At 43.5% G+C, this 50,727-nt stretch overlaps 1 protein-coding gene across 1 annotated transcript; it reads right to left on the bottom strand.

Moving 5' to 3' along the window:
* Positions 1–18,254: 18,254 nt before the first annotated feature.
* LOC116746977 (emerin-like) lies at positions 18,255–36,855 on the bottom strand. Its single transcript, XM_032618763.1, has 2 exons — positions 36,703–36,855; positions 18,255–19,286 (listed from the first exon to the last, which is right to left on the bottom strand). The coding sequence occupies exon 2, from the start codon at positions 19,066–19,068 to the stop codon at positions 18,316–18,318; it is 753 nt and encodes a 250-aa protein (XP_032474654.1). The 5' UTR covers positions 19,069–19,286; positions 36,703–36,855; the 3' UTR covers positions 18,255–18,315.
* Positions 36,856–50,727: the final 13,872 nt, after the last annotated feature.

The following is a 50,727-nucleotide window of genomic DNA, read 5'->3' as shown; positions in this document are numbered from 1 at the left end:
CACTACTATCTAATTTTTATGTTTTAAAAGTGTGGGTGTATTATGTGCAGAAAAATGTGTTTTTGTTATGCACGTATGTATGTACATATGTGTGTGTGAGTTTATGTAGGGAGACAGAGACAGATACAGAGAGAGTAGGAAAATGTGAGTGTGTGCGTGCACGCACAGTGAGTATATACGCGCCAAAGGCCCACAGGACTGACACCAAACTGTTAACTCTGGTTACCACTGAGTGGTAGGAATACATACAATAAATTTTCATTTTCTTCTTTATGCCTTCTCCTACTTTCTAGGCTATTGTCCCCCATCAAGCATGCGTTACTCTTATAACCAGAAAAAAAAGTTATTTTCATTTTGCATAAATAAATAACTTTTAAAATGACCATCTGAGGGCCTAGAGACTAACTATAGCAACAGCTGTGACCAAAGATTACACATGTAGCAATTAGCACAGCTAAGAAAAGATGTCAACAACCTTTATTAACACGCTCCAAACATGGTTTAGCTATCCATGCTCTAGGAGTATGTTGAAGCCATGACTATAAATCTCCATATCTTGTTCTCTTTCAAATCTTGTTTTGTGCTAAGGTCTGCTAGGCTAGAACATCTTAGTGGGCACTGAGTCTCAACTGGTTTCCAGGCAGCAGTCGAAAAAACAGCTCGATTCCCTTCCTTGCCCATTAGGTGGGGCAAGAAAGCTTTAGAAGAGTCCCTACCAGCTAATACATGAACAGGAAGAGACCAAACTGAAAAAAAAAACTGGTACAAGGTCTCAGAAGTCACCTCTGTCCATTTGGGAGGCATGTGTGCTAAAATTTTTCAAGGATGAAAACTATTTCCAGAGTTTTCTAGAGAATGCCAAGTTGGGAGTCTGTAAAATGTGTTTCAGCACCTGAAGATCATACCAGCTACCAAAACAAAACAGAAACAGACTCACAGACATAGAGAACAAACTAGTGGGGTTACCAGTGGAGAGAGGAAGTATGGAGATAGGGGTAGAGTATTAAGAGACACAAACTACTATGTATAAAATAAATAAGCAACAAGGGTATATTGTACAACACAGGGAAATAGAGCCATTATTCTGTGATAACTTTAAATGGAGTACAATCTATAAAAATGTTGAATCACCATGTTATACACCTGAAATTATTATTGTAAATAAACTGTACTTCTAATTAATTAATTAAAATACCTCTGGTTGAAATGCAAATTAAAACAACACTGAGATAGCACTTTTATGGATCAGACTGGCAAAAATTCAAAGCTTGTCAACACACTCCACTGGCCAGGCTGTGGGAAATTCCAACTGGTACAACTCCTGTGGAGTAGAGTGGGCAGTATCTAAGAATAATCCGTATACAGTTTACCGTTCCACCCAACAATCTCACTTCTTGCAATTTACCCTGAAGATTCACCTCCAACAAGATGAAAATAAATATGCACAAGGTTATTGATTACAGCATTATATGTAATTGCAAAATATCAGAGACTACCGAAATGTCTGAACACGAGTGTGGTTGAATAATGGCATAGGGACAAGTGGAGGACTGCAACTGTAAAGGAGGAGGAGGACAACCTCACAAAGTGACAGGGAGTGACTTCCAGGATTTCTTAAGTGAAAAGGGCCAAGTGCAAAAGAGGATATAAAAGATGCTTCCTTCAGCGTAAGGAAAAAGGGGAAGTAAGAAAACATACATGTATCTGCTTGTCGTTCCCCAAAACACAGGCAGGAGAAGCTGGAAGTTGGTCACCTACAAGGAGAGGAAGGGAACATTGTTGAAGGAATATGGGACGGAGTGACACTTCTCTTAGTGTGTCCTTCTGTATAGTTTTTGATTTGTGGGAGTATGTTAATATTCTATATATTCAAAAAGTCAAATGAACAAGGATGAAAAGGGAAAAAGCCAAAACTGAAAGCAAATTGAAAAAAAAAAACCCAACTGTATTTCAAATGATGTTCCTTGTATCATCCTTGCAACTTTTCTGTAAGTGTATTTCCAACTAAAAAAGTTTTAGATAGATGGAGAGACAATTGGTTGAAATGTGTGACAATGCCATTTCGCACCTACCAGAATGGCTAAAAACACAAACAAAATGACAGGCTGGCAAGGACGTGGAGCCACTGGAACTCTCATACTTTGCTGGCGAGAGTGTAAAATGATACAGCTACTTAGAAAAACAGTTTGGTCATTTCTTATCAAGTTAAACATATACTTACCATTTGACCCGACAATCTCACTTCTAGGCATTTACCCAATTGAAATAAAAAGATATGCTTACGGAAAAACCTGTACTTAATCTGTAATTGCCAAAAGGTAGAAGGAACAAATGCTTATCAAGTAGCGAATGGATAAGTAAATTATGGTACATCCAGACAATGTAATACTACTTAGCAATAAAAAGGAATGAATTAGTGAGATATATACAACAACAAGGATGAATCATAAAAGCATTATGTTAACTGAAATAAGTCAGACACAACAGGCCACATACTGCATGATTCCACTGATATGGCATTCTGGAAAAGGTAGAATTATAGGGATAGAAAACACATCCATGTTTGCTTGGGGTGGGAGAGGAGACTGCCCACAAAGGGGCACAGAGGAACTTCGGGTGGAAATAAAAGTATTTTATATTTTGACTGTGGTGGTGATTAAATGACTGTATACGTTTGTCAAAACTATTGAACTGTATGCCTTAAAAGGGTGAATTTTAGGGACTTCCCTGGCTGTCCAGTGGTTTAGACTCTGTGCTTCCAATGCGGGGGCGGTGGGGCGGGGGGTTGATCCCTGGTTGGGGAACTAGGATCCCACATTCCATGCGGCATGGCCAAAAATTTTTTTTTAAAAAGGTGAATTTTACTGTATATAAGTCATACCTTAGTACACCTGACTTTAAGAAAGAAACTCTGCCTGGGTCTGAATCCCAGCTCTGGCACTTATTAGCTGGTGACCTTGGGCAAATTACTTACCTCCTCTGTGCCTCAGTTTCCTAATGGAGACAATAATAGTACCTACCTCATAGTCTTTCTGTGAAGATGAAATGAGTTAATACATGGAGAGTGCTAGGACATTGCTTGACACAGAGTAAGTGCTTAGTACTTGGGAGCTCTTGTTTTTTGGTTGCGTTGTGTCTTCGTTGCCGTGTGCGGGCTTTCTCTAGTTGCGGCGATCGGGGGCTACTCTTTGTTGCGGTGCATGGGCTTCTCATTGCGGTGACTTCTCTTGTTGTGGAACACGGGCTCTAGGCGCGTGGGCTTCAGTAGTTGTGGCACAGGGGCTCAGCAGTTGTGGCGCACGGGCTTAGCTGCTCCGCGGCATGTGGGATCTTCCCGGACCAGGGCTCGAACCCATGTCCCCTGCATTGGCAGGCGGATTCTTAACCCCTGTGCCACCAGAGAAGCCCATGGGCTCTTATTCTTAGGGTCAGAACAGACAAGTCTGAGTCTGAAAGCTTGGCTGCCAGTTCCACCACTCAGTAACTACATAAGCTTGGCCAAGTCGTTTAACCTCTGGTAATCTCAAAGTTGTGGCAGTGTTACCCCCCACCTGCCTTGCACACCACACTGGGTATTTACAAAGATCAGATGGGATAAAGGTGAGATCAAGTAATGCCTTGGTCATTCAAGGATAGATTTTTTTTCCCCAAAAATTGGAGAAAGCAGCATCTGAGAGGACTGCCTGGATTCTGAGTCTCTCTGTGAATCCAGGCGCTATTAACCGAGATCATGAACAGAGGAAAAACACTTTTGGGGTTCATTTCAGTTTCAGACAGGATGAGTTTGAGATAGCTGTAGGACATTCAGGTGGAAATTTCTACGTGACAAATAGAAAAGTAAGTGTGTAGAGCTTGGGGAGAGAGGTCAGGGGTAGAGATAACTTTTTTAAAAAAATATTAATGAACACATGATATCAAAAGACATGCATATAAATTAAATCATCCAAGAAAAATGTGGAGGGAGAGAAGAGAGCCAGGGAATGGGCCCTCATGATCACCAGCACAAGGGGGCAGACAGAGGGTGAGAGGTCTCAGAAGAGACAGAGAAGAGAGGTCCAGGGGAGAAGGCCAGGAAGGGAAGAGAGAAGAATTGAATTCAACAAACACCAAAACAGCTGGGGGCTCTGGAAGACAAGACAAAAATGAATGAAAACAAAGCAAAGGTGATGAAAAGAGTAAACAATTGAAAAAAGAGCCCAGATAGCCAGGTGCTGCCCCGAGGGTTGGAGGTTTGGACAGAGCTTCAGAAAATAGAGATGGTGGAAGGGGAAAATTATCATAGAACCGAAGGATCTAAGTCTCCAGGCAGAAGGGGCCCAACAAGAGCTCAGCTAAACAAAGGACCCATTCAAAAGACCCATAGTTGATAACTTTCAGAATATCAGAGAAAAAGAGAAAGTTCTAAATCTCTCAGAGGTTAAAAAACAGTTCACATATACGGGAGTAGGAGCCAAAGCAATGGAGAAATGTTTTTAAAATAGAAAGAAAATTATTTCTAATCTATTCTAGATATTTCATATAAGTAGAATCATATAATATTTGTCCTTTTGTGACTGGCGTATTCACTTAGCATGTTTCCAAGGCTCATGCACGAAGTAGCATATATCAGCACTTTATTACTTTTCATTGCTGAATAAGATTCCATTGTATGGAGAGACCACATTTTGTTTATCTATTCATCTGTTGACGGACACTTGGGTTGTTTCCACCTTTTGGCTTTTGTGAATAATGCTGCAACTACAAGTTTATAAGTCCCTGCTTTTAATTCTTGTGGGTATATACATACCTAAGAGTGGAATTGCTGCATCATATGGTAATTCCATGTTTAGCTTTTTGAGGAACTTCTAAGGCAACATTTTTTCACCATAGTTGTTAAGAGACCATTAAATTAGTCACACTGTGTTCCCTGCAGTCCCTTGCAGAATATTGTCATCAGCAAGAACTTCACAACATTGGAGTCAATTTCTTCTTTACTAAATATTATTTTAAATGTCATTAGAAGGGATTAAAATTTGAGGGAAGAATTTACTTTACAAAATTACCTGTAAAGTTTAATCCAGTTTTTAATAGCTTAAATGATACGTACAGCAAAAACAAGCTTTCTTAACGTTAATAAGTCAGGATTTTAGAAGACAATTTTAGGGGACTGCCCTGGTGGCACAGTGGTTAAGAATCCGCCTGCCAATGCAGGGAACATGGGTTCGAGCCCTGGTCCGCGAAGATCCCACATCCCGTGGAGCAACTAAGCCCACGAGCCACAACTACTGAGCCCGTGTGCCACAACTACTGAAGCCCACGCGCCCGGAGCCCATGCTCTGCAACAAGAGAAGCCACTGCAATGAGAAGCCTGCACACTACAATGAAAAGTAGCCCCTGCTCACCACAACTAGAGAAAGCCCCCACGCAGCAACGAAGACCCAGTGCCGCCAAAAATAAATAAATAAATAGACAGATAGAAGACATTTTTAGCTTCCTGAGAATAGGATTCTATCCCATGCCCTCTAAAATACGTAAACTTGAATGTCATACAAACTGCAAACACATTTTAAACATGTATGTGACTATCTGCAAAGGTTGAATATACATAAATAAAATATTATCTCAGCTACCAAAAAGATAAAGCTCAGGAAAAAAGACTAATAAAAAATAGCAAAAGTTAGTTGACACTAAATATATATCAGCAGTGTTATTATGAATGAATTTTTCTTACTTTTACATACTATTCTAAGTGAATTTAAATTATATGTAATTATAAATTATTAGAAATCAATAATTTTTATTAAAAAGTTAACACAACACATAAATAAGCTTATACACATTGATGATGTGGGAGGGACACAGGCAGTAAAATCCCTCTGGACTAAGGAGAAGTAGGTAGCCCTTGGAGGTAAAGCTTGTTTACATGAATTTTTAGTAACAGATACACAATGGATAGGATATTCTTACCACTTTTTTTAAAAAAATGGCTTTATTTTATAAAAATGATACAATGTTCATTATATTCAACCAGAATACAGAAAAGCACAAAGAGTCACTCATAATCCCACCACTTAAAAAACCATCTGTGTTAACAGTGGGTGGGCATACGTCCTGACCTCTCTATTCATGTACAGACACTACTGATGGTGAAAACTGATATACTTTTTATCTTTAAAAGTTTTAGTTATCTTTATTTGAATGCTACAGAAAAAAATTAGAAATGAAACTGAAGGTGCTGCTCAACTTCAGATTAATATTTTTTCATCATAAGGTCTACTGGTTCCTAAAAGACCTAAGTAAGCCAGTGATTCTCAAACTCTTGAGCGAGCATCTGAATTCCCTGGAGGGCTTGTTAAAACAGACTTCTGGGGACTTCCCTGGTGGCGCAGTGGTTAAGAATCCGCCTGCCAATGCAGGGCACACGGGTTCGAGCCCTGGTCTGGGAAGATGCCACATGCCGCGGAACAGCTAAGCCCGTGCGCCACAACTGCTGAGTCTGCTCTCTAGAGCCCGTGAGCCACAACTACTGAGCCCACATGCCACAACTACTGAAGCCCGCGTGCCTGGAGCCTGTGCTCCGCAACAAGAGAAGCCACCGCAATGAGAGGCCTGAGCACCACAATGAAGAGTGGCCCCCGCTCACTGCAACCAGGAAAAACCCGCGCACAGCAGCAAAAGACCAAACACAGCCATCCATCCATCCATCCATCTATCCATCCATCCATCCATACATACATACATAATATCCGTTTTTAAAAAAACCAGACTGTGCTGGGCCCCACCCCCCGAGCTTCTGATTCAGTAGGTCGGGGGTGGGGCCAAGAATCTGCATTTCTAACAAGTTCACAGGTGATGCTGACGTTGCTGGTTGGGGAACCATACTTTGAGAACCACTGCATTAAGGTCAAGAAAAAGACTGAAAAACTTAAGGTTGGACACTACGTTTTTTTCTATTTTATATGATACAATCTTAGACACTATAACTTGACATGACACCTGCCCATGAAAGATGAGGTGGTTAGTTCTTAGAATTCATCCCATTTTCCCCTACCCCACCTCACCCCACCTCCACCACGCCCCGACTGATTAACGTACTTCCATTTTTGTCACGATTTATAACATTTACATTCTATTCTACATCTCTGATTCCTCAGTTTTAAAACCTTAGTCGTATATTTTAACGGATTCAGAGCTAATAACCATTCCTTTTGGTGGGACTTCGTTGGGGAACCTGGTATCCTCTCTCGTCTGGGTTCCCATTAAGTGTCCAGAACTGGTGCTCACTGGACCAAAAGGTGTATCTTATCCTGTGAGCTTTGGCTTCCCCAGGCTGCTCTGCAACCCAGAGAACACCTTGTCCTGGTGAATCTTTCCCCTTTCCCTGAAGTCCTGAGACAGAAGCAAAGCCCTCACCTTCCCAAGGATTTTCCTTGACTCTTTCATTCCCATCTATACAATCATATAAACAAGGTTTCTCAGGACTTACATTTATAAAAAGAAAAAATGGAATTGATAATTGAACACTATTATTCTACTACTAATAGGTGATATTTATCTATGAATACCCAAACTAATTGAAAAGAGAAATGCATTTCCAATAAAACTTTTATCTGATCAATACTTAACAAAATCTGTAATACATTTACGTTATTTTGATCAACTGTAATGGTCATTCAGTCCAGAGAAATATTTAACACCTAAGAGTCACAGAAATCTATTAATATTATGTGTCAAATTTGATTTGGTGAGCAATAAAAGACTTTCAAAGATAAAAATCTATGGGGCAAACAGAATGGAATCCAAATTCAAGGCCAAAAAAAAGGAATGATGTAAAATTTCCCACTTGTTAAAAGAGCTCGTCTGCGTACTTTAAAAAATGGATGTTACCAAATTCCTGTGGTATGCAGGTTCACTGAAGAGATTTAAAGCAATGATGTAACAGTTTTATTTAAGACTCTCTATTTATAATATGCCAGAAATTCTATCCTTTATAACAAGTTAAACTTATGATTAAAAAGTATTAGATACCAACCTAAAAATGTACAAGGAGGTAGATAATTTTTCATAATTTTAGGGTATGTAAGCAAAAGAGGTTTGAAAAGCACTGAAATAAATAAGACATCCATAGAGTGGAATGATATGCGGCTATTAAAATGAATGAATTGGATGGAGCAATGGATGAGTGATACAAATAAGAACACCTGGGACAATCGCAGTCAGAAGGAAAACTGGGAGGGTTAGTACGACAAGTTTCTAGCTTGGCTGGCTAGCTGTGAGAGCTACAGACCCTGAGGAGATATCAGTGGTCTGGGGAAGAGAGCAAGTGCGAGTTTATTTTTAACAGCTTTGCTGAGATATAACTCACATACCATACAGTTCTCCCATTTAAAGTGTACAACTCAATGGTTTTTAGCGTATTCACAGAGTTGTGCAACCATCACAATAATCACTTCTTTTGTGCCCCAGCATCCTTCAGCTGGAGGGACACAGCAGCAGTATAACAGGTTCTTGCTGATTCATCTGATCTTGGTTCCTGTTCTATCTTTGTACCCCATGACTTTCATGGTTTTTTCCAACCCCAAAAGCCATGAATCCTGGTCTCTAACTTCCTTCTCACAGTGTCCTTCTGCTCTCTCCTTCCCCCCTTTCTATCCAGGGGCAGAGCTCTGGTAGGCACCGAGCTGACAGGTACCTGGGGACTACTGGAGAGTCTAGGATGCTGAGGAACTCCATGTTTTCCTGACCAAACACACAACTGCTAAAAGTTTTTCAGAGGCAATGTTCCCAGCAGGGGCTTCATGAATTCTGAATAGGTTTCCATCCTAGTCTGGTCCATAGTCAGACCCTCAAGAGTTTCTGAAAACGTTCTATGATGAGCAGAGAATATTTCATGGGGGTGCTTGTGAATGACAGTGGATAAAAGACAAGTTTCTTTCCAGGGGGTAATAGACATTCCTCCCATCTCCTCATCTTCCACCCCAAGCACAGAATCCAAGAGAAAGGAAACATAATAAAGTGGAATTTGGGTGCCAGAATGGGGTTAATATGACAAGTGCATGATGAATGAGGAGGAAGCATTTTAGTTCTGTACTTTACTAATACTGCTTGGGAATCTTACTACCTTGTAGGCAGCTGGGGAGCTAATTCAGTTTTAGGGAGGCCACGATTAGGATCTCCCCAACTCTTCCTGGAAGCTGTTTGGCACTGGACACAAGAAGCACATGTCTGATGGCACAGTAAACAGACTGTACTACAGATGAACATTATAAGAAATTCAAGCCATGTCTGATCAGCCCAGACATTTCAATATGGTCGGGGAGTGAGGAATCCAGACAAGACCAGTCTAAACTTTCCTGGTGGACTTTGAGGCATGTAGAAATACAAAGCTTCATATCTAATTTCAGGTTCAAGAAGTTCCAGGACACCTAGATTAATTAATTAACCATGCATCCTTAATCTAGTTGGTGGTCTAATAATGAAAACAATGAACTCCTTAGTAGGACAAAAAGCCAAAGCAGGGTACAGATGCTGCCTGGACTAAGACTTCTCTCCAGGGCAGGACCTTCAAAGTCCCCCCCCCCCCAATGCTAAAGCTTGGGATGAAGCAACACTGGAAGAAACCAAAGATTCCAGGCCTTCACCTCTTTTCTTTAGGGCATGAAAGCCAAGGTAAAATGGAGTAATAGGTCTAAACTGTTAGTCTGCACATATGGAATGGGATTCCAGGGTAGCACAATACTACTAGGACAGCTCTAAGGCCAAGTAAGCCGTAAGTACCTTAGTTCACGATTTGCAGGGCAGAAATAGAGACACAGATGTAGACAACAAACGTATGGACACCAAGTGGGGGAAGTGCTGGTGGGGGGGGTGGGGGGATGAATTGGGAGACTGGGATTGACATGGATACACTAATATGTATAAAATAGATAACTAATCAGAAAAAAAAAAGTACCTTAGTTCAGACCTTGGCAGAAACAGAGCAGATGTGATGCCTCATTCCTTTCCCTAAAGGTTAGGAGAGTGTGGAGCCCAACTGTTCAGAAGGGTGCTAACAGTAGGGTGCCTGATTTCACGCCATGCTCATAGAGGTGGGCCTAGTTCAAACACAAATCTATACAAAGCCTGGCTATGCCTTGCTTGCAGGTACTGACAGTAGCCAGGGTGGAAAAGCTCATGTCAAAGTAGCTACAACACGAACATCTATGAAGCAGCATCCAGAATGGTAGGCCCAAGAAAGAGTAGTAGACACTGGTTTCTTAAAAATCTAGTGTGTGGCGACGACTTCTAGAGCTCTCAGTTGGCAGCAAAAGGCAAGAGGAAGGCGAGACTGTGATCTGCCCAGGACCCTAACTGCAACTGCTACATTCTAGATGATACAAAAAGCTTAGGCCCTAGGGGCTTCCCTGGTGGCGCAGCAGTTGAGAGTCCACCTGCCGATGGAGGGGACACAGGTTCGTGCCCCGGTCCGGGAGGATCCCACATGCCGCGGAGCGGCTGGGCCCGTGAGCCATGGCCACTGAGCCTGCCCGTCCGGAGCTTGTGCTCCGCAAGGGGAGAGGCCACAGCAGTGAGAGGCCCACGTACTGCAAAAAAAAAAAAAGAAGCCTAGGCTCTAAAGCCTGGAGACCCATAGCAGGTTGTGGCTCTTTCTAGGACACACTTGTTATGTCCTAAGATGAAGGCTTGATGTCTGGTTTCTACTGGTTGTTAAGTGAGGCTGGCGGGCAATGTGGTCTGGAAGAACTGGGCAGCCAGCAGGAATGGGGCAAGCTGAGGAGAAGAAAAGGATGAGGAAATGGAGCAAGTTCAATGAGAATATAGAAACTGCAGGCTGAGGCAAGCACTCAGGAGCCCCCAATCATCTAAAAAACAGAGGTAAAAATGGAGCTAAATGAAACTAACAATCAGAGTTCAGCACAGAGCTAACAGAAGAAAAACACACAATATGTACCTGAAACCCAACCTTGCAATTGAGGAAAAGGCTTGCCTCACCCTTCCTCCTCGAGTGGGGATCAATGACCAGCTTCCTTGAGAACAGCCAGGCTGCCACCTGTGACTGGGGATGAATGCCTAGAAGATCTGCTGCAAAGAAACTTGCCACATGAGACAGGAAGAGAAGCAGCACCTTGGTCCAACATAGGGAGGTGTTATGAGAGGGGAAAATGACTCCAGTTACATTCATGTTTTTAAACAAGACATAGCTTTCCTAACACCAAGAGTGATATACACAGTGAAATTTAAAACCACTTTTAAGGCACTCAGTTAAAATTGAGGGGTGGGAGAAGTTACAGAAGATATTCTAGTCAACGCTAAAACTTCAAAAAAACATCAGTTGTCAACTCCATTCTACTGGTCCATCTTTTGAAAAATACGTTTTACTAAAATCACCAAGTAAGCTCAGTGTAAAGTCTTCACAAGCATGAATACTTATGGGAACACTGAAGGTTAGAAAATGTATAAAACCACAATTAGATTATTTGATAGCAACACTAGATATACATCATCTACTCAGAAGAAAATATCAGCCCCAAATTATTAACAAAAATGAGTCAAAAATTGACAAGCATGCCTCAACAGATGTAATGCTATTGTTCTCATTTAAAATATAATTTGCAGACGTTACTTTTATATGATATTTATGCTGCATTTTCAAATACCAACATGGTGAATTTAAATAAAATCAATCCACAACTCAAAGAGTACGCAATCCAAATTATCAAGTAATGAAACTTTTTATTAATAGTCAGAGTTAGCATATAGTAGTGATGGTTGCACAGCACTATGAATGTAATTAATGCCACTGAATTGTACAGAGATGGTTAAAATGACAAATTTTATGGTATATATATTTTATCACAATTAAAAAACATAAATGAATGGGAAAAAAAGAAAAGTTAGTGTATTTTGTAATTATGTACCCTTTTTAAGTAGTCAGTTCAATATTTTTTGGTACCTAGAAAATTCACATTGTATCAGGCTAAAATATATCAGCTAAAAGACTTTACCTGATTTTCCATTTCAAAGACTAACCATACAACAGAAATTCTAAAGTAAAAAGTTCAAACAGCTAGCATATTCAAAGTATTTGAGGTATAATAGCTAAGGCATTCTTCAATTATCATGCAATAAGAACATTGATATCTAGGTTGTTTCTTAAGTCAAAATTACATTACAAACTGAATTTATCTATTAAACATAGATACTTTAGGAGTTCAAAAGTCAGTCAACATTTTTAAATGATCATAATCCAACTAACCTTTTTTTCCTCAGTAATCTTTCTCTGAATTTATTAGTGATAAATCCACTCGGACCAGCAAACCGTAAACGCTGATATTTAGCCTGAATGCACAAGCTCTTCTGTAGTAGGCCTGATTTATACTGGGGCTGAAATATGCCACCTCTAAAGTTGGTCTGTAAAGGAAAAAAAAATTAAATGTTAAAACTATAGCTTCCAAGTCTATTTTATTAGTATAAGAAAGGGGAGGGCTTCCCTGGTGGCGCAGTGGTTGAGAGTCCGCCTGTCAATGCAGGGGACATGGGTTAGTGCCCCGGTCCGGGAAGACCCCACATGCCATGGAGCGGCTGGGCCCATGAGCCATGGCCGCTGAGCCTGCGCTCCACAACGGGAGAGGCCACAACAGTGAGAGGCCGGCGTACCGCAAAAAAAAAAAAAAAAAAAAAAAAGAAAGGGGAAAAGGTCTGGAACGTAGAGCTTCCCTTAATTCTAGGTACTACAGATATTTAAAGGGAAAAGGTTAATGATGGTAATAAAGCATGTTTTCCTCAAACTAGCTTTCTAGTTTATTTTGTATAATAATAATTTAAAAACTATTTTATATGAGTGAATTTTTAAAACTATTAAGTTAAATTTTGAAATTCTTGAAATTTATCATACTAAGAAAAAGACAACTTTAAAAACCTCAGAATTATCCTTCTGATTCATTGTGAAGTATATCAAATCCCAACTGGGTGGGGGAAGATATTAAGTATCAACATTTATTTAAGAATCAAAAACTCTCTTGGGACTTCCCTGGTGGTCCAGTGGTTAAGAATCCACCTTCCAATGCAGGGGACGAGGGTTTGATCCCTGGTTGGGGAACTAGGATCCCACATGCTGTGGGGCAACCAAGCCCACGTGCTACAACTACTGAGCCTGAACTCTAGAGCTCACGCTCCACAACTAGAGAGAAGCCCGTGCACCACAATGAAGAGCCTGTGTGCTGCAATGAAAGATCCCGCATGCTGCAACTAAGACCCGACACAGCCAAATAAATTTTAAAAATTGAAAAAAAGAATCAAAAACTCTCTTAACTTTACTCTTGTTAGTACCTTTTTTTAAAAAAAATTATTTATTTATTTGGCTGTGCCAGGTCTTAGCTGTGGCATGTAGGATCTAGTTCCCTGACCAAGGATCGAACCCGGCCCCCTGCACTGGGAGCATGGAGTCTTAGCCACTGGACCACCAGGGAAGTTCCTCTTGTCAGTACTTTTGAGTCAATCTTTCTTTACCATAAAAATCCCACTACAGCACATATTTTCAAGAAAAGAACTATACTTAACAAGACATTTCCTGACCTGCATACTGCCCAATATTACAACAGACATAGAGAACAATGAATATGTGTGTCCCATGTGGGACATGTATAAATGGTATCTTACAAAGGAGTAATTATAAAAATTAAGTAGATTCTTCTTTCCACAATGATTTAACAAATGGGTATGTTATGCATAATGATACACAAAAGTTTATTAAAAAGTACTTATGCCAGGCCTATTTTCCAATTATTTTCTTAAGGCTACAAACAATTTCAGGTAAAACAGAATTATAATGAGACACTATAATTTTGTTAAAACTATCTGCACCAACTTGATACATCAGGGCTAATCTTGAGATTTACATTGCCCATTTTTACATATCTAATAAGGTGATTACTACCTTGCTTTGAATTAATCCAATTTATGTAAAAAGTAAATTTTAATGAAAGAGCTCCCTTTTTTAGGAAGGATTATTTCTTCCCCCTACTTTACTATAAAGAATTGTGAATTTCTAAACAACCATATAACATTACACAGCTTTAAATGATTGGTCAAAAGGAAAGATTAATGCACATATTTTGAAAAACATTTTTTAAGTAAGTTAATGTTAAAGACCTTTCCCTTAAGGAGAATGGGTAACAGGAAATAGATCTTATAACAGTCTTAGAAAAATTACTACAACTGACTATATCTGACCAATGAGAAGTGCAACATGTAGGAAACACTTAAATCTGAATGCCCACCTACACCGTCTCTAAGTTATATAGACGTTACATTTTTAGTTGACTTTATGCCTCATTACTTAAGAGATTAAAAGATGGTACAAAACATGTTTTTTTAAAACAATATTTATTTATTTGGCTGCACCGGGTCTTAGTTGCAACACGTGGGATCTTTCTTGTGGCATGTTTTAGTTGTGGCATGCAGACTTCTTAGTTGCAGCATGCATGTGGGATCTAGTTCCCAGACCAGGGATCGAACCCGGGCCCTGTGCATTGGGAGTGCAAAGTCTTACCCACTGGACCACCAGGGAAGTCCCAAAACATGTTCATACAGTCTATGGCCCTAGCTATTTCTGAAAACCTAATGTCACACGTGCTTTTAGGTACATGAACCACTGGCTAAAAATATTATCTATGCAATGGCTACAAATTGTGTTACTCCCCCTGAAAAAAAAAATCTTTTTTTTTTTTTTGGCCCCACCGCGCAGCTTGTGGGATCTTAGTTCCCTGACCAGGGATTGAACCTGGGGCCGCCACAGTGAAAGGGCGGAGTCCTAACCACTAGACGGCCAGGGAATTCCCTGAAAAAAATCTTTTGACATCAAGAATTTTGACTCAGGAAGCCAAGGTATTAACAGAAGATCACTCAAGTACACTCCTAGTCTATGGTTTGGAGATCATTTTTACTACCTTTCTGCTCATACTAACTTCCTACTAATGAGCTAACTACTCTAGCCAGACTGCCTGCTACTTTCACCAAAAAAAACCCTCAGGTTCTTGGGCTTCCCTGGTGGCACAATGGTTAAGAATCCGCCTGCCAATGCAGGGGACACGCGTTTGAGCCCTGATCTGGGAAGATCCCACATGCCGCGGAGCAACTAAGCCAGTGCGCCACAACTATTGAGCCTGCACTCTAGGGGCTGTGAGCCACAACTACTGAAGCCTGCAAACCACAACTACTGAGCCTGTGCGCCTAGGGCCCGTGCTTCTCAAGAGAAGCCACTGCAGTGAGAAGCCCGCACACCCTGTGCACCGCAGTGAAGGGTAGCCCCCGCTCGCCGCAACTAGAGAAAGCCTGCACGCAGCAACAAAGACCCAAGGCAGCCAAAAAATAAATAATAATAATAAATAAAAAGGTTTAACAATAAATAAATAACACAAAAAAAAACCCAAAAAAGGTTCTTTTCTTTTCTTTTTTGGGGGAGGGGAAAGAGACACTGTAGAGTGGAAAAATATGAAAAAAGGACCTATCATAAGCACGAATTTCAGTCAAAATGGATTTAAAAAGCACCTCAATTTATGAGAGCAAGGAGAGAGAAACATAATACTTTGCACTATAATTCTTATTCCATATGTTTGGGGGATGAAGTGTTCTGGAAAAACAAACATGTTCACTGATTAAAAGTATCACTGACATCAGACATAGCTGTACAAATAATTAGAATGTGATGAAATATGCTTTAACAAAGCATGTTGGACCAGAGTCTTTCTCTGATGATCCAGAAGGCCTCTGAGGGTTGTGTGTCTATGGGCAGGGTTTTTCAATCACCGAATCCTGGAGAAGGCTCTATAGCTATGCGCTTACATCTTAAGAGGTAAAAAGGCAGGCTTAAAGGGAAGGTCTGGGACCTTGCCCACCTCTCCACCTAGAGCCACTCCATCTGGATCTGTTTTATGTATTTGAGTTTCCATGTAATATTTGAAGAAGGATTCCACTGGTAAAAAATATATTTGAAAATCAAATCCTGAGGAAAGGGGTCATCATTAACCTGATTACAGTTAACTATAATCCAGAAATACTAATTTAAAGCTACTTTTTGAAATATAACAAAAAGAGCTTTTAATTTACTAACACTTAGAACATTATGTTCAAAGCAAAAACCCAAAGGTAGAATTAGATGGAGAATAACACTCTACCTTAAAAGTTCTTCTAAAGCCTCTTGTATTTTGATGGTTTCCCTCAATTCCAAATGGTTTGTGAGTAATGACATCTTTTCTCTGCATAGTATGATAATTCTGCATGAAAAAAGTATTAGTATGGTTAATATACTTTAAATTTTATTTTTAAAAGTTCATTTTACCATTCAAAAAATACATGTTTTTGTTTGTTTTTGGCCACACGGTGCGGCACGTGGGATCTTAGTTCTCCGACCAGGGATCAAACCCACTCCCCCTACATTGGAAGCAGAGTCTTAACCACTGGACCACCAGGGAAGTCCCACAAAAATAAACGTTTTAAATGCATGGGATTAAGAACACAAAGCATGTAGCATGTAGCTTAGCTGTATGAACATACACACATCTTCCTTCATGTAACCCATGCTAGTTTGTAAGGGGTTGGTTTAATTCATGAATGTGAGAAGTGTAACAAAATACATACTCCTGTATAACACAATGGGTGACTTTTAGAAAATGGACTGTAAGTCTAGCATTTATTCAGGCATCCAGAAGAGAAACAAACCCATTATTACTAGGAGTTGCTAAAAAGTTGCCACTGTCTGAGAACACAAATTCTCATTGCTATAGGAAGCAGGTGCTGCTGAATCAGGTACCTGCTTTGAGTAGATGCTCCTGCCATGACTAGGTAAGTATCAGAAGGCAGAGTATTAAGACTGTAACTACAAAGAACCTGAAACCTTTGATGGGAGCAGAAAAGATGGGGCCCATTTTTTTTTTTTTTTTAAGAATGCCTATGGAGGGCTTCCGGGAAGATGGCAGAAGAGTAAGATGCGGAGATCACCTTCCTCCCCACAGATACACCAGAAATACATCTACACGTGGAACAACTCCTACAGAACACCTACTGAACGCTGGCAGAAGACATCAGATCACCCAAAAGGCAAGAAACCCCCACGTACCTGGGTAGGGCAAAAGAAAAAAGAATAAACAGAGACAAAACGATAGGGACGGGACCTGCACCAGTGGGAAGGAGCTGTGAAGGAGGAAAGGTTTCCACACACTAGGAAGCCCCTTCGCGGGCGGAGACTGCGGGTGGCGGAGGGGGAAAGCTTCGGAGCCGCGGAGGAGAGCACAGCAACAGGGGTGCGGGGGGCAAAGCGGAGAGATTCCCGCACAGAGGATCGGTGCCGACCGGCACCCACCAGCCCGAGAGGCTTGTCTGCTCCCCCACCGGGGCGGCCGGGGCTGCGAGCTGAGGCTCGGGCTTCGGTCGGAGCGCAGGGAGAGGACTGGGGTTGGCGGCGTGAACACAGCCTGCAGGGGGTTAGTGCGCCACGGCTGGCCGGGAGGGAGTACGGGGAAAAGTCTGGACCTGCTGAAGAGGCAAGAGACTTTTTCTTCCCTCTTTGTTTCCTGGTGCGGGAGGAGAGGGGATGAAGAACGCTGCTTAAAGGAGCTCCAGAGACGGGCGCGAGCCGCGGCTAAAAGCGCGGACCCCAGAGACGGGCATGAGACGCTAAGGCTGCTGCTGCCGCCACCAAGAAGCCTGTGCGCGAGCCTCAGTGTCACTATCCACCCCCCCTTCTGGGGAGCCTGTGCAGCCCGTCACGGCCAGGGTCCCGGGACCCAGGGACAACTCCCCCGGGAGAACGCACGGCACGCCTCAGGCTGGTGCACCGTCCCGCCGGCCTCTGCCGCCGCAGGCTCACCCCGCACTCCGTGCCCCTCCCTCCCCCAGGCCTGAGTGAGCCAGAGCCCCCGAATCAGCTGCTCCGTTAACCCCGTCCCTTCTGAGTGAAGAACGGACGCCCTCCTGCGACCTACACGCAGAGGGGGGCCAAATCCAAAGCTGAGCACCTGGGAGCTGTGAGAACCAAGAATAGAAAGGGAAGTCTCTCCCAGCAGCCTCAGAAGCAGCGGATTAAAACTCCACAATCAACTTGATGTACCCTGCATCTGTGGAATATATGAATAGACAACGAATCATCCCAAATTAAGGAGGTGGACTTTGAGAGCACGATTTATGATTTTTTTCCCCTTTTTGTGAGTGTGTATGTGTATGCTTCTGTGTGAGATCTTGTCTGTATAGTTTTGCTATAGTCAGCTAGACTTCCCAAAGTAGCTGGCCCCAAGCCACAAAGCCAGAGCATTAGGGCTCCGCCCGGAAGGGGTCGCTATCCTAGGCCAGCAAGCAGCGGTAAAGGAAGTACAGGATGGCAAAAAATATCAGAAACTGAAGCATCTGGTCCCAGAGTGGGTCCTGGTGATCCTCGTCCAGAGCAGCCTCAGGGGCCAGCTCTTCTGGCCGGATGGCACGGCGGTCGAGCCACGAAGGAGGAGACGAAGGCGAGGACACGGCAGAGGTGGAGGAGTAGGTGGGGTAACAGGACAGGCCCAGGGAGCTTCTGGAGACGTTGGAAACAGGGCGGTAGTGTGCGATGCTCTGGTAGGCACTGTCCTGGCCATACACGGGGCGTTCCCTATCGTTGCCCTCCTCTTCAGAAGAGAAAAGATCGTCATCGTGAAGCTGGTGGTGAAAGGTGTCAGCAGCACGGAGTGAAGCCGAGGGCTGGCGGAAGCCCTCGGATGTGCCCGCAGACTCAGGCTCCCCGTAAGTCCTGGTGGTCAAGTAATTCTCCTCACAGTAGTAAGGATTATAGCTCTTGCTCTGGTAAAGTAAGGCGTCCTCTTTCTTGGGCAGATCGTACACATCCGAGTCCACGGACGCTGAATCTAAGTCCGAGGACCGACGGGACGAAGAGGATGTATACGAGCTCGGGGGCGAGAGCCTCCGCCTCTGGGTCTCATACTCGAAGATTTTCTTTGCATAGGGCTTGTGGCTGGAAGCCACGACGGGCCCGTGCGGCGGAAGGTTATATTGGCGCAGCAAGGCAGCCAGCTCGGTGTCCGACAGGGCCGCGTAGTCGTCCATGGCGGGCAGCGGGCGGCAGAGGCCTGGGGTGGCCCGGGCCTGGTGTTACGGGCGGAGCTACGACTGCCTCAGAGCGCGACAGGAGCAGCGCGAGCGCCTCGGCAGCGGCTACGCCCGCGTCACGCCTGCGTCACAATCGCGTCCAACCGCGGCCCCTGTGGGCCGCGCGCGCTGTCAATAAAGATGCTTTATCACTGCACACTCAGATACCTACAGACCTGGTAAAAATTCAAACCAAGTTACATAGCGAGGGGTCCATTAACCCAGCTCATTTGCTGCTTTCATTAACCTGATATTCTCTTGGAAGACTAGGGGGATTTAAAAAACAACAATTTAGAAAAAGTAACATACACCTGGGAGCTACCCCAATCACTAGAAGCTGAAGGATGAATGCACCTCAATCCCTGAGGAGAAGTAAACAAATCAGATCAAAATACATACTTTTCCATTTTAAATAAACTTTAAAAAATCTGAGAAATAAAGAAACCAAAACTCCTACTATTAACATTTTAGCATTTTTTCCCCCTATACACACTGTTTGGTAGTTTGTGTAACATGCTACATATACAATTATGTACCCTGCCTTTTCACTCACAGCATACGTATTTTCTATATTACTGCGTACATCCTTATAGCCCCCAAATTTAAGGCTATGTGGTATCTTGTCAGCAGGCAATGAACTCTAAGCTGGTAAAAAAACAAAGAACATAAGCATCAATTCAACATGGAAGCCTGAGACCGCTGCTCAGCCTGCCATCTTCAAATCGACTGCTAGCTCCACCACTGAACTTGACCCAGCTGCATTTTCCAGGGGCCAGGAGGATCAGTTCCTTTGGCAATCCTCGGGCCATATCGCTTCTGGAAGTCACAACTTAAGACCACGGGTTATTTAAGTGGCCACTGCCACTACCGTGCAAAGAGTAAGGGCTAAGTTTCCAACGGTGCCAATAACCACAAGTGTGGGGAAACAAGCAACAAAGATAGTCACCCATTCAACAAATATGGAAAAGCATTGCTGTGCGCCAGGCACCGAGGACACAATGCTGCACAGAGGCCATAGGGAAGAGGGACATCGTCAAATAGCCACAAAAACAGATTTTAAATCCCAAGAGTGACAAGTGCTACTGAGGAGAGAAATATCACACCACAAAGACTCACAGAAAACGGGTGTTTATAAGAGTCAGGAGGTTGAGGATGGTTTCCCAGGCAGAGAAGGCATTAATGGGGTGCAGGGAGGGGAGGTGGGAGACAAGGCCAGAAAGAAAGGTGGGGGTCGGCAGCCCATGGGCTGACCACGTTCAAGAGTTTAGTCTCCAGCTTAAACCAAGGGAAAGGCCAAGGAAGGATCTTTAAAGTATGTGCAGTGCCTGGGAAAGGAATGTGATCAGATTTGTATTTCAGGATCATCACTGGAGCCTCAACGTGAGGCAAAAGCAGGACGGCCGTCAGAGCAGTCCCAGGAGGAGTCTGCCCCAGGAGACGTGCCAGGCGGTGTCCTACACCCAGGCCCTTTCATCAACACTGTCTCCGAGGCCCTCCACCTCCTCTCGCCTGCACCCACTTCTTTCCTCCTCCACTCTTCTCTCCTCCCGTTCTGCTTCTCTCATTGGCTCTGCCGCTCTCCAGGCCAACCACAGACAGGTCAAATGGTGACACCTCCCTGTACCTGCACAGTGGGCGGGGCTCCCCTAAATCCCAGCCATGCCCAACACAACACAATGCAGATGACAGAATCTGACCACGGGAGAGATGACTGGAACACCCAGGACAGGCTGGGGAACTATGGCGTAAGGAAAAGAGGATGGGAAAGTGGTTGGTTGTTTGCTTTTATTTAAAGGTTTTTTTTTTAATGTGGACCGTTTTTAAAGTCTTTATTGAATTTGTTACAATATTGCTTCCATTTTATGTCTTTTGGTTTTTTGGCCGCGAGGCATATGGGATCTTAGCTCCCCAACCAGGGATGGAACCCTCACCCTCTGCATAGGAAGGCGAAGTCTTAACCACTGGACCACCAGGGAAGTCCCTGTTTGTTTGTTTTTAATTTAATGGAAAACAAGAACAAGAGTTAGGAATCCTAAAACATACCACTGCTGGGACTCACGAGCAGAGATACAGGTGGGTCTGGGGTACAGCCCGGATGTCGGGATTTTATAAAGCTCCTCAGTGGATGCTTAGGTACAACCAAAGGTGAAATCCAGTGGCATTATTTTTTTAACTTTTTATTTTGAAATAATTATTTGCTCACAGGAACTTACAAAATTAGTGCACAGAGTCCCACGAACCCTTCACCCAGATTCCTCCAGTGATGGTATCTTATATGACTAGAGTACAATAGCAAAAGGAAGAAACTGACATGGGTATAATACTGATAACTACACTATGCCTCTTACTCAGCTCTCATCAGTTTTTGCATGCCCTGATTTGTGTGTGTATGTGTGTAACTCTATGCAATTTGATCCAGCGTATAGATTTGCGTAACCACCATCACAATCAAGATACAGAACTGTTCCATCTCCACAAAGTAACTCCCTTGTGCTACCCTTTTATAGTTCCACCAGTCCTCTCCCCTCCCTGTCACTGTCCCACAGCAACCAGTAATCTGTTCTCCAACTCTGTAATTTTGTCATTTGGAAAATGTAATATAAATGGAGTCATATAGTATATAACATTTGAGATTGGCTTTATTCCCAAAGCACAATGCCCTTGTGATTCATCCAAGTTGCTGCCTGTATTCATTCCTTTTTATTGCTGAGCAGTATTCCATTGAATGGATGGACTGGAGTGTGTTTTTTGTTTTTAACATCTTTATTGGAGTATAATTGCTTTACAATGTTGTGTTAGTTTCTGCTGTATAACAATGGAGTGTCACCCACTGAAGGACATCCAAGTTGCTTCCAATTCGGGGCTATTATAAATAAAGCTGCCACGAACATTCCGGTACGGGTTTTTGTGCAGACATAAATTTTTATTTCTCTGGGATGCATGTCCAAGAATACAACTGCTGGGTCACGTGGCAAGTGCAAAGTTAGTTTTATAAGAAGCTGCTAGACTATCTTCCAGACTGGGTGAACCCTTTTACATTCCCACCAGCAGCGTCTGAGAGAACCAGTTTCTCTATACCCTTGCCAGCATTTGGCATTACTACTATTTTTTTGTTTCAGCCATTCTAGTGCTCATTCTAATAGATGTTAGAATACATAGTACTATCTCATTGTGATTTTAATTTTCATTTCTCTAATGGCTAATGATGTTGAACATCTTTCCACATGCTTATTTGCCGTCTGTATATCCTCTTCAGTGAAATGGCTGTTCACATCTTTTAACCATTTTTAATCGGATTTTTTGACTGCTTACTATTGCATTTTGAGAGTCCTTGATTCATTCTGAATACAAGTCCTTTGTCAGACATGTGGTTAGCAAATATTTTCTCTGAGTCTGTAACCTGTCTTCTTATCCTCTTCACAGGGTTTTTCACAGAAGTTTTTAATTTCTTCTGACAGAAGAAATCTGACTGATTTTTTTTTCTTTAATGTTCTTCTGGTGTGATGGAGTCTAAGGACTCTTCACCTAGGCCTAGGTCCTAAAGATTTTCTCTTGTGTTTAATTCTCAAACTTTTATAGTTTTATGTTTTACAATTAAATCTATGATCCATTTTGAGATAATTTTTATAAGGTATAAGGTTTAGGTAGAGGTTCATTTTTGCCTCTGGCTGTTCAACTGACCCGGTACCATTAGATGAAAAGACTCTTTGTTTTATTGGATTGCTCTTGTACCTTTGTCAAAGATCAGCTGGACCTATTTGTGTGGGTCTATTTCTGGGTTCTCTCTTCTGTTCCATTGACCTCGGTGTCTATCCCTCCACCAATACCACACTGTCTTAATTACTTTAGCTATTAAGTCATAAAATCGAATAGATGCCTTCTACTTTGTTCTTCTTTTTCAAACTTGTTTTACCTATTCTAATTCCTTTGATTTTCCATATAAATTGGAAAATAAGCTAGTCTACAAAAAAACACTTTACTGGGACTTTGACAGGAACTACAGTAAACCTATAGATTTGGGGAGAACGAACATCTTTACCTTGTTGACTTTTCCAATTCACGAACATGGTATCTGCCTATCCATTTATCTCGATCGCCTGTGAATACCTTCATCAACATTCTGTAGCTTCAGCACACACATCATGTCCATGTTTTGTTAGATTTATACCTAAGTATTTCAATTGTTTTAGGTTTGATTATAAATGGTATTGTGCTTTTAATTTGTGTTTCCATGTGTTCATTTCTAGGACAGAGAAATAATTTTTGTGTGTGGACCTTGTATCCTGTGATCTTGCTGAATTTACTTATTAGTTCCAGGAGTTATTTTGTAGATTTTTGGGATTTCCTGCATAGAGAATCATGTCATCTGCAAACAGGGACAGTTTTATTCTTCCTTTCCAATTCGTATGCCTTATATTTCTTTTCTCAGCATTGTGCTGACTAGGACCTCCAGTACTGTGCTGAATAAGACTAGTGAGAACAGACATCCTTGCCTTGTTCCTGTTCCTGGGGCGGGGGAAGCATTCAGTCTTTCACCACTTTTAGCATGATGTTAACTGTAGATGCTCTTTATCGAGCTGGGGAAATTCCCCTGTATTCCTACTTTGCTGAGAGTTTTTATCATGAATCGGTGTTGAATTTTGTCAAATGATTTTTTTGCATCAATTGATAGGATTATGTGATTATTTTTTCCTCCTGTAGTCTGGTGATATGGTGGATTACATTCATTGATTTTCAAACAATGAAGCAGCCTTCCATACCTAGAATAAACCTCACTTGGTCATAGTACATAATTCTTTTTATATGTTGCTGGATTTGTCTTCCTAGTACTTCGCTGAGGATTTTTGTGTCTATGCTCTTGAGGGATATTGGTTTGTTGGGTTTTCGTACTGTCTGTCTGGTTTTGGTGTCAAGTTGTAATGGCCTCATAAAATGAACAAGAAGGCATTCTCTCCTCTTGTATTTTCTGGAAGAGATTATGTAGAATTGGTGCCTGTTCTTTAAATGTTTAGTAGAAATCTCCAAAGAAACCTTCTAGTCTTGGAGATTTCTTTTTTGGAAGCTTTTAAATTATGAATTCAATTTCTTTAACAGTTATAGGACTACTGAGATTACCTATTTCACCTTGGATGAGTTTTGGTAGTTTGTGATATTCAAGAAATTGGTCCATTTCATCTAAATTGTCAAATGTATGTGTATAGAATTCTTTGTGGTATTCTCTTACTGTCTTTTTAATAGCTGCAGGATCTGTAGTGATAGCCCCTGTTTTATTCTTAATATTGCAATTTATATCTTATTTTTTAATCTTTTTCAGTCATCTTAAAGATTTAACCATTTTACTGATCTTTTTAAAGAACCAGCTTTTTCACTGATTTTCCCTGTTGATTTTCTGTGTTCATCTTCAATGATTCCTGATCTTATCTTCATTATTTCCTTTCTTCTGCTTGCTTTGGTGGGGGCAGGGGATCTTTTCTCTTTCTAGCTTCTTGAGGTAGGAACTTAGATTATTGATTTCAGATCTTTCCTCCATGCTGACTTAAACATTTAGTGCTATAAAATTTCCTCTCAGCACTACTTTAGCTGTGTCCCATAAACTTTAATATGCTGTGTTTTCATTTTCATTCACCTTGATGTATTTTTAAAAATTTGCTTTGAGACTTCCCCTTTGACTTATGAATTATTCAGAAGTGTGTTATTTGATTTCCAAGTGTTTGGAGATCTTCCTGTTATCTTTCTGTTGTCGGCTTCTAGTTTGATTACATTATGGTCAGAGAACATACTCTGTATTATTTCCACTCCTTTAAATAAATTGAGGTCAGTTTTATGACCCAGGGTATGGTCTAACTTGGTAAATGTTCCATGAGTACTTGAAAAAGATGTGTTTTAGGCTCTTTTTTGAGTGGAGTGTTCTATAAATATTAATTAGAACTGCTTGGTTGATAATGCTGTTCAGTTCTTCTATATCCTTGCTGATACCTTATTTAGTAGTTCTTTCAAAAGCTGAGAGAGAGATGCTGAAGTTCCCAACTATTATTATTGTGGATGTGTCTTTCAGGTCTATCCGTTTTTGCTTCATGTACTTTGCAGCTCTGTTGTTTGGTTCATACATATTTAGGATTGTTGTGTTTTCTCAGTGTAATGACATTTTTATCATTGTGTAATGTCCCTCTTTGTCTCAGGTAATTTTCTTTGCTCTCTAGTCTACTTTATTTGATATTATATATAGCCATTCCTGCTTTTTTTAAAATTAATTTTTACGTGGTATACCTTTTTCCACCCTTTTACTTTTTTTTTTTTTTTTTTTTTTTTATTTTTTTTCGGTATGCGGGCCTCTCACTGTTGTGGCCTCTCCCGTTGTGGAGCACAGGCTCCGGACGTGCAGGCTCAGCAGCCATGGCTCACGGGCCCAGCCGCTCCGCGGCATGTGGGATCTTCCCGGACCGGGGCACAAACCCGTGTCCCCTGCATCGGCAGGCGGACTCTCAACCACTGCGCCACCAGGGAAGCCCCACCCTTTTACTTTTAATGCACCTATAGCAATATATTTAAAGTGAGTTTCTTGTAAACAGAACATGGTTAAGTCACATTTTTTATCCATTCTGTTATCTCTATCAATTGGTATATTTAGACCATTTACACTTAAAGTAATTATTGATGTTAGGGCTTAGGTGTGCCATTGTATTATTTGTTTTCTCTTTATTTCCTGTTTATCATTCCTCTTTCCCCTTTTTCTTGCCTTCCTGTGAGTTACTTGTACACTTATCTATAGACGTTTTGAGTATATCTCATTGTATAGTTTTTTATTGGTTTTTAGTTTTTTAGCGGTTTGGGTTTATTTTTCAGTTATTACAATATACATATGGAACTTACCAGAGACTACTGGTATCAATGCTTTCCCATTTCAAGTGAAGTGTAGAAACCTTACTTCCATTTGGGTCTTCGCTGCTGCATGCAGGCTTTCTCTAGCTGTGGCAAGCGGGGGCTACTCTTTGTTGCGGTGCATGGGCTTCTCACCGCGGTGGCTTCTCTTGTTGCGGAGCACAGGCTCTAGGCACGTGGGCTTCAGTAGTTGCAGCAGGCAGGCTCAGTAGTTGTGGTACACGGGCTTAGTTGCTCCGCAGCATGTGGGATCTTCCCAGACCAGGGCTTGAACCCGTGTCCCCTGCATTGGCAGGTGGATTCTTAACCACTGTGTGACCAGGGAAGTCCCTCTCTCCCCACTTTTTAATATTCTTTTAAAAAAATATTTATTTATTTGGCTGCGCCGGGTCTTAATTATTTATTTGGCTGCACCAGGCCTTAGCTGCGGCAGGCTCCCAGTTGCTCCATCTAGTTCCCTGACCAGGGATCGAACCCGGGCCCTCTGCATTGGGAGCGCAGAGTCTTAACCCCTGAACCACCAGGGAAGTCCCCTCTCCCCATTTTTAAAACATAATTTTCTTATATAGTATCTCTACATATATTGACATCACACCAGATATTATAACTTATGCTTCAACCATTAAACATAATTTTAAAAGCTGATGAGGATAAAAACGGCCTATTAAATGTACTTCTATTTTTACCCGTCCACTGTTTTTGTTTTGTTTTGTTTTGTTTTCTTTCTGGAGTTCCAGGCCTCCTCGTGTTATCATTTACTTTTCTGTTTAGAGAACTTTCTTTAGCCATTATTTAAGGGTGGGTCTGCTGTTGACAAATTTTCTTTGTTTTCCTTCGTCTGAGAATGTTTTTATTTTCTCTTTATTCCTGAAGGATATTTTCACCAGATGTAGAACTCAGAGTGGAACGTTCTTTTTGTTCAGCACTTGAAAATGCTGTGCACTTCCTTCTAGACTCCATGATTTCATATTAGAAATCCACTGTCATTCAAATCATTCTGCTGCTATGGGTAAAACATTGTTTCTCACTCTCTGTTTTTTCTTTGTCTAAAGACAAAGAAGTTTTGAGAAGTTTGATTATTATGTGTCTTGGCATAGATTTCTTTGGGTTTAGCCTGTTTGGGTTTTGCTCAGCTTCTTGATTCTGATGGTTTATCCCTTTTGCCCAATTTGGAGAGTTTTCACCCATAATTTCTTCGAATACTTTTTATTTCTATAGTTTTCTCTTCTCCTTCTGGGACTCCAGTGACACAAATGTTGAGCTAATGTTATCGCACCAAAGGTCTCTGAGGCTCTGTTCGTTGTTATTTTCCGACTAGTTTCCATCTGTTGTCTGGACAACAGACAGACAGGGTGAATTTTATTGATCTGTCTTCAACTTCATTGATTCTTTCCTCTGTCATCTCTATTATTAAGCTCATCCAGTGAACTTAATATGGTGATTTATTTTTCAGTTCTATAATTTCCATTTTTTTAATACCTCTAATTTTTGCTGAGATTTTCTAATTATTTGTTTGTTTCAATAGTGTTTGTAATTGCTCATTAAAGCATTTTTCTGATGGCTGCTTTTGTCAGACAGTTCCAACATCTGAGTCTTCCCAGTGTTGGTATCTGTTGATTGCCTTCTCATTTAAGTTCCAATTTTCCTGGTTCTTGGTATGACAGGTGATTTTTTTTTTTTTACTGTATCCTGGGCATTTGAGCTATTATGTTATAAGACTCTGGATCCTATTTAAATTTAGCAGGCACTGACCCTATTTAGATTAAGCATATAGATCCTGGGCTACTTTTGTGGGCTGTGATGCCATGACAGTTTAGTTTCTAGAGCCCTTGCAAGGCTATTCTGGTCTTCTTCATTTGTGTTACCTAGAGGTCACTCTGAAAACCTGGGTGGCGTTTCACACTGTAGTTTATTTTCTCAAACTTTTTGGCACATTAATTCTGGTCAGATTCATGCATGTGTTGGTCAGGATTTTGCTCAAGATTTCCTACATGGGTTTAATGAATCCCTTTCTCCAGCTCCCTCCTCCGCAACATCTTCCCCGCTATCTAGTGGAGAGGGTGAGGGGGGCCACTTACAACTGCTGAGCCCAGAGCAGAGGGTGAGAGTCCAGACTTCCCATTTGGTCTCCACTGACAATATGCCAGTAAGGAAGGAGCAAACTGCCCCAGATACAGTTTGCTATCTGTATTTTAAGCCACACACAACCAGGCTGGACTCTTATCTAGAGGCTTGGGAGGACAATCCACTTCCAAGCTCACTCAGGTTGTTGGCAGAATCCAATTTTTGAAGCAGGAGGTCTGAGGTCTCCATTTCCTTGCTGGCTGCTAGCCAAGGTTTGCTCTCTGCTCCAATAAAGTTGCCTGTATGCTTTCTCACATGACCACTCCATCTTCAAAGCCACAAGTCCTCCTCACACTTTCAATCTCTCTGACTTCCTCTTCTGCCACGAGGCAGAGAAATTTCTCTTCTTTTAATGGCTCACGTGCTATGATTAAGCCCACCTGGATATCTCTCTTTTGTAAAGTCAACTGCACCATGTAACATAACACAATTACTGGAATGATAGCTCATCACATTCACAGGTTCTGGGGATTCAAGGAGTGGAATCTTGGGGACCATAGCTAGAAATTCTGCCCACCTCACTACCACTGGGTAGAAGGCAGCGTTTAGTCCAGTGTTTAGTTAATCCAGAGTATCTGCAATCAGCATGTATCAATTCTAATGGACTCACATAGAGCATTGTTTACATATTGGTATGTTGTTTTTGTATTTGTGGTACACATTTGTTTTTACAATTTCTAGCATGATTATGTTTCCTTATATATTCATAAACATACTTTAGAAATAACATAATATTTCCAAATGTAGAACTACAGGTCACAGGCTACCAAGCCATGTGCTTGAGAAAAGATATTAAAGAGGATGACACTGCCCATCAGTCCCATTGTACAAAAGGAGTGCCCAAGCTTCATCAAGCAGCAAGCCACATGAATTTTAAAAAATATTCCAAGGCCCCTACACCAACTCCTGCCCCTACTCCAAACTTCTGACGATGCAGTGTGCCTGGAGCAGGGCCAGACTGGAGACTCACTGGTTTAGGGTCCCCTGTGGGACAGCCACACTATACAAGTTTAAGTGTCCAGTAATGATCACAGCACCATCTTACATGGTTTAGATTTTGACCTGTTAGAAAGCTGAGGGTTGAAACACATGATTCCAAAGTCCCTTTCTAAGCTCAGATTCGATAATCCGGTCATTAAGAAAATAAAACTCCATTATGCATAATCAGGAAGATCAACTCGCTCAGGGGACCGCTCTCCCTGAGTCACAAGACACCCCTCCACACACACACACACACACACACACACACACACACACACACACACACACACACTTCCTGCATTGCAAGTGACAAAGCCTGAGGAATCAGCCAACTGGTGTGGCTTTTATTGGCAACACACTTGTCTTTAATTACTCCGGACCCTTCCTGGAGTACCATTTTTTTTTTTTTCGGTATGCAGGCCTCTCACTGCTGTGGCCTCTCCCATTGCGGAGCACAGGCTCCGGACACGCAGGCTCAACGGCCATGGCTCACGGGCCCAGCCGCTCCGCGGCATGTGGGATCTTCCCGGACCGGGGCACGAACCCGTGTCCACTGCATCAGCAGGCGGACTCTCAACCACTGTGCCACCAGGGAAGCCTGAGTACCACTTTTTATAACAGCATCTAACAGGCTCCAGTTGTTAGTTTTAAGATTTTGTTCCCTAAAAGAAAACTATATATTGAAAGTTTAAAGAATAATTCGAGTTGGAATTGGTTGTTTGCAAGGGCCCCATGGATGGGGAACGACTAGATAGTCACACAACTGGATTATTTACCACTCTTAGAAAAGACAACCAAGATCCTTCTGAAAAGCATATCCTAAACACCACAAAATAACAAGCCTCCTTACAAATGAGTAAAATGAAATATTTTCCCGAACTGACTTGCTTTCAGAATTCATAGGAAAAACAGCACCAGCCCATAAATCCAGGCAAAGATTGCTCTTTTGAGTTGAAATACCTGATTTCTGAAGAGAATCCTTTAAAATGCAGAAAAGAAGTTCACAACCATGATTCTGAATATAGAATAGCAACCTGGAAATCTCTACTTGATGCCACTTGTAAAGTAACTTCGTAATTTTTTATTAACTCAAGACTAGCAGGGGCTTCCCTGGTGGCGCAGTAGTTAAGAATCCGCCTGCCAATGCAGGGGACACGGGTTTGAGCCCTGGTCCGGGAAGATCCTACATGCTACGGAGCAACTAAGCCCGTGCGCCACAAGTACTGACTCTGCACTCTAGAGCCGGCGTGCCACAACTGCTGAGCCCATGCTCCACAAGAGAAGCCACCGCAATGAGAAGCCTGCGCACTGCAACGAAGAGTAGCCCCCGCTCGCCGCAACTAGAGAAAGCCTGTGTGCAGTAGTGAAGACCCAACGCAGCCAAAAGTAAAAGTAAATAAAAATTAAAAAAAAAAAAAAAAAAAGACTAGCAGAGTAACTGAGAGGCTTCTCTCCAAGTGGTACAAATGTGCAAAATATTGACAGGACACTTGGGGAAGGCAGGATGCAGCGGGTAGTAATGGTGAGGGGCTTAACCCCATCAGGACAATTTGGACACCCAGATAATGCTGCCTGCTTGAGCTCAGGGTCTGGCGCCAGTCTGCTCAAGTTCCAAAGTTCTCTGCTCCTCATAGCTTGTAAGTCTTTTAACCTTAAGATGCCTCAGTTATCTCTTTTAAAAAATGGGCGTGATAAAAAAAATGGTACCTATGCCATAGAGGGGTGTAAAGGATTTAATGAGCTAAAGCACGTGAAGGGCTTAGGCTCATTTCTGCCTGGCGTTAAGTGTTCAACAAATTTTAGTCCTTGTACACAGACAGACACGAGCAGATTATACATAATGCATACAAGGCCAGGCAGCCAGAATGTTGTCATTATTATTCCATAAAGTAACACAACAATCAGGGCCAAAAGATAACTGCAGTTTCACTTAGCGTGTTCCAACAGAGCTGCCTGATGAATCCAGTCAAAACCCTCACAAGTGGCATTTTAATCAGGACCATATTTGCAGAACAATGTCTAACATGTGCGCCCCAGAGTAAAGTGTGACCAAAGGCCAGGTCACAGGAGCTAACACTGTCCTCCTGTGGAAGAAGTTACATTCGTAATGATACCTTGTTCCTTTTCAGGCGTCTCATTTGTGCTCACAGCCTCTGGTGCCAGCACGTCGCAGCCCGGTAAACGCTCCCTGAGGAGTTCGGCAGACCCCCACCCCCGAGCACATCACCACGAGAGTCGTGCGCAGGACGAGGCTGCGCACGCTATGAAACACGCCTGGAAAGCTCGCGCCACCTTTCCAAGAGACACAAGTACCTTGAAGACAATATCCCATACACTTCACAAAACCAGTGGCCCTTGGGGTGAAAAAGCAAAGTGAAATTGGATCCAAGAGATCTACTTCAGGGTCTCTGAGTATAGAATAGCAACTTGGAAATCTCTCTGTTATGCCACTTGCTGAAGTTAATTTGTGATTCTTTCTGAAATCAAGACAAGCAAAGTAAGCGTGAGCTTTGTCTCAGACTGGTGCAAATAGGCAAAAGCCTCAGCTTCCACCTCATCGATGAAAAATATGACCATTTTCACCAGCCACTTTACACAAATACAAAAAAGGCTCTGGATACGCCAGAGAGAGATCTAAAACACCTAGCAGATGAAAGCTGAGGCAATAGGAAACCGAGCTGAAAACTGTTACACTCAGCAGAAGACCTGCAACTACAAGTAAACACACCTCGGCCTTCGACAATGGGGCCTGTGGCTGCGGCGCGTGCTAGTGCTATGCGCACAGAGCGACTTAAAGATCAACAAGCACATTCTTTTAACCCCTGCTGCAGTTTCCTGCTTTCTACTCAGGAGCCTGGGTCCCGCTGCCCCTCACCAAAGGTCGCCCCCCAAAGCAGGCAGACCCGTGCATGGCGGCCCAAGCCATGGGTTCAAGGCCTCTGCCTTTTGAAATTCCTTTATCTGTCTGTGGATACATGTCAGGAGAACTCAGGAAAAGGCTGCTAATAAATCCTTTGCTGGACTCATGGCCACTGTTGTCTGCCTCTGAGGTAAGGTTCTGAAAGGGGGACACGGGTCAGTGAATCCAACATGGGGAAAATGAACCCCTGTGAAAGAGCCCACATCTGCCTCTCATTGGTGGCTGTCCTTCGGTTCTAGGTGGTAGTTTCAGGTCTCAGGAGGGCAGCCATTTTTTTTTAAATGAATGACTTTGAGGATTTCATCCTAGTGACTCCTACTATTATATCCCATATTATGGTCTATTGTGGTCTATGCAGAAAAAAAAACCCCAAAACTTGGAAATGAAGCCAAAAATGATCATCGTGTGAACTTTTAACGTCATGCTGACCCATGTTCTAATAAGTGTGCCCCCCGCACCACGAAGGGTCATCTGATTCCCTCTGAAAACATAACCTGACTTAACCAACACTTTATTAGGACATTTTACAACTCTATAAAAGTCCGAGGATAACATGTAGAAAGACAATAAGGTACGCCATAGCCTCTTTTTCTTTTCTGGTAGAGATGATAACCCCAGAGGTTAAGACTTTACTGTCCTCTAAGACATGAACCCATTTTGATCTTCTTTGTCCTTTTTTAAAAAATTTTATTGAAGTATAGTTGAATTTACAATGTTGTTTTCATTTTGATCTTCTTTGAACATTCCTCTTTCCATGGACATTTTAATCAGTTCCTCACATCCTCACTGAATCAGTTTTGTTATTATGCTAGTTCTCTCATTAGATGAGTTCAATAAAACTCTGACACATGCTCTCTACTGGCATGTTTTTAACAATCTAAGAATGAGCCTTTGATAGTTCATGGGCCCAACAATCAAATGATCCCTGGGACATTGAGTTCTGTGCTTAAGGACCCCTCAGCGGTCATACTCAAAGGTCAACCATGCAAAGACCAGCACATTCAGGCACAAATGAGGCCCCAGCACAGGTGGGACACCCCTCCTCCACAGAGGCCACATATTTAAACAGAGAAAAACATATATGTTGAAAGTGAGGGAGGGCACTAATTCCACTCCTACACGTATATACACAAGAGAAATGAGTGCCTGTCTCCATAAAATACCCAAACTGGAAACAACCCAAATGTCTTTCCACAGGAGAGTGGATAAACAAATTACAGTTTATTCATAAGATGGGATACTATACAGCAAGAACAAAGTACCGCTATACACAAAAACATTCTGTTGTGCAAAAGTAGCCATATATAAAAGAGTACATATTGTATGATTCCATTTACATGAAACTCCAGTACAGGCAAAACTAACCTATGATGACAGATTACCTATGAGAGGGGGAATGACTGGGAAAAGGCATGATGGAACTTTCTAGAGGGATAGAAATAAAATTGATCTGGATGATGCTTACAGAGGCACGCACTTACATTAAAAAAATTATCAAGCCATACAATTATGACTTCAACATTTTACTCTATGTAAATCGCACCTGAAAATGAATAAATTTTTAAAGGAGGAGGGATAAAGAAAAATGTATTCTAAAAGAAGTGGATGAGAGAGAGGTATAGAGAAGAAAGGGAAGAGGGATTTTAAAAGATTCTTCTTCTACATGTACAGTAAATGAATTAAATAATAACTAACTAAATAAAAGAAAAAGAGGAACAAACCCAAAAAGCCACGGGGCCTGGTTAGGTACATTTACGGGTGCCAACAAATTTCAGCCCCAGAGCTGGCAAAGCCCAGGCATCTTCTTAACGATGGGGTGGCCGGACTGCCTGGTATTTTTCCTTTGAGAAATTGAGACAATACAGAGTTGCGGGTGGATACTGAATCCCCCAACTTTAGGGGATCAGGTTCATCTGGGACACTGATTAAGGATCCGATAAATGAATCAAGAAAATGCTTAAGGTAAGCTCTCTGACAGTGGTAACACTGGCATAAAGGTACACAAATAAACAACGGGATGCCACAAGATTACCCAATTCAGTCTGGGGACAAATGATTCTTAAGCCAAATAAGGCATGTGTAAACCCACTTCCAAAACGGTGAACTTATGCCAATACGATTATTATTACCTAAAGATGTATTTTCAGCTTCTAGAACTCTCTATGGCAGTGTTCTTTATTGTTAAACTCTACGGCCTCCACCTACTGGATTTTCAATAACAGGCCTAAAACATTCCCAGTGGGTGAAGACTTGAAGATAGACTCAGCCATCCGAAAGAAGAGAAGTTTCTTTTTCTGCCAAGTCTAACAGCCACAAGTGGTACAGCCCCAGCCGGTCCTGCCACATCCTTTCTGGCCCAGGTGGAACAAGCACCTCCCAAGCATGAGACTTCCCCGCCCTGGAGGTGCTCTAGCCGAGGTGAGACAAGTGTTAGGCAAGGGCAGGGGCTTCCAGGCCAGGGGAGAGGGTCCCTTCCTTCACCACAGGGACAGCGGCACACTCGGAAGGTGGCCGGCCACATGCTAAGTGATTTCCACGCACTGTCTCCTCTAATCCTCAGACTAGCCTGATGAGGTAGTCGGGCTCGGGAGGGGGGAGAAACCCAGATGGCACACTCGAGTTAGGTAATCTGAGGTGGGATTAATAAAGAGACTTTTACAAAGTAGGTGAGGTAGAGAGACGCTCCGGGGAGGCAGCTGAGGGCTAGAGACAAGGGAGCCCCAGGCCTGCCGGGATGAGGGGAAAGGAACATAGAGAAGAAAGGGACTTGATGGGAGCAGCCACCATCTGGCAGAGGGACACAGGCAGACCCAGGCAAGCCTAGAGCGGGGAGCCGGCGGGATAACCCCTGACCTTGCTGGCCTCCCTCCCTCCCGCCATCTCCCACCAGCCTCCCCTTGAGACAAAGCGCGTGGGCCACCGTGGGGCAGGATCTGCTGCCGTGGCCCACGCTGGCCAGCCCAAGGCCGAGCGAATGGAGCGGGCTGGATAGAGGTCCTGGCGGTGAAGCACATCACCCCGCCCTGGTCACAGTGACGAGCTCCTGTTCCCCGGCGCTCCCGGGGCTCTTCCCGCACTGCCCTCCCTGCCCTGGCCTCCACAAACGCTTATGGTGCCCCGGCCCTGAGCAAAGGCCAACCTCGAGGTTTCAGCGGCTGTGGATCTGTGGTTTGGAATAAGCCAACAGGACACATTAAAGGCTTCCAAGGCGGGGCCCACCTTCTAAACTGGAGTTGGAGTCCCTTCTCCTTCCCACGGTCCTCCCCTCTCACTCCTTCCTCCTTCATCTTCACTGAAAGCTTTGCCTCTTTTATCCAGAAAAGTCCCCCTTCCAACCCAGAATTTGGCTCAACTTCAAGGATGGTCCTTGCCCCCAAATTGGGGATTTTGTTTGGAAGGGCAAAAGAATTCACCCTCATTTACACATCAGTAGACTCAACCCAAGGGGACCCAGATGTGAGACTTTCCTCCTCTTAAAATGGGAGAGAGAGGGCTGCCAGGTTCAACTGTAGTCCAAGAAAAAATGTCTGTCCTCCCACGACTGTTCACAGAAAGCAAGGTTTATCAGCATGTAACCCACAAAACTCTCCCCAGCTTTCTGCACACCAAGAAGAAAGGACAAGGAAAAAGTTAGCAGGATCCTCTGAGGCAAGATCCTGAAGAAAGATGAAACTGGCTTTCTATTTGTTCTAGACTGGGGGCGGGGTACCGGTAGAGGGCCCAGGGGGTGAAGCCTGGAGCATATCACTGTTCTTCCTCAACAACCCCCTTCCATAAAACCCTCCCACGTAGCCCACACGGCTCTTTAAGGGGGGCACCTGCTTCTCTGGGCCCAGCGTCCCCTACACCACCTGCCCCCTATGGCCCCAGGTCTCAGGCATGGTCTGGTGCCACCGGAACTACAGCAGGGGCCCCGGGGATTCCTGCACACAGCTCTCCCCACCAAGAACAGGCCCATCTGGCCCAGCGCTGGGCAGGAAGGATACAGTCCAGGGACTTTTTAGACCCACTTGGTATTTCCCTCTGGGATCAGCCTGCAGGTGATTTCCCGCCCCCTCCTCCTTTTTTAACCTAATTCCCACTATTATTTACAACTGTGTGGTATGAAGTTTCTTAACATGACTGAGTTACATTTTTTGTAATTAACCCTTCTGCAAAGAGCATAATTTTCAAAACCTTACTGAAAAATAGATTTTACTCAATGCTTCATGGCCATAAAGGGGAAAAAGAAAATAATACTGCTCCTATCAAGAAAGCAATATGTTACAAAGCTAGAAACATGGCATAATTGGAATTCTGCATTTAGTTTGACTGCTACTTGATTTAAGTGGTCAAAACTGAGTTTCACCTCCATTTTGAATGGAATGGTAAAGGGCAAGAGTCTTTGAAACTATCAAAGCATAAAAAAAGTCCACAAATAAAACAATTTGACATTTTTCCAGCATTTTCTAAGTGATACACAGTTTGGAAAGAGAACATTCCGGGCCTTAAGAAAGTGATTTCAAAACAAGTATCCCCCGATATGAAGGGCAAAGCTATACGTGCTCCTCTTGACACAGCATACAAGAGGTCAAGCTGTCAACTCATCCTCTTAAAGAGTCCCATGAAATTCCTCCTCAAGTGCCGCCACAGCTTTGGGCAGTAGAACCCACACAGGAGACAGGAAAAGGGTTTCGCTTTGTACTCACTCTTACAAAGTTGTCAGGGAACAAACCTCTCCTGCCATTGATCTGTCCCTCCCACCAGCCTCCATCCGCCTTCCTGATGTTGGTGATGATCTCACCCACGGTGATCGTCAGCTCATCGTCGTGCTGGGCCTGGTAGTCAAACTCCACCATGGCCTCCACTGGAAGGAACAGGGACCAAACAAAAACAAGAACAAAACAAAACAAAACAAAACAGCACTTTAGATCAGATGTTGGAGAAGTCCAAAGCCCAGCAGCCCTGGAAGGCCAGGAAAGTCATATTCAAGGGGCTTCCCCTCTACCAATGCTTAAAATAACAGGGCCACACACGGTTGCCCGACTTTGGTTAACCTGAGGCCTGTAGCACAGAAACCACAAAGTGCTGGTCTGCGGTCAGGCACAGGCAGAGTGGCCTACAGGTCTCAGGGCCAGCAGGGGCTTCAGAGGGGAAACCACACAATGACAGAAGGCCAACGACACTTGTGCACCACCCCGCCCCCAGACGGAGTCCAGCAACATTTCCCCAAGTGCAGAGGTGGCAGATAACTACAGGTGCAGGTTCGGCTCTCAGATGCCCTCTCCTTCACCAAGACTAGGTGATGCTAACCTCTCTGGGCCTCAGTTGTGCAAAATGTGGGTGATGATCATTCCCACCCTACAGAGATAATGCCCGCCTTTCAGCAACAACTCGTGTGAACACAGCCGATAACAGAGGGCCCCGCCAGCCCAACCAACAACTCAGACCGCTCACAGCTGTGGGCACAACTGCCTTCACAACAGATGGCTTCTTAGGCAGCAATACCATTTTAAACTGTTCTCCCAATCCAGGGTGATTTTGTATACCTGGTAATAGGTGGAGGCAACAGATGAGGCAGACGGGTCTTCTGGTACCGATGCAAATTAGCAGAGCCAACCAATCCAGAGGCTGGTTAGTTTATCTATACATGGATTAAAGAACTCATGTGTCTTTCGGCCTCGCCTCATGCCCACCTCAATCAGTCAATCTCCTGTCCTTTTCCTTTTGTATTTGCAGCTTAATATGAATGAATGGATGGACGGACGGACGGATGGACAAAGGGAGAATGAATAAATACAAGGGTAGTGAAAATTAGGTGTAACCCCAAGCAGCGAATTAGCAACTTAGAAATTACAGTAAAAGAATGGAAGTGGAAAAGTTAAGTGAGCTCTATAAAGAACACATACGCAAAAGTGAACTCAAAATGGATCATACGCCTGAATGTAAGAGCTAAAACTGCAACATTTTTATAAGAAAGCATACGAGAAAATCTTAGTGATCTTGGGTTTGGCAAAGATTTCTCCAATGGGGCTTTGGTGGCGCAGTTGCTAAGAATCTGTCTGCCAATGCAGGCGACACGGGTTTGAGCCCTCGTCTGGGAAGATCCCACATGCCACGGAGCAACTAAGTCCGTGCGCCACAACTACTGGGTCTGCACTCTAGAGCTCGCATACCACAACTACTGAGCCCACGTGCTGCAACTGCTGAAGCCTGCGTGCCTAGAGCCCGCGCTCCGCAACAAGAGAAGCCACCGCAATGAGAAGCCCACGCACCGCAATGAAGAGTAGCCCCGGCTCGCCGCAACCAGGGAAAGCCCGCGTGCGGCAACGAAGACCCAATGTAGCCAAACATAAAAAACAAATAAATGTATATATAAAAAAAGATTTCTCCAACAGGAGACAAAGAAAGCACAAATGACTTTTACAAATTCAATATATTGGGGTAGGTTTTCCAGGAAGAAGTTTGGTAGGTGAGGGGCTCCTTGTCAAATGCACTTTGCATATCCATTAGGGATACACTCTCAAAGTGTTTCCAGATCAAACGACCCCGTCCACCCAGACTGGTGTGCTCACCTTGTCCACTTATAATGTCAGCTAACCCACACTGTTCATAAGCAACTCAAAGCAGAATTTGCTTTCCGAGATCAGTTTTGCATTCCAAAATTAGCTGGCTGACTCTGCTGTCAGAAATCTGCCCAGGCTGAAGTCGAGTTGTGAACCATTTTCATCACTTATCAACAGAAAGGAGAAGCATAAGAGCATAAACAAGGCAACCTTTTCAGATTTCTCCTGGTTCCTGACAAGTACAAAGGCAGAAACACTCCAATTTTCTTGTATCATATTCTCACCCCAGCAGGTAAAATGAGTCATCAGAACAATCAGAACCAGGTCGATTAAAAAGCAGCTTTCTTCAAATTACCTAGACATGGATCTACTGAAGCTTTGCTATCGGAATGGAGATTACAGCAACCACTGTTTATGTGCCAGACACTTTTCCTGCATTATCTCACTTAATCCTCACAGTATTATGATGCCCATCTTCCCAATTAAAGAACCTGAAGCTTAGCAAAGCAGTTAAGCTTATTTTCTGAGCCAGTGCCCTCCAAACTGGGGTGCACTCACTTCAGGAATTAGTGAACAACAAAAAAAAGAAAACATCTATTCATTTTGTTTTCATTTTAAAAAGAGAAAAATTCAACTTCTCTAACGCTCCAGTTGCAGAATGACACCAGCTCCTTCATCCAGCCTCTAGGTCAGGCAGTCAGGGGTGCTCGGAGGGCATGGAGCGGCCTGAGGGACAGCTGTGCCCCTAGACAAGGGCGGCTGCCAGGGCCAGCTTTCAGCTCCATGGGGCACCCTGCAGTTCTGGGAGGCCTCTTGGTAGAGCCTCTTTATGACTATTACCCCCTTTAACTAAAATCACCCTCACTAAATGGATGAGGGACTTGAGAAGATTTGGGTAAAGAAAGTAGGGGCTGTAGATAATACTCAACACACGCCCAAGTCAACAAGAAAATGGTGGAGCTGCCACTTCAGCCCCTGGGTGGGAACTCTTTGTCAGCCATGTTGGGGGGTGAACACGAGGACAAGCCAATCAGCACAAAACACTCTGAGTTATCAAGATAATTTGTAATATGGGTTTTCTCCCACCCTTGATATAGGTTTAAGTTATCTAATTATAATATGGAACTATTGGGTTTAGCAAGATATTCAAAACTATGTACCTGAGCCATGAAGACAAATGTCCATTTTTCACCAATGCCTAAAACCACATAATAGTCAATCTTATGTTTTCCATAAGTTCATTAAACCTAACAATAAATATTTAGAAACTTCTTTTGGGTTTTCTTAATCAACTAGTACAGCAATATATTACATGATCTATAAATAAATATATGTATGGAGATAGTCATTTTTTTAAATAACAGGTATTATTTTTTTTTAACAAGAAAAGGCTTGGAATACTGACCTAGGCTCCCCAAGGCTGCTCCTATCTTAGTACTTAGAGATGAAAGCTCATAGCTTTTCTGAGGGGACAGAAAATCGCCCTAAGCGGAGTTGGGGGGAAGCAGCACATGGGGCCTGCCTGAAGGAGCCGGGGGAGGAATCTGGTCAAGGGTCCATCTCGACGCTGAACTTAAACCCTGTGTACTTTGGGGAACTCAGAACCCCATCCACTTCCAGCACACAACCTTGCTTCTCCTTTCCTCAACAGCAAGTCTCATTTTCTGCATTCTACACGTGGGCTCTATCAAGGTAAAGCTGGACGAGGGCAAAGGAATCTGCTTCAAGAAGATAGGTCCTAAGAAATAAACAGCTGCTGCCTGTTGTTGAAAACTGGAGAGAAGCACATCCTGGGTTTGCTTCCGTCTCCCTCTTATGAGGAGTCCAAGAACACAGCTTAACTGATCGCTGCTAGAAGTAAGGCTGGGGATTAGGGACTGGGGACTCAGGGATATATAAAGCATAACTGCATAGTTTTCGAGTCTTCCCAATATACTATTGAGCTGGTCTTTCCTGATCTACCCTTCCTTTAAACTCCTGGACACTTCATCCCATGCACGCAGCCTAGCTCCTTCCTGGCTCATCCAGCCCCCAAGCCTCCCTGGGCCCTGGTATCGAGGCAATTCCACACTGTGGTGGCTGCATGTGTGTCTCGGCCTCCCAGCGACCCTCTAAATGGCTTCTGGGTACAGATCTCCCTTAGTTCTGTCATGGCCCCTACGAGCATCCCTGACATACAGTAGGTACTCAACAAAGCCTTGAGAAGCTGACGGCTCAGCTTGCATTTGCATTTTATAAAGGCAGATGGTTCTCTGCCCAACAAAGATGCTACTAAAATGCCAAGTGTCAATCACATTTTTGCAAATTGAGTCAGATCTTCAGTGCACTAAGGGAGCTTGCTATTTAAAGGATCCTGCAGTTAATTCTTTTGTAACATGAATAATCACTTCCTGCTTTACCTTTCCTGTCAAGAAGAATTTTTACATATCAGGTTTCTCTAAGAGAAGGAAACCTATGTATGGCTTTATTAAGAGCTCACAAAACATGAGACTATGTCTCTCCTACCCCTTCTAAGGGCTCTTCCTGTGTCCCTTGTGAGCCTTTGAAAGGTTTAGAACTTTGCTGTCCACTAAAGTGTCACCTGCCACACGTGGCTGTTGAATACTTGAAGTCTGGCTCGTCCAAATTGAGACATACTGTAAAATACACAGCAAGTTGCAAAGACTTATGAGGGAAAAAAAAAGAATGTAAAGTATCTCATTAATTTTTAGATTGATTGTATGTTGAAATGATCCTATTTTAGATATGCTGGGTGAAATTCTTCAATTTCATTTCAAGCATTATTCCAATTAATTTCACTTGTTTCTTCTCCCTTTCTGAATGTGGCTACTAAAACACTTAAAATCACTTCTGCGGCCCGTATTATGTTTCTATTTTACAGAGATGCTTGAGGATAATACTTGGCAGACAGGAGCTCTAGACCTCACACGGCACCAACACAGTCGAAATATTCACAAGGGCCCATGAGAAAGTGTGTGGCCCCAAAACCCATCTCCTTGCCTTCAGGAAGCTGCAGGTAGCTGCAGCAAGGATAAAACCCGACCTACAATTTTTTTTAACAGTACCCTTTGGGAAACTACCTCTGGGCATGAGCACAAAATTAAAACATTAAGCTAAATAAAATATAACAGAGGTGTAATTAGGCCAACAGCAAACAAAATCCCATATTTAAAGACACCATAAATTACAAAACTTAAGGAAGTCTCCCTGTCAGAAAATACCACCCTCCAGCTGCCTGCCTCCCCAAGTCGGCTCCAGCTACCATGGCCGCAAAAGCCAAAGCTACAGTTAACCCGAGGGCACAGAGAGATAGAGGCAGAGCCAGAGGAGATGAGATCTGCCTCGAAATGCAAAATGCTTCAACCTCCCCATCTCCGCCTTCAAACTTGCTGGGATGTCTCCTCCCCCCAAAGATGAAATGGGTGGTTTTAACCGTGGTTGGCTAAGCCAGCTGCCAAGCAGCTTGTCACGGGGGTGGCGGGGCAAACTTCTCACAGTGGCGGTGGGTGGCGTTTCAGAGGCCCCGCTCTGTGACCGGCCCCTCCCCACCTCTGTGCACTGAACTTGATCTCTCCCCGGGAGCTCACCACAATGCGTGAGCGTTCACTGCGGCTCATTCCAATCAGACTATGAGCTCTTGCTGGGAAAAGCCCTTCTCTTTTTCAGGATTCCACCTCCCTTGGCCAGCATCAAGTGTTTTTCCAGCCCTCTGATTGAAGAGAGCAGATACAATCAAGAAGTAATTTTTCTTTTTTCTTTCAGGGTAGATTTTTTTTTTAATTGGAGTATAGTTGCTTTACAATGTGGTGTTATTTTCTGCTGTACAGCAAAAAGTGAATCAGCTATACGGATACATGTAATTTTTCACCAAGAAAGATTTCACCAAAAAAGATCACAGCTGCTGGTCATTAGAGACAGAAAGCACATGAGTTATCATCTTGTCAAACCCTTTTCTTAACTATACAGATGAGGAACTGAGGCCTGGAAGGTTCCATGACTGAGGCTCACAGAGCTAAATAATGGCAGCATCAAGACTAGGACTCAGCTCTCCCATCTTACAGTCCAGGTGAGAGAAGGGAAAATCTAAAGCAAAAAGGAAGGAAAACTGACACCATGAGGTCCAGACTTCCACACCGTTGGCCTTTTTTCCTTCTTTCTTTCACCCATAGCATAGTTTGCAGGATACCCGGACAAAATTACACTGGTCAGGAACCTATGTTCAAATCTACAGAAACAGAAAACAGATGAGTGGTTGCCTAGGGCTGGAGTGGGAACGGGGCCTGACTGCAAATGGCTACGAGATGTCTTTGGGGGCGACGGAAACGTTCTAAACTTAAATTCTGGTGAGAGTTTCACAATGCTATAAATTTATTAAAATCATTGAACTGTACACTTAAAACGGGCAGAATTTTATACTTCAATACAGCTTTTAAAAATACAGAGTTTGTGTAATGCATATTTTGGAATTTATGATTGTAAAGATTCACGCATCGAGGTGGCTGCCTGTGTCTGTGTCCCTGGGAGAAACCATTCCCCACTCGGGGAGGGGAAGCCGTTTGGGGGACTTTCCCCTCCCTGATGAGATACAGTCTGATGGGACTGTCCATCAACATGCCCCGCCCTCTACCAGCGCAGGACTCAACTATGTCGCACAGCAGCAGCTGTGACAAAGACTGGAACCGGCTGCGGCAAATCCCCCAGCAGGGCCCCCAGATGAGGCAGTGATCCCCGGGGCTGCCTGGGTGCCATCTTTCCCAGACCTGATCCTCCAGCTTTTCCTTCCACCCTGTAAACCAGCCCGTAGCCTTCCAGTAAATCCGCTTCCCTATTTTAGTTAAAGGGGAGTTGGTTTCTGTTGCTTACGGCCAGAGAACCCTAATGGATACACTCAAGCATCAACTTTTTTTTTTTAAATTTTTTTGGCCTTGCTGGCAGCATGTGGGATCTTAGTTCCCCGACCAGGGATCAAACCCATTCCCCCCGCAGTGGAAGCACGGCATCTTAACCACTGGACCACCAGGGAAGTCCAAGCAGCGACTTTTTGAAAAACCAGACTCTTCCCAACACGGGTCTGCACGAAGCCCAGTTCTCACCACCTCATGCTTTCTCGGTAGTGTCAGGGCTAAGGGTTTGGGGACCTGAACTTCCCGGGTGAGGACCACAGGCGCTGCAGGGCTTTCAAGTCCAACAAAGCTGACCTTGACACCAGCCATGTTTTCCTTTGGTGTCTTCACAAACACACCACTAAGGGGCACCAGGCCAACAAGGGGTCATTCCTAAGGCCTGAAACTTAAAAACTGAGTGTTAGCTCCCCCGAGGAAGACAGGCTCAGAACGCACACCTCAGTGAACAAAGAGCCACTGGGCCTGAACTCTCTCCCTGGGTAGGAGGCAGCAAACCGTTGTCTATAGCAGGCCAGAAGCAGCTCCCAGAACTGGGCATCAGCAGGGAAGTGGGAAAGAGAGAAATCAAGACGAGAAAGGAGAGACCCAGCTGTGAGAGACAAACGAAGGCCCACCACCGGCTGCCACAGCCAGCACTAAGGCCACTCCCGTCACACTGCTTTCTAGAACAGCCCAAGGAACCCGGGCCTCCCAGCCCGTCTCCCCCCCTCTTGTCATCTCTAAGTGTCTTTACAGAGGATGTGAGGTGGAAGAGAAAGAGCACAGGCTTTGGAGCCTGGGAGGCCCGGGAGTGAATTCCAGCTGAGACATTCACTAGCTGGGTGACATGAACCCGGATACCTTGCTTGAGTTCACTTCCTTTGTGCTTAAAACTGGGAGATGATCTATCCACTGGGTAGCTGCAAGGAGAAGGGACGATGCCTGTAACCTCCTGTACACAGAAGCTGCTCCACGAACGACAGCCACTAGTCCCACCGGCCCTTATCACGCTGTGCTGTGACGGTTTCCCTGTGCCCGTCCTCCCTGTCTGCCCCCTGGAATGGGAGCCCTTAAAGGGCATATCTGAGTGTCCCCATCCCTCGCCTGGCACAGAGTAGGTGCTCGGTAAATGTTGGTGACTGAGTACACGTCCGGAGAAAGTGTGACCCCCCCAAAACAGAGCTTATCACTCAGCACAATGAAATGCAGTTGCCACTGGGAGCCTAGATGTTTGGCCGGAAGGCTAGACAAGGTCCAAGATCGGGATGACCAGACAGCCACAGAACAAGTATGGCGCACTGGGCCAAGCCTATCGAGTGCTACTGGGATCAGCCTCAACTCCATCCCCACCTCTGCCATGATCGGACCACTGCCCCTGACAGCAGAAGGGCACTGGATGAAAGCTGAGAACGGGAGGCAGGGCCAGGGCTGGGCCGGGCCGCCCCGCTCCCTCAATGGGGAAGCGTTTCACAAAGCCGGGGGTTAAGTCCCTCACAGCCTGCGCTAGGAAGCCTACACTCACCAGGGCCTCACCCAAGGAGCTAAGAACAATGAGTTATTAAACACTTCCCGACTAAAATTAACCCTTGCACACCTCATGCACAGCTCTCTTAAGAGCATGCATTACACAGACTGGATGAGGATATTAGCCAGAAAAAGACTCTTCAAATGAAAAAGGAAACGGAGAAAGCGTGCAGACGGTCGTGCAGGTTAAAAAACAAAAGTGAAGGTCTTCCCTGGTGGCGCAGCGGTTGAGAGTCCGCCTGCCGATGCAGGGGACACGGGTTCGTGCCCCGGTCCGGGAAGATCCCACATGCCACGGAGCGGCTGGGCCCGTGAGCCATGGCTGCTGAGCCTGCGCGTCCGGAGCCTGTGCTCCGCAACGGGAGAGGCCACAACAGTGAGAAGCCCGCATACCGCAAAAATAAATAAATAAATAAATAAAAGTGAAGACTAAAGACAATTGATTAGAGTTAGATAACCCTGTACAAAGAAGGACTCTGCATAACAGTCATGGAGGGGAAAATAAACTGCCTCTTAGAAAACCAATTTTGTAAAAAGTCAGTTAAATCAAAATGGTTTAGCCACTTAAAGAAAACAGAACCTTTTTTTAAGCAAAAGACAGAAAGCACATGAATGTTGCTTTCTATAAATATTTAACAGTTTTAAGTAATAAAATGGCTTGAGGATAAGTAGAGATGCTATTTTTTTTCCCTGACTTTATAATGACAGCCTGGTTCTCAGACTCAAAGGATATCCAAAGATAGGTGCCTGATTCCAGAGTGATCCCCTATTTTCCCCAGTGAGAAGATCCAAAAGGTTTGGGGCCAACCAAACTTTAAAAGAGAAGATGAAACAGTCAAATGTCTGCTTGTACTATGTATTAATTTAATTAGAGATTATGTAAAATAAAATACTCAGAAAATACTGCTTTGGGGACTTCCCTGGTGGCGCACTGGTTAAGAATCTGCCTGCCAATGCAGGGGACACAGGTTCAGTCCCTGGTCCGGGAAGATCCCACATGCGGCGGAGCAACTAAGCCCATGCGCCACAACTACTGAGCCTGTGCTCTAGAGCCCGCGAGCCACAACTACTGAGCCCACGTGCCACAACTACTGAGCCCGTGTGCTACAACTACTGAAGCCAGGGGCCCTAGAGCCCACGTGCCACAACTATTGAGACCACATGCCACAACTACTGAAGCCGGAGCACTCTAGGGCCCCTGTACCGCAACTACTGAAGCCCGCGCACCTAGAGCCCGTGCTCCGCAACAAGAGAAGCCACGACAATGAGAAACCCATGCGCCGCAACTAGAGAAAGCCCGCGTGCAGCAACAAGGACCCAATGTAGCCCCCCGCCAAAAAAAATAGAAAATACTGCTTTTCCCCCGACACCCACTCTTTTCAGGAACCAATTTTATTCAACAGACACTACATGGATTGTTGAAACACGATTATGGATAAGGTATCTAAAAGGTTTGCTTGAACTTCTTTATTAAAAATTAATTTATATTAATTTATAGAGCCCTATAGTGCAAGATCCTTTGTAAGAACTGTAAAAGAATACATGATGGGGGCGGATGGGAAACCAGCTTCACAGTTGGACACGTGTGAAAGAAAAAGGGCAAAAGCCTTTCCGTTGATTTCAGTGTAGCTAAGCTGAATCAGCTTTAAGAGGCAAGAATGTTTAGAAGAGTGGAGAACAAGGTCAAAAGGAGGGAAGTGAAGAGGATTCCAGAGAAAAACATGGTCAGTCTGCCCGGGGGTGGGGGGCGCGGGTTGGGGGCGAGGGCTGAGTCACCGCCTGGCCTTCTGTTAACAAGAAATGTACTGTCTGGTAAGGGAGAAAGTAGACAGAGAGGTGACAGGAAACCACAGCGAACCTTTGCTGCCGAGTTAGTGCCCCTCTTCAGGCTTCGTTTATACCCCAGGTATAATAGTCCTGCTAAACTGTGAGCCCCTGGAAGGCAGAAGGGAAGTGTAAAGCTGAAGCAGTGGGTCTCCTAAAAGAAAAGTCGCACTGCCCAACTTATCTTCCTCCCTCAGGTGCTGAGCTGACTGGCCCCATCACTCACTCAAGAAATGTTTGTTGTTGAGTGGGGAGAAATTTACCAGGGTATTTTGACAAGAAGCTGAGAATCCAAGAAGATGGGATCTGAGACAAAGGCACAGGGCTGAGAGCAGAACATAACAGCAAAACAGCAGCTCTTCAAAGCACTCTAGACTTTCAAACTGTCAGAAGCATAACTACTTTGAACTCCCCAACAGCCAAGTGGGAGATAACACATAGAGCATTTGCAACACCATAATGTGTCGGTTATTTGGGCTGGCACATTTCATGGTTTCATACATGATATTATACAGTAATTGTGAATCTTTCCACACTATAACCACCAACAGTTTCCAAGTCTTTTTGGTTGGCATGTTTAATAGTAGGATAACAATTTGAATTGAAAGTTTTTGGTCAAGTATCCACTTCAAGAACATTCGTAATCAACTAAATTATACTTTGTCACGATACCAGAAAACCACTTAGTAAGTATGCATCGTAGATTAACAGAAAATGGAAGTAAAGTTAAAACCCAACATTTTTCTTTCCTTTGAAGGTTATAATTTAAAGTTGGACAAATAGAAAAAAATACCTAAATAAACTGGACTGAGGCTTAAAACTTTGGAAACCTTTTCCAAAACTGAAACATGAGCTTAATAAAAATAAAGAAAACTAAAAGGATCAACATCCCTACATCAATAGACTTCTAGGATGATCTGAGTAGATGAATGTGTATTTTTTTCAGAAATAATTACATCGCCTCTAAATATTATTTTTCATTTTTGAAAAAAAGCCAGGTAGCCTTGGAGAAATGGCTGATTCCAGGTCTGGGCAGGAAAGGTGACAAGCCTGAAATGTTTCGGCATACAAACATCTTGTCAAAAACAAGAAACATCTTGTCAAAGCAAGGAAGCCATCAAAGACTAACAGAGTCATGTCAAAAGGATTCAGAACTGAATGAGAAAAGGCTCCCACTTGCCACAAATGGGACAATATGACTATCAGTAAGAATAACTGCAGTGGATTGAAACACATCAAATAGGTTCCATGTCTCAAACTGATACATGTTAATGTGAATCTATGCTGCAGAGTGATTTTTTTCTTTAAATCAAGGCTAGGGAATCGACTCCCTGTTCTGAAAAGTGGTAAATTCAGGGAAAGAACCAAACGTTTATCCTGCTTTTTCCATATGAATTCAGGATAAACCGAATCGTTGATGAGAAGAAACTTCTCTTCACAGGAGTATTCTGGCCAGTAAGTGAAGAACGAATGAGAGAATTAGACAATCGACATTTCACAACATCTAATGTAATCAAGGACATGGGCAATGGTCACTAACGGCTGCTAACATTACAGAAAGGGAGACAACCAGGCTTCGAGAGCCTCATTAGGGAAGTACGCACCATTCCCATACCGCGCACTTGCCAACGAACCGAACCTAAGTCAGATCAACCTCTGGATTTACTGCCAGTTTATAGGGAGGACAGGGGTCCAGGAAGATGTTCAATGGCTCCTGAGAGTACAGTCAACCAAACCCAGACTGTAGGAGACTCCACAAGCAAACACGACTCAGTTTCTTCAACAACAACAACAACAAAATTGCAAAGGAAAAAGAAAAGAAGCGGGAGAACCTAGATTAAAAGAGACTCAGAGACGAGCAACCAATTAGAAAGTTCAGCCCTTCCAAATCCAGATTCAAATAAATGCCTTTTGAAATATTTTAACTATGTGTAATAATTGGACATTTGAACTGGCTGCCTGATGATAAGAAAACATTGTTAGTTGCTGTAAGTATAAAAATGATACTGTGATTATGGTTTTGAAAAGAGTCCTTATCTTTAAGAAATACATGCTGGGGCTTCCCTGGTGGTGCACTGGTTGAGAGTCCGCCTGCCGATGCAGGGGACATGGGTTCGTGCCCTGGCCCGGGAAGATCCCACATGCCGCAGAGCGGCTGGGCCCGAGCCATGGCCGCTGAGCCTGCGCGTCCGGAGCCTGTGCTCCACAACGGGAGAGGCTGCAACAGTGAGAGGCCCGCGTACCGCAAAAAAAAAAAAAAAAAAGAAATACATGCTGAAACACTTCCGGATTGTTAAAATGCTCTAAATGTGCAAGGAGAAGAATAACGTTCTACACTGAACCTAAAAGATGAAGAGAAAAATCTTAATGCTGGTGTAACCTGAGCTGGTGTCATCAGTAGTTTCACAAGTGATTCAGCTAACCACGTTATACACAGCAATGCACCTGAAAAGGAAGATGGGGTTTATAAAGGCAACAAGACATTAAAAGTGTGTGTGTGTGTGTGTGTGTGTGTGTGTACCTGAATTTGTTATTAAGGGCACTAAGTATCTACAGATATTTTTAAATAAACAATTGACCCAAAAGTATTTTTCCTTTTTAGTGCTACAGTTTATTCTCTGTGAATAATTATAAAATATACCTCCAGTAACCAAAACTGTGATTCTCTCCCTGCAAGGCATGCTTTGTAAGAGAAATCCTGAGGCACCTGGGATGTAAACTGTTTACTTTGGAGGGTGTACAATGCTTAATCCTAATTCCTTTGTTACCAGGTACTTTCAACTACTTAATACAATAAGCAACAAGCACCATCAAAAGTGTGTTTTAAGACTTGTGGTTGCCAAGGGGGAGGGGGTGAGGGAGAGGGATGCACTGGGAGTTTGGGGTTGGTAGATGCAAACTATTACATTTAGCATGGATAAGCAACAAGGTCCTACTGTGTAGCACAGGAAACTATATTCAATATCTTGTGATAAACCATAATGGAAAAGAACATTAAAAGAAGAATGTATATATGTATATAACTGAGTCACTTTGCTGTACAGCAGAGACTGGTACAACACTGTAAATCAACTATACTTCAATAAAAAAATAATAAAATAAATTTTTTAAAAAGTGTGTTCACAGAAAACTGTAAGACATTGATGAAAGAAATTAAAGATGATGCAAACAGATGGAGAGATATACCATGTTCTTGGATTGGAAGAATCAATATTGTGATAATGACTATACTACCCAAAGCAATCTACAGATTCAATGCAATCCCTATCAAACTACCAATGGCAATTTTCACAGAACTAGAACAAAAAATTTCACAATTTGTATAGAAACACAAAAGACCCCAAATAGCCAAAGCAATCTTTTTTTTTTTTTTTTTTTTGCGGTATGTGGGCCTCTCACTGTTGTGGCCTCTCCCGTTGCGGAGCACAGGCTCTGGACGCGCAGGCTCAGCGGCCATGGTTCACAGGCCCAGCCGCTCCACGGCACGTGGGATCTTCCCGGACCGGGGCACGAACCCATGTCCCCTGCATCGGCAGGCAGACTCTCAACCACTGCGCCACCAGGGAAGCCCTAGCCAAAGCAATCTTGAGAAAGAAAAACAGAGCTGAAGGAATCAGGCTCCCTGACTTCAGACTATACTACAAAGCTGCAGTAATCAAGACAGTATGGTACTGGCACAAAAACAGAAAGATAGATCAATGGAACAGGATAGAAAGCCCAGAGATAAACCCACGCACATATGGACAACTTATCTTTGATAAAGGTGGCAGGAATTTACAGTGGAGAAAGGGCAGCCTCTTCAATAGGTGGTGCTGGGAAAACTGGACAGATACACGTAAAAGTATGAGATTAGATCACTCCCTAACACCATACACAAAAATAAGCTCAAAATGGATTAAAGACCTAAATGTAAGGCCAGAAACTATCAAACTCTTAC

Source organism: Phocoena sinus, chromosome X, assembly GCF_008692025.1.
Source record: "Phocoena sinus isolate mPhoSin1 chromosome X, mPhoSin1.pri, whole genome shotgun sequence".
Classification (NCBI taxonomy): Eukaryota; Metazoa; Chordata; class Mammalia; order Artiodactyla; family Phocoenidae; genus Phocoena; species Phocoena sinus.
This window is presented reverse-complemented; position numbering and strand designations above follow the sequence as displayed.

What these genes read in the sequence shown, in the direction of transcription:
- LOC116746977 (XM_032618763.1), bottom strand. Translation starts at nt 19,068, where the DNA reads ATGGACGACTACGCGGCCCTGTCGGACACCGAGCTGGCTGCCTTGCTG.